Genomic DNA, 55763 nt, shown 5'->3' with positions numbered 1-55763 from the left:
AGTTCAATTGTTAAAATATTGTTCATATCTCATTATTTATTTATTATTATTTATTTATTATGTTAATATCTACGAATAAAAAACGGGGACAAAACCTTTTTGAATGTTTTCTAATTCAATTAATTTCTGTCATTTTTTTTCCTTTTTACAATAAAACAGAAGTCATCAAAGTTACTACTTCAGCTGTTTTTGTAGCATTGTAAACGTCAAAGAGAAGGAATAATGCAAAAATGTAAACACATTTACACAAAACAAAATGCTCAGTACCACGTTGTGATCAGTTCACTTCATTGGTTTATTAATTTCATTTAACATGCGTAGTTAGTACCTTGAACCCGATAAATTGGACTATTTTCATATATTTTGATAATTTGATTGATGATAACCTGGACACGCGATAAAGTAATCAGTGTTGCTCGCAGCCCCCTCTGCTGGTGAAAACAATTATTACATGACTGCCCGCGTCTGGTACTCCGCTGACACCATGGTTGACACCATTTACTACCCATAAGGAGTTTTTTCAGCCAATGGAATCTCGCGGGGTCCTAAAGCCGAAAGTATACTCGGGACGTCCGCGTATGCGCGCCGTCCGCATGACGTCATTTTCGTCATCAGGAGGGTCCGCGGCCGGCCGCGCGGACCGTCCGCGTGCAGCCCAAAATTTGAGACCGCGCGGACAGTGCGCGTACGACAGCGCATGCGCATGAAAATATTTAGACAGGACACTCCACTATAAACAATTATACAAAGGAAATAGACAGCATTTGCACACACACTATCGTTTTTCTTCTTTAACTTTTACTTCTTCCAAGAACAGAAAGCTCTGGAGCATGTTTGTTTGATTCCTGTTCTTTGTTGTCTTGTTGTTTGTTCTAAACTGTGTTTGCAATGGTGGATCAGTTACTTTTCTTCACCTATCCTAATGTTATAATGTACTGTAAATGTCTCAAAATCAGTGCTGCCCTGACAGCCTGTTAGACTAATAATTTGAATAAGAAATCATTTGTATTGCGTATAGTGTCGAACGCGGCCATCCGCGTGTAGCCGCGAGGACTATACCCGGAAAGCTGCGCGGACGCGTGCGCGCGCGAGCCGGACGCGGACGCGGAAAAAAAGTATACCCGGGCCTTAAGGGGGCAAAATTGCCAGGGGGGACAGAATTGCTCATGACACCGGGCTTTTCAGTGTATTTGCTGGTTGTTTAGGAGGTGGTGTTTAACGGGGACATTTCCGAGGACATCTCCAGCCGGGGACAGAACACCAAGAACGGGGACGTCTGGTCACCTTATTATTATACAATTGCATTGTTGTTAAACAGCTTGACAGAAAAAGCAGCTTTACTGAAAACGTAAGAGACTCTACCCATCTTCTTCACAACTAGAGGCTACTTTTAAATGCCAGGATTATAAAAGTATCTATCTATTAAATGACTACATGTAAATTGTGTCTAATAAAATATATAACATTATACATTTATTTATAAGGAGTCATCACATGAAAATAACCCCTGTAAAAATGAAATAATAATAATAATAAAATAAAAAATTAGCAACTTTAATGCTACTAAAATATGGATAAACATACATCTATTAAAGTTTGGATGACTTTATTAATTTCTAAAATATTCTATCAACAGATATACATTATTTCCACATCCCTGGGTTATTTTCTTCCCAAACACATGTGATCACTAATGTGCGTTACATTAATCTCAGTCCGGGTGTTTTCATCAGTCTTTTGAGTTCCGGGTGCTCGAAGAAGCGAACATGGCGGCTGAGGGAGATGTAGATTTGGACTTGGAGGCTGATGAAAACTGCACGGGAAAACCAGTAGAGAAGCCCCGAAAACACGACAGCGGTGCTGCTGATTTGGAAAAAGTTACCGACTATGCTGAGGAGAAGGAAATATCCAGCTCGGATCTGGAAACGGTAAGTTAAGTATCAGAAGCTAACGAGGCTAGGTTGGTTAGCTGATAACCATGTGCATTTATGAGACAGACTGACAGTAAATTGCTTCTGTAACAATTTAATATAATATCATTTTAATATTATATCATATTAATTTAAGACAGTTATGTGACATTTCAGCAGTTAACTTGCGCTAGTTAACTAAAAATTGAGATCTTAAGAGTCAGTCGACTATAAAACATAAACCATTCATTGGATTTCACCATCTTTTTGTGTATTTATTCTTAATATTGCATAAAGCAGCTGTAGCAACATAATAGACATTTTGAAGTGTGAATAGGTACTAATCTCTTAAAGAGATGTTCGCCCAAAAATGTAAGTTCTGTCATCATTTACTCACCTTCAAATTGTGCCAAACCTTTATAAATTTATTTGTTCTGCTGAAAACAAAAGTAGATATATTTTTGGGCGATGTTTGTAACCAAACAGTTGACTTATAGTATTTTGTTTTCCTACTATGTAAGTCAATGGTGCTCCTGCTTGATTACAAACATATTTCTTCGTGCTCAGCAGAACTAAGAAATGTCTACAGGTTTGGAACAACTCGAGGATGAGTAAATTATAACTAAATTTTAATTTTTGGATAAACAATACCTTTAAAGGGGACATATCATAAAAATCTGACTTTTCCATCTTTAAGTGCTATAATTGGTTCTCCAGTGCTTCTATCAACCTAGAAAATGTGAAAGTTTTGGTAAACCATTGTTTGCAAGCATGTGAAAAATAGGTAATAGAAATTTGTCTCCCCTTGTGATGTCAGAAGGGGATAATACCACCCCTTAATCTGCACTATCCAACCACGGCACTGTGATTTAGTGCAGAGATCAGGGGCCTCATTTATAAACGTTGCGTACGCACAAAAGAAGTCGTACGCCACTCTCTACGCAATAGTTGTTATTTATAAAAAGCAAACTTGACGGGAAAATGTGCTGTCCGTCACGCAAGCTCTGACCCAGGCGTACGCACAAAAACGGGTGAAATGAGAAATGGCGACACAGTCGGCAGATGGAAGAAACACGTGAAAGTGACAACAGTGCCTCTCATAAATAACATGAAGACTTCACAAAGCAAAAGTCTTACAATTAACAGCCTTACACGAACACCCGTTTGATCGATCAGCAGTGAAACAAAAAAATAAAGATATCGAAAATTACAACAGAAATTCAAATGAACACATATATATTTGCTAAAAGAAAAGTGAAATATGTTCTGCAATAATATTGGCATGTTGTGCAATTCATCCTCATAAAGAATATAGTTCACAGAACGAAATAATGTACAAAACTGATATTCTCGTCAATGTGTCCATCTGGCGGAGCAGATATAGATGCAATTACATAGACAGATAGATAGATAATTAAGGAGATATATAGATAGATAGATAAATAAATAGATAGATGTATTAATTGTCCACTGGGGAAAGTTGTTTTCATAGTAAACCATATCTTCATAATCTACGGAATTATGGTATTCATGCATATGCCTTTACTGTGTTTTATTTTTGATAAAACAATGCATGGCGTATGTCTAAACCATTCAGAAAGCAACAAGAAATTACATTTGCGCTAAACAATGTCCCCTTTCCCCAACCCGTGGCAGACACACTCTGGCGATGGAGTGCTAGACGTTTTTGTGCCTCGACTTTGATGTCCGACCATTTCTTTATTTCGGCCACGGTCCGAGGTTGTGAGGCTACAGCATTTACGGAGTCTGCCACCGTTTGCCACTCAAGTGCCTTTTTTGGCATTAGTAATGCCCACACTGTGCCCTCCAAACAACATTTTTCTCCTCTTTTCCACCTCGCCAACGATAACTTCTACTTCACATTGAGTGAAGTTACGTTTTTTTGATTTCCTCTCTGTGTTTGCCATGATTTCGCAATCAATGCATATTAAATTGTGGGCGTTTCACGGACTATTTATGGACAACTATGGGCGTGTCATGAAGCCGCAAAAGCTGCGCTACATTTAGAATTGATTGTGATTTATTAAGGGAAAAATGCGTAGGATGTGCGTGCGCACGGTTTTATAAATCCGATTATTTCTGTGCGTACGCTCGTCCTATGTTTTATCCGTACGCCACTTCTGACGCAAATCCTACGCAAAGTTTTATAAATGAGGCCCCAGCTCATTTGGATTTAAGAGCACACACCCAAAACGGCACATTTTTGCTCATACCTACAAAGTGGCAATTTTAACATGTTATAATAAATTATGATAATAATAAATCTTTGGTGTCCAAGAGTATGCATGTAAAGTTTTAGCTCAAAATACTACACAGATAATTTATCTGTGTAGTATTTTGAGCTAAAACTTTACATGCATACTCTTGGACACCAAAGATTTATTTGACATTAAAAAGTCTGATTAAATGTCCCCCTTAATTGATCATTTGATTGAGATATATGTATGTCTCTGTATTTAAAGGCCATGTCCGTGATCGGAGACAGAAGATCTAGAGAGCAGAAAGCAAAACAGGAAAGGTGAGAAATGTTGTTACTTAATCATTCTGTTCAGTGCTTCAGTATTTAACTGTTAAGAAATAACCATGACAAATTTGCTTTTTTCACATCTACAGAGAAAAAGAATTAGCAAAAGTTACAATAAAGAAAGAAGATGTGGAGCTCATTGTACGTAGAATTTTTTTGCAGTTGTTTTCACCTTAGCTTCCCAAATTCATATTGTATAAATGTTGAAGTAAATATACATGCAAATGTCTTCAACAGATGGGAGAGATGGAGATATCCAGAGCACTGGCAGAGCGCAGTCTAAGGGAACACATGGGCAATGTAGTTGAAGCATTGGTAGCACTGACCAACTAACAGAATTTGGTTGATTTGAGAAGTATTGGCACATCGAACTGTTTTCCTTACTGTCATGACCATTTTTTTTTGCTTTCACACTATATCTGTAATAAAAGAACTTTTTAACAGTACAACTTGTGCACCTACCTGAATTTATCAAACGCTTATTTTGTTGCTGATACATTTAAAAGAGACACATTTTCGTCATAGTAATTTAATTTATTACCATAAAACAAAAGTTTTTTCTTTACAAAAAGTGGAACTAAACATTAGACTCTGTACACAAAGTGAACCATGTACACGATTCAAATGCAATAAAGGTTTGTTGTCTTTGTTATTGAGGTTTTTCCAACAACAGCCCAAAGAAAAGGTCAAGCAAAGGTACTGTAGGAGGAAAAATTTAAAAACTGTCCCAAGTTCGAGCTAAATTTGCTCTTGGATCCCAAGCATATAAAGGGTTCATGTCTTCCTTTTATTCACTGTTGGACGATCAAACACATCTCTTACACCTGCTGCCTTCTGTTTGAAGAACTTGCTGTTTTGAGCGCTCTCCTGAGCCCAAGCAGAATCGAATGAAGTGGTGTCCTGATCCACCAAATGTGTGTATTTTGTACGCCCGGAACGTCCAAAGTTTTTGACCTAAAAACAAATTAAATGATTAGTTTAATTGTATGTATGCATGATTACTTAAAGGAGCATTTCACCCATGGAAACATTAATCTTTATTAAAAGTGGATCATATTTGTAGTCGAAATGTAACCTAAATTTCAAATTTGGTGCCTATTTGAGAAAAGGGGTGTTTGTAGTCTCACCCCCTCAACAAAGATATTGGACTTCCTGCTTTCAATGATGCAAAATGATGATTTTTACATCATTGAAAGAAGGAAGTGCAACACCGAAATCTGTATTTCTCCTGTCTCAGCGGAAATGATGCACGACCATTCAAAAACATGACTGGGGTTCTAACTATACAAAGCTTAATGCAAATGGGTGAAGTGTCCCTTTAAATGATAGAGTGCTTGATTTTAGGATCTGCCAAATGGTAATAACTATTGGATTAAACTGGTCAATTACAATCACTAGAGCAGGGTTTTTTTAAACTGCACAAAATCGCTATGCAGTTGATGAATTACAGTACATAAAAACAGTTTAGTCCAGTTAATGACTAGCAATGATATATCATAAATTATTTGTATATTTCCCTTTTGAAAAATCCCAGAAAAGATTATACCCATTTGACTGGGCTGCAAAATTAAATGTTTGGGAACCACTGCACTAGAGGATATATTAAAGTGTTTCTCCATTACAATTAAGAAATTTCTTCTCGATTGAACAAATAAAGATATCAACATTTTGGATGACATGGTGGTGAGTAAATTATCTGAATTTTTTAAGAAAATGGACTAATCCTTTAAAAACAATACAATGCACACTTTCATTACTGACCTGCATGACTTTGGGCAAGATTGTTTTGTTGAAGTGATCCTCGAGGGTTGGCGCACTAAAGTCTCTCTTGAAGACATCCTGTTCTTGATCCTGCAGAAAAGATCAGACATAAAAAATAAATAAGCTGGATATGATGATGACGATGATGATGATGTCTAAAAGTGAGTGTGTCTCATTGCGCACCAAGAAGAAAGCTCCTCTGTGATAGTACTTCTGCAGAAACTTATATTTGCCCTTCGATGCTTTGTTGGTGACAACTTTTCCATTGTTGCGCAGTTCTGCTCTGCGTTCCTCCTCTGTAAGATTGTGAAATCTCTCGATTTCAGCCTTCTCTTTCTCCATTCTGCAAGTTAATGTCAGAAAACATCATTAACTGCATTTCTATACTAATGTGATGAGTAATATAACAATTCCCAATCCAAAGTACTCACGTTTCTCTGGCTTCTCTGTCTCTCTTAATGCGCTTAAGTTCTCTTACTTTCCAGGCCTCATACTCTTCCTCCTCATTTTCTCCATCAGTGTCTAGAGCATCAAGTGCAGCAAGCGTACGTTTGTTCTCCTCAAACTCTTTCTTGGCTTCCTCCTCTACAATTTTCAGCGTGTACCGTCGTCTCTCTTCGGCTTGTTTTTTGGCCTCTGCTTCTAGTTCTTTCTGCTTCTGCTCTTCAGCTTCTCGTTCTGCAACTGTCACTCGGTCCTTCCTAATTAGCCACATTAACGATACAGATTAAGTCACAAATTTATTACATGGTAACGAATACAAAAAAAGATGGTGAAAAAAGGTGTGCATTACTACATAAGATATTCACTGTTGACGAAGAAACTCACTTGCGGATGAACACAGGTTTTAACCGAGGCTCTGTTTCATCCTCGCTGTCTGTGTACTCCTCGTACTCTGACTCCGATTCAGACTCCTCTCCAGATTTTCCCTCCTCCTCCACGTCCATGATCTCCATTTCCTCATTTTTTCTTTCTTGTGCACGCTGTCGCATCATGGCTCGCCTCCTTTCAACTTCCTATGCAGAGGACCATGTTTTTGTTAGCTAATTTTATAAATACATTTATCAATTCAATACGTTTCCAAAATATTTTGTTGCCTAAATTCCCAAATGTTAAATGGGACCTACTTCATCATCAACTTCCTCCTCTTCTTCATCTTCACTGCTCTCCTCTCGTTCAGGGTGCCAGGTTCCTTCATCGGAGTCCTCGCTGCTTTGAGCAATCAGCTCTGGCTCTGCTATTTGCCTGTGTCTTGCAAGTCTATGGGAGAAACAAATACTGATTCATTGTACAAAAACAAATATAGGGCAGCATAACTCAGAAAGTGTTATGTAGGTGGATTAGCTATACCTTTCCTCAGCATCTTCTGACACTCGATTCATGAGACGTCGAAGACGAGGATCTGACGTTTCATCTTCTTCCACTTCCATCTCGGGTTCAGCCTCTTTACCTTTCTTAACAAACTGGAAATCCTCTTCTTCTTCATCCGAGGACTCCATAGGGGCATAGTCTGGACGCTTTCCCGACACATATCGCTTCACTTTTACCTTCTCCATAGAAATTTCACCTTTAAAATTACAAACATTTATGTTAAACAATTATTATTTGCTATTGCTTAATGTTATCTCATACAAACTGTCCCTTTACATGACTGTAAGCACTATGTGAGGTTGGGTAGAAATGGCTGCAAAATACTGTATATTATTATCACGTTGCAAATACTACCACTACAAACAACATATAGGAAAATATTAGGTCAAAAGTAAGCATAATCAAGTATTTTAACAAAAACTGCACGTGTTATATAAGTGGTTTATTGAGATTCAATATGTTTGTCAAATATGTTGTCAATACATGCTAATAATCAAAGCTAACGGATGCAACAAATACCTTTATCATTTCGAATCGGCACAGCTCCCGCCGTCGACTGAATCGGCGGCTGCTTGGAGTTTAAAGCGTTTGCTCCTGACATTTTTAGACCGCTCACACGGGTACTCCTACAAAATAAAAAGCCTTTTCACAAATAAATTCTGTTTACAGTGTTTTATAAACGAACATGGACGTTCGGCAATATTACGTCTACGTGATACCGTGCGTTCAAAGTGTCCCCTGGAAACACTCCCCCGATTTAATAGTTCCCATTTCCTTTTTGTCTGTTCAAGCATTTTTATTGATTTTGGGTATTGGTTTTTCTGATTAATTCCGTTAATCAAACGATGTATTTTAGTCTTTAAGTTCTATATATATATATTTTATTTACCTTAAATACTTAAAAACACACTGGCCCTGGTTGTAACAATTATATTAAAGGGATAGTATACCCAAAAATGAATATTCTGTCATCATTTTCTTACTCTAATGTTATAACAAACCTGTATATATATATATATATATATATATATATATATATATATATATATATATATTTTTTTTTTTTTTTTTTTTTGATGAACATGAAGGAAGATATTTTGAGGAATGTTTGTAACCAAACCGATCATGAGCCCCATTAACTTCCATATAGGAAAAAGGAATACTATGGAAGTGAATGGGGCTCATGAACCATTTAGTTACAAACATTCCTCAAAATATCTTCCTCCGTGTTCATCAAAACAAAGAATTGTATACAGGTTTGTAACAACACAACAGTGAGTAAATGATGACAGATTTTTCATTTTTGGGTGAACTATCCCTTTAATCTATGCTTACATTATGAGTGTTTTTAAGGGAAAGCCGTTTAGGAATTATTATAAGAAAAAAATCATACACAACAACATTTATCAGCTTTCACAAAACATACATTTTATTTCATAATTCAATACCATGCCCGGTTTTTATTTATTTTTAATGTAAAACAATTCTCATCATAAAAAATCTATATAATGATAAGGTACACCATATGAGAACCCTCATTTCAACCAGCTTATATTTCCACTCCTCTCTCCAAAAAGAGCTTCTGCAGTTTCTCCTCAAGTTCAGCATTGGTGCCACGAAGCCCCTTTATTACTTGAGATGCCCATACAAAATATTCTTGAACCCTCTGTTGTGTCCAACCTGTAAAGACAGAAAAAAACAATTTTTACAGTACAATGACAGTAAAAAAAAGGCATAAAAAAGACAAATTAAATGTACAAATCTCTCAAAACAACAATATCTCACCTGTGGGGGTGCAACGATTAAGGTCCCGTAAATTGTACAACTTGTCAGCTAGTTTAACCAGCTTGGCCTGATGGCTTCGATGTGGCGCATGCTCCACTTGTAGACGTTTTCTCTCCTCTTTTGACAGGGTCTTGTCATCTGTCACTTCCTGGACGATTCTCGCCACTGTTTGTCCAAAGACAGATTCCAGCTCATCAATAGTTGTGTCAGTGTCCTCTACTGTATCATGAAGCAAAGCTGCCTGTATTACCAGAAAAAAAATTTCTTAGGAAAAGTAACCATGTTTTTATGACAGTAAAAGTGTATGGTGTTTGATTTGGGGTTAATTACCATTTATATTACCATAGTTTTACTTGAAATATTATGGACTTAAACTATAGTAAGACAATAATAAATGTGTGTTTTGCTACAAGTAAATACCACAGTTAAACGATGATCACCGTTAAACCACCTTACTTAGGGCAGTTACAGTAAACTCTGATGATTTATTTTGAATAGCCTATTTGTAGCTCACTTGTAAAACTTCGATATCTGTGATTCCTCCTTCATTACTTAAAATCCTTGCAACACCTGTGAAAATGAGAAAATGTATTGTAAAGTAACATGACCGTGACATTACTATTTTTCTTAGTATACTTGTAGTTTATTGCTCTAGTATAGTACCTATGGGATGATTGATGTAAGGTGTGGCATCTGGGTCTTTACGGCGCTGGTTTCGATGTTTCTCTGCTGCAAAGTTAATAGTTTCTAGTAGCACTGAGGTCGGCGAACTCATGATTACAGACATTAAAACGTGCTTAGTTTAAACAACTGTCACTAATTGGTTTACTTTATTGTGAATATATAACTCGAATTATCCCACTTTCGTATACAGAAGAAATCACGTTCGCTTCAAAAATATTGTTTATGTAAGTTCCAGAATGGAAGGAAGCAGATTTTATGTCCGCGGTTCTGATGTGTCCGTATGGAAACACGCGATTTGGATCGCAAAACCACTTCCGGAAAAGGGGGACGAGGTACGATATTAGTTCACCGACTTTAATATGCTTCCCATTTAGATTAATATGGGTTATTATATTAGTAGGACTTACACAGTTGTTATGGATCATTTAGGACATTCCGATCACTTGGGTTTTATAAAAACAGTAGATGTCAAAGGGGTCTGCTGATGGAAGACATTCAGGCACAGTGATAATGGATCATTCTGTATATTCCGCTTAAACACATTTACATTTACAGTCATGTCTTATAGGTTTATCCAGTTGTGGATATTGTGGTAGCTCTCCATATGGCACAGACAGAGAGGAGGAGAGATGCTCCTGAACTGCCTGATTTCTCTCTGCTTAAGAGAGTGGCCAGAGATCAGCTCATCTTCCTGCTGGAACAGGTAAGGTGTTTAAACACCCACTGTTTCTTCAATGACCATTATGTTTTAAGGTTAAATGTGTGTTTGCCTTTACAGCTGCCAGGGAGGAAGGATTTATTTATTGATGCAGATCTGATGAGCCCTCTTGATCGAATAGCAAATGTCACAATCCTAAAGGTAGGATTTCATTTATAAAATGTACTGAAGACAGTTTCTGGGACACCTGAGTTAATATGTTGATTGGTCACGGCACCTTTTCTCATTGGACTATTTGGTTTTAACTTGTAGCAACATGAGGTTGACAAACTTTATAAAGTTGAGCTCAAGCAAGTTGTCAGCACTTCAGATCAGTGAGTGGGCCAATTTTAAAAATAAATTATGTTTTTTGCATACTTCTCCTTTCTAAATGTTACCTCTTCTTTTTTTAGACTGTGTTTTCTAATACGTCCTCGAATAAAAACTGTGAAGTGGATTTCAGGTTTGTGTTGTTTGTTGTTATTGATAGTTTCCCACGGGACTTTAATGGGGAACCCTTTGTGGTATGTGGTGGGATTATCAGGGGTCCTCCAAAAATATTTTTTTTGGTAAAAATTAAATTAGGCATCAAATAATTGATTTAATAGGGTAATAATACTAATGAAAACTTGATAAAAATGAAGGTTTAAGATCTATTCAGAAAACAGAAAAGTATGTGGTTTTGTAGACCAAAAATGATCATTTTAATATCTTTGAAGGTAACCATTATAACAAAGTATGTTAATCCAGTCCTAATTTGACACATGTATTATGGTACATGCTCCTCCTCTCTTTCCATTAAGGGTCCTTGGTTTGAAAAATGTTGAAGACCTCTTCTGATCTATGCAAACAAAGCAGGCGAATGAATAGATTGATAGTTTGTCTATGTTTACAGATTTAGTTAATTCAGACAAGGCAGCTGGAAGATTCAGAAGATATAAGATCATATTTACACCACAAAAGGTAACTAGTGTTCTGAAATGATATTAAACTATGTACAATAGCATTTGTTGTGTTTCAACTTGAATTTAATGTTATTCTTTTTTTAGTTTTATGCATGTGATACCATTTTGGAGGAGCAGGGCGTTTATGGAGGTAAGTTACATGTGTGGCTTTCAGACTTTGTCCATTATAAAGCAGACATTAACTATGATGTTGATGTTTTTTCATAGATATTACAACTGATGAGTGGAATTTCTACATTCTTCCTCTGGATGATGACATCTTGAGCTTAGAGTTGCCTGAATTCTTCAGAGATAATTTTCTGGTAATGCTGAATAAGATGATATAGTAATGCAAAGATGTTTAGAAATATTAAAACTATCGTTAATTTATAATTGCGATTTTACAGGAGGGAGACCAGCGCTGGGTGACCACGGGAGGAAGTGCACTATATCTTTTACAGACTATGTATGGGTCCTTTTCAAAGGTTTATGGGATTGGTAGATGTGCCAAGGTGAGGTTTTGGGACAATATTCTTCTTTACCCTATTATAGATGAATAGATTTTGGTGACATTTGATGTCTTTCTTGCCACATTTTATTTTTTTTAGATGGTGTATGAATCCTGGAGGGAGCAAATGGAGGATGGAGACCAGAGAATAAAGCAACCTGAATTTGCAAAAGTCTTTCTTATTGATAGAGGTCAGTTTTTTGGGATAAAAATACATCTCATGCTGTTAGGATATTACTCTTTACTCTCCATAAAATGGTCTAAAACTGTGATTTTCTGTTTTAGATGTGGACTTTGTTACTCCTCTCTGTTCTCAAGTTGTTTATGAGGGACTGGTCGATGATATTTTTAGAATTAAATGTAGTAAGTAAGCAGTTTCTTCTTCATAAATGACACACCAAGCAAATATGTGTAGAACTCCTTTCTATTGAAACTATTTCTATTGAAGTTTATATTTTCTCATGTATTTTATTAAATTCCTCAACTAGGCAGTGTTGAATTTGGCCCTGATGTCACTTCCTCTGACAAGAGCATCAAAGTGATGCTAAACTCTCAAGATAAAGTAAGAATGACTTATTCTTCGTTAAAGCTAATTTGTTTAATTTTGTTTAATGTTAAAATGCTTACTAAAATGTTATTTGCATTGGATTTGCATTGCATGAATGGCCTAAAGTTTAAACACATCGGCTCTGTGGCACCTTGAAAGTATTGCACTGGTTGTGTAAATGGCATAACTTTGGCTCAACCGTGTGTAGGTTTGGGGCAGAAAATGGCACATGAGGTAGCTATTATCTATTAAATATGACCCTGTTTTTACTTCATTAGGTATTCAATGAAATAAGGAATGAGCATTTCTCCAACGTGTTTGGATATCTAAGTCAAAAAGCCAAAAATCTTCAAACAGCATATGATGTAAGTGTTAACATTAAAAGCGTAATAATGAGAACATCTGAATACATTTTAGCGTATGGAAAATAAAATGTTTTTGTGTGAATTGTTAACAGAAACGGCGTGGGATGGACATCCAGCAGATGAAGACATTTGTTGCAGATGAACTGAAAGGACTGAAACAGGAACATCGTCTTCTTAGTCTTCGTAAGTTTTTGTATCTGTTAAACATTCATTTCACTGACCTCATTATAAAACTAATAATATTTAATGGTAATGATTTAGATCTATGTTAGAATTTTGACGTGCTGTTCTCATAGATATTGGTGCCAGTGAATCAATGATGAAGAAGAAGACGAAGCAAGATTTCCAGGAATTGTTAAAGACTGAACATTGTAAGATCTGTTTCGACCTCACTCTGACCGTCACTACGGTCCAATAGGATGATAACCTTCGTTCCGCCTTCTCTCGAGACCTTATGTAAACAAAGTCATGCCCATGACCCCGGAAGCGGAACGTCACGCGCTATAAAAGGCGCATTAAACTTCCGGCTCGTTCTCTTTACCTTTCTCGCCTTAGAGACCTGGTACAGGTAGGAAACGAATTAATATTTCATCATTCAATTCATCACCCAAGTGGTGCAGGTGCCTTGTGCCCCTGTGAATTGTGATGTCTATTTGTATATTTGCATTATCTGTACCAATCACTTAATTCATGCTGTTTGTACTTGAATTGTGATGTTTATTATTTGGTATTTGAGGCTAGTTTTACATACTAGCCATGCAATATTTTTAATACAAACACTCAATTTCTGCTATAGGTGTTTGAGTTGAGATAGTTGCATTGTATTATTCAGATATGCTGAGGCTACTTTATAACATATTAGCCCTTCAATATCATGGATTATTTCTGTTTTTTTCTCAGAGTATACATCCTTAAAGTAGTATATATACTGCATTAAAAGTTGGTGAGTATTATTTCCCTTTTGAGCCCTATATCACTGTTCGCAGTTGTTGGGGTATAATAAGGGCCTCTTAAGTACGTTCGCGTACAGGCCTTTTTTTTTTACTTTCGTGGGCTAGATACAACCTTTGCTGCTGTTCGCAGTCAGTGGGATTGTGTGTGGCCTTACCTGGTGTGAGCTTATCATGGCCTCTCATGGCTGCCGACATTGCCAATCAGCAATGGACCCTCGAGATGGGCATAGGGAATGCCCTTCATGCCTGGGGATGGCACATTTAAGAGAGGATGTGGATAATCCCTGCAGTGCGGCTTGTGACCTACCCAGAGAGGAACGAATTCACCGTGCTAAGGGAGCAGGCAGTTCTGTACCTGAGCACAGTAAGGAGAGGGAACGCTCATCAGACAGGCATAGTCGTAAGCGTCCTCATAAGCACTCACATGATCGCCATGAACCGCATAAATCAAGACATGAGAAAGTGGTGGATATGGCTAAACGCCCAACTCCTGCTCCACCAGCAGAGAGTGGAAACAAAGACACTCAACTGGAGATCCTGGCTGCTATTCAGAGTTTAGTGCAGAGGATGGACCGAATTGAAGCTCGTCACTCAGCTTCACCATCACTACCTCCTGGTCAGGAATACGTTCCTCCACCTGCACAGCAGGGTAATCCTGAAACTGATGCAGAGGAGGCTGATGTATTATCTCTTCTGGCTCCCTACTCACTGGTTGATGATGCACAGCAGGCAGAAGGAGAGAGCCAAGGAGAAGGACCCCATTCAGATTCTGCCGAAGTGGATGGCGAATCAACGGGAAGAGACGATTTTCCAGCAAATACTCTTGTTGCTAGAGTAATAAGTGCAGCAAAAATTCTTTGTTTGCAGCCTTCTGTGCCTGACCCATCTCCTGTCGGGGGTATCTGGGAAGGCATACCTCAGACTAATTTTCCATCTTGCATTCCAGTAGCAGATGATTATACCTCAATGTTGAGGACAGCATGGAAGAAACCATCTCAAAAGCCCCAATTTAATGCAGGCTGCAGACGTTTGGCCAATGCCAGTTACCCAAAAGAAACGGGACTGGGGGACATGCCACCAGTAGAACAGGAAATAGCATCCTGGACAACTTTGGGACCAGCCTATACATCTGCTAACCCTCGCTGTCCCAAAAAGGAGTGTGCGAAAACTGACCGTCTGATCTCACGATCCTTTAATGCCACTGCACGTGCAGCTCGTACAGGCAATGCTTTGGCTATCCTCTTGGCAGCCTTACGGAAAACAGTAAGTGCAGAAGACCAGGATTCTAGGAACCTTGTTGATTCTGCTCTGGCGGCTCACTCACAATTGACACGAGATGTGGGGGAGGCGATGTCTTCGGCTGTTTTATGTCGTAGGCAGGTATGGCTGGCACAAACTTCTTTGCCAGAGACCATAAGAAGCGAACTAATGAATTTGCCAGTAATTCCTGGTCACGTTTTTAATTCAGATTCCCAGGAGGTGCTGGATAGGGCTGAGCGCTCCATCACAACAAGAGAAGCGGTCCAGCGAGCTTGTCGTAAACCAGCTCCAGTCTTCAGACCGAGGTCAAGAGAAACACAAAGGCCGCAGCAACCTGCTTGGTCTAGACACACAAGTGACAATCCTGTTAGTGTTCCGGGGCAGAGCTTTCATGGCCAAAGACAAAATCCTGCCCCGTATCCCCAGAGGAGATTTCAGTCCCGCGGGGGAGCTCATCAGAGAGGTTCACGAAGGGGTGCAGGACGTAATGGTGGACCTGCATAGGGGTCAGGGGCCGACCGTCGACTGTTCTTCTCAACTTTCACGGGCCAGTTGGGAGAGAGTGGTCTCAGACCAGTGGGTTTTATCCACAATAACTCACGGGTATCGGCTACAGTTTCGACGGCGCCCCCCCATTTTCAAGGGTCAGAATGACCACTGTCAAGGACCCACTATGGGAGCCCGTATTGAGGGAAGAGGTACAAGCTCTTTTGCAAAAAGGAGCAATCGCAAAAGTGCCCTTCAACGCACAACAGACTGGGTTTTATTCCACCTATTTCATAATTCCAAAAAAAGACGGGGGTCATCGCCCCATTCTGGATCTCAGGCACCTCAACCAGTACTTAAAAATTCTTCCATTCAAGATGATTCATACAAAGATGGTAATGCAGTCCATAGGTGCAGGAGAATGGTTCACATCTCTGGATTTAAAGGACGCATATTTCCATATTCCAATTTGTCCAGAGCACAGGCCTTTTCTCCGCTTTGCTTTTCAAAACCAGGCTTTTCAGTTCCAGGTTCTACCATTCGGCCTGTCTTTGGCACCAAGAGTCTTTACTCGGGTGATCTCAGCTGCCCTAGCCCCCCTTCAGCTGCGCGGTATCAAAATCCTGCCATATCTGGACGATTGGTTAATTTGTGCTCCTTCTCGAGAGCAGGGGATCAGGAACACAGAGGAGGTACTAGCTCACATTCAGTTCCTGGGGTTCACAGTGAACTGGGAAAAGAGCAGTCTCCAGCCTCAGCAGCAGGTGAAATTCCTAGGGCTATATTTCAACTCCATAACAATGAAAGCATGTCTCACTCCCCAGAGAATAGACAGCCTACAGAAAGCGTTACGTCACTTCCAGAAAGGGAAGCTTGTAACCGCTCACAGAGTTCAGAAGCTTGTAGGACTGTTGGCGGCAGCATCAGTGGTGATTCCCTTAGGCCTACTAAGGACACGCCTGATACAGAGATGGTTGAATTCTTTTCATCTTCATCCAAAGAAGGACAGAAGAAGGAGGCTGCGGGTGACAAAGGCCTGCATGCGGGCCTTACTTCATTGGAGGGACAAGGACTTTCTCTGCAGGGGAACCCCACTGGGCAATCTTCCTCACAGAAGATCAGTGGTGACAACAGATGCATCACTGACAGGTTGGGGAGCTGTTTGGGAAGGCAGGTCAGTAAGGGGCAAATGGGATCACCCTTGGTCATCAGAACACATAAATGTGCTCGAACTGAGAGCTGTTCACCTCGCTCTTCAGGGTCTGTTACCATTTCTACGCTACAAGCATGTGCTAGTGAGAACGGACAGCACCTCAGTAGTTTACCACATAAATCACCAAGGAGGGACAAGGTCACTACGTTGTCTCCAGGTAGCAACGAACCTACTGACATGGTCATGGCCGCAGCTGTCCTCACTGAGGGCAATACACATCCCGGGTGTGACAAACAGAGCAGCCGACATTCTGTCCAGAACAGGGCCTCTCCCAGGAGAGTGGCGGTTGAACACGGAGGTAATAGCCCAAATTTGGACCCGATATGGGACAGCTCACATAGATCTCTTTGCCTCCAGGGAGACAACCCATTGCCAGGGATGGTACTCCCTCACGGTACAAGAGGGCAGTTTAGGCCTGGATGCACTATCACAAGAGTGGCCGACAGGCTTATTATATGCTTTTCCCCCCTTTCCTCTGATTTGCCAAGTCCTCCAGAGGATCAGGGAGAGTCATTGCACAGTTTTACTAGTTGCTCCACGGTGGCCGGGAAGACCATGGTTCCCAGACCTAGTTCAGCTGATTCAGGGTTCCCCGTGGCAACTCCCATCACGGGCGGATCTCCTATCCCAAATAGACGGGCAGATTTGGCATCCAAACCCGATGGCACTACAATTATGGGTATGGCCTCTGCAGAGTCCATCACTCAACCACTAGATGAAACGGTACGCGAGACACTGAATAATGCCAGAGCTCCATCTACTCGGGCTAATTACTCCATAAGGTGGAGAATTTTTTCTGAATGGTGTGTAGGCATAAATGTTGACCCAGTAACTTGCTCTGTGCCACTTGTCCTTAGATTCCTACAGGCTCAACTGGATCAAGGCAAAGCAGCCAGTACAATCAGGGTTTATGCTTCATCTATTTCAGCATCTCATGGGGGAGTGGATGGCCAACCAATAGGCCGACATCCCTTGGTAGGTCAGTTCCTGAAGGGAGCTCGTCGCTTATGTCCAAACCGCTCTTTGCGGGTACCCAATTGGGATTTGCCTTTTGTACTAGACTCTCTCACTAGGCCCCCATACGAGCCTATGACTGATACAGATTTAGAAGCTTTGTCTCTCAAGACCGCTTTTCTTTTGGCTATATGCTCCGCTAAAAGGGTAGGAGAATTGTGTGCGCTATCTATTAATGATGACTGTTTACGCTGGCGGCCGGATGGCTCAGGGGTGACGCTCTGGCCCAACCCGGCCTTTTTACCTAAAGTACTTAATCCTCAGTTCAGGAATCAGGTTCTGGAGGTAGTTCAATTTCAACCCCCTTCACAGGCAGATCAGCAGAATTTGCTCACCCTGTGTCCAGTAAGGGCATTGCGCTCTTATGTAAAATTTACTCAGACCCTGAGGAAGTCTCATTCTCAACTTTTTGTTTGCTATGGAAAGGCTAGATTGGGGTTGCCACTTTCTAAGCAACGTTTGTCACATTGGTTGGTTAAGGTTATTTCCCAGGCTTATAAGGGAAAGGGGTTACCAGTCCCTATGGGAACACGAGCCCACTCAACCAGAAGTGTAGCTACCTCATGGGCTGCACTTAAAGGAGTTCCGGTGGGGGAGATTTGTGCTGCAGCATCATGGTCTACACCATGTACATTTGCAAAATTTTACAGAGTTGACGTAACTGCCAATACGCCTGTCAGCACTGCAGTTTGATGTCTGTTGCCCAGCGAGGTTTGAATAATTCGGAGTCTGTAGTTCCTCGCGACCCTGTTGACATGAGTCATCCTATTGGACCGTAGTGACGGTCAGAGTGAGGTCGAAACAGATCGTAAGTTATGAATATAACTATGGATCTGTGAGACCGAAGGATGACCGTCACTATCCCTGTCGCTCGGAATACTGGGCGTTCAAGGTAAGAGAACGAGCCGGAAGTTTAATGCGCCTTTTATAGCGCGTGACGTTCCGCTTCCGGGGTCATGGGCATGACTTTGTTTACATAAGGTCTCGAGAGAAGGCGGAACGAAGGTTATCATCCTATTGGACCGTAGTGACGGTCATCCTTCGGTCTCACAGATCCATAGTTATATTCATAACTTACGATGTCTAAATGGATATGAGGTCTGCTATACAAATTGTAAATCAATTCTACAACACAGTAATTATTTGTCTAATTTTCTTGTTTAGCATTGCTTGAAGGTTTTGAGATTCGGGAATGTATCGCCTACATTGCAGAACATATCAATCGACAGGTATGAAAATAAACAATATTTCTGTGAATGTGGCACTGCCATAAAATGTTATGATAATTAATAAATGGTACTTGACTGAATGAATGATGACTGTCCATCAGGTGTCATTGATTGACAGCCTCAGACTTCTTTGCCTGTTATCTCTCACAGAAAATGGTGAGTCTGATTGGTATACAATTAACATTAATCATGTTGTTAGCTGTTTCTAGCAATTTTGTAAAATATTATATTTATCTCTCTGTTAGGACTTCTGTCCAAGGACTATCGATCTCTTAAAGCTCAGTTCCTTCAGGTATATATCACTTGAAATGTTTAATCAAACCATAATCCTATTTTATAACGACTTGCTTAAGTGAATCGTCAGAAAATGACTCTTCCTGTTTTGAGATCATATTTTAAGTGGTTTGTTGCCTCTTTTTCAGAGTTATGGTATACATCACCTACTGACATTTGCTAACCTAAGGCAGCTGGGTCTGCTGGTAGAACAGCAGTCTGGAGAAACATTGACAGCCATGGAGAGTAAAGTGGGAAAACTTGTCAATGACAAGACTGTGGGTGAGAACTAACTCTCTCTCCTTCATTTATCTCAATGTGCATACAGGTTTAGGGTGGATACTGGATGCATTAAAAGCTTGCGTTCAACAAATATGTTTTCTTTCAGGAAAGCTGACAGATGCCTTTTCCTCATTGGCTAATAAAAAGAGCAATTTTCGAGCTCTGAGTAGAAAACTGGCTCTGGTTAGCTAATATTTATTTTATTAATGGAAAACAAACTACCAAAACAAAGACTTTATAATATTGATATCAATGTCATCTAAACTGCTACTATGTAATGTACAGGTACCAAAGTCTGGGGAGGAGTATGACCTTCGGGTTCCACGAGATATGGCATATATCTTCAGTGGTGCTTACATTCCTCTGAGCTGTAAACTGATTGAACAGGTTAAATCCACATACTAGTTTTCCAAAAGGGTTTTGAATGCATTGACCTTAATATTTTCTTCTTCCTGCTTAAGGTCTTTTTACAGTGTTTTCCCCTTGGCCTGTGTGTTCTTTTCAGGTGTTGGAGAGAGATGGTTGGACAGGTCTAGAGGAGGTCACGCGGATGCTGAATGGACAGGAATTTGCTGGTTCAGGTTTGTATAAGACATTATTCTTTTTCTTATATATAAAAATACAATTTCAGTAAGGTATGTAAAACTTTGTAATATAATTTGCAAATACATTTTAGCCAATTGTCTTGTGTTCTGATTCAAGTTAGAAAACCTTTGTATTATCATTAAGCCCTTATTTTTCCAACTCGTTATTTGTTTTAGCTGGTGGTCATAGTGCAGATGCACAAAGGATCATTCTAGTGATGTTCCTTGGAGGCTGCACCTACTCAGAGATCTCTGCTCTCCGCTTTCTTGGCAAAGAAAGAGGTGAAATATTCTCAGATCTGTTTTCTGTGGTTTAAAGCTACTTTATATATAAGTACAATCAAGTGTATGCTTTACTCTAATCTATTATTCGATATTCTTTTGAAAGGTTGCAGATTCGTAGTGTTGACTACAGCCATCACAAACAGTGCCCGACTTCTGGAAGCATTATTGGATAATCACGCTTGAGTCTTAAACAACATTCCACCTGTTACAAACAAACCCCAGGACAGAGCAGGGAGGTCTGAATATGTCCTAATTGTCCTGGTCATATTTATGACCTAAGAACAAATAATATGTCTTATATGATGACAGCAAGGGGTGTTTGCTCAGTCTTAAATTTTTCTGCAGGTGTCATGTATGAATGCAGAAGTGGCAAACATGAGATACAAACTTGCACTTTTTAAAAATGTTTTATGCCCTTTGTTCAGAATATGGCATGCACTGTAATAACTGATGGAGAACGATTAAAAAACATTTACTGGTTAAGTGCATATTTTATCTCATGTAAAGACTTTCCATTGCAATGGAGTACAAATGGGAATGGTCCAGGCAGTATGTTAATAAAGTTATAAAAATTGTATTTATGTATACATTTCAGGTACAGTTTTCTTAATTTTGTTTTTCAAATGCACAACAATACAGCATTCAATAACAATTGCTGGCTGTGTTTTCTTTTCTACACACATAAAAAAATAAGAACCAAATAATTGCGTCATAATGCTAAAGGGAAGAGTGCAGTGGTAATATTAGAAATATTAATATTAGAATAAAATAATACACACATGTAAATATGTAGAAAGTAAATATCAAAGTAATATCAAACAATGCAATGAAAAAATATGTACAGTTACTTTTTTGAGAAGTGTTTGCTGTAGTTACATATTATTCACGGAAAAACAGGAGTGGTCAATTTTAAAAAGCCTTGAGGTCATCTGAGAACAATCCGTGTCTGTTTGACACACATGCTCACGCATGCGCAGTGACGCTCGAAACAGCCAATCAAATGGTCGGCGCGAGTCTGACGCATATTTTGAATCAGAAACGGTTGTGGCACGATCATAGTACGTGTACTGTACAATCTATTTTTCTAATATAAAATATAAATTAACAAAGGGATAGTCTGTCTTGGGATACTAGGATGAGGAAGAGGTGAGTGTTCTTGGCGATATGTTGTAGTTTGATGTGTGTTTTATTTCGGGGTGTGTACGGAGGCAGTAACGTCGCTTAACAGGATTTATTTTAACTCGCAGTTTGTTTTGAAAATCACTGCCACTTACATTTTCTGCTAATCTTCGCGATCATTTCATGACATTTCACTAAAACGAATACAACTTGCACTAGACAGACAGCAGGTGTTTATCTAAGTTAACTCGCATGGGTGGTTCCTTATAACGTAACTAGATATACGTTATATCAGCAACATTATAGTTACATTCATATGCTAACTATATGAATGTTAATTTAAATGATACATAGATTGCTGTTAAGGACTATATACTTTTATATCATTAATATTTGTTAATAAAAAGCTGCATGGGTTGCAAATATGTAACCTAACCTCACAATACATTACCTGTCATGTATGTCAGTTTACTTAGTTATCTGTTCTGGTTATGATTTTAGTGAGGTCATTGCTGCAGAATCTGTGGCATGCCTAAATAAAGCCCTTTGCCATCTGAAGGACATCTGGGAGGAGATTGGCATCCCAGAGGAGCAGCGATTAGAGCGAACGAATGTGGTTAAGAATCATGTCAAAGTGAGTGTAATGCTTTGAATCATCTGCTGGATCCTGTCGAAGAAGCTTCAGTGATTTTACTAACAAAACTTCTGTGCTCTAGAGTCTTCTGGATATGATGATCGCGGAGGAAGAGAGTCTGCGGAGTCGTCTGATGACAAGTATCGAGACATGTCGCAAAGAGATGAGCAAATTGTGCTTGGAGCTTCAGCTTCCCATGTTTCAAGCAAGTATTTAATCTGCATGCAAATTTTAGACATTATAGAAAGAATAAACGCTAATAACACACTTTTCTTATGGTTTGTAATGTTTTAGGAGGATAGAAGAGACACTATACTTAAGCAGGAGAAAGACCTCCGGACACATGTTGAAGCTATGCTACGAGAGAAAAATCAAAGAATTCAGACGCTCAAAGCTTTAACAGAGCAAGATCAGGATCTCTGTGATATTCTCTGTTCCCAACCATTTGCCCTGTCTTCCAGTTCTGTTCCATCTCTGGAAGAGCTGGGGAAATTTCGTCAACACATCGCCCATCTCGCTGATGAGAAGGTAATAATATTAGGAATTGGTTTTAAACCCTCTCCTCCAGGTTTGATACAAATCACAGTGTTTGATGCAGAGTTTTATATCTTTTAAAAGGAACTGAGACATGAAGAATTTGTCAAACTCAAGAAAAAGATCATACTTTGCATGGACGATCTGGATCAGTTGCCTGAAACTAGTTTTGAAAAGGATGTCGTGTGTGAAGATGAAGAGAGTTTTTGCTTGTCTAAAGAAAACATTGATTCGCTCAAAGTCCTCCTGCATCAGGTACAACTTAAACTTAATTTGAAATACTGCAAACTTAAGATGAAACAAATGCATAATAAATTTAGAAATATATATATAGTTGGAGAGCAGGAAGGCTGAGAACGAGCGTGTCTGTGGCTCCTATCGAGAAACAATCCAGAATCTCTGGGAAAGGTTGCAGACTTCACAGGAAGAGCGTGATGCCATTTCTGAACACATGACCCGCTCGAAGAGACGAAACATGGAAGCAGTTAGTAATCTTTTTTCTTATTGGTTCTGTCACAGACCAAACACACTTTACTCATTTCTGTATGTTTTTAGTTAGTTCTACTGTCTATAATAACACTGCATTAGTTAAGGTTTTTATACAGAAAATTAATTAATTGTGTCCTCCGCTGGCAGTTACAAGCTGAGGTCGAACGTCTTGAGGAACTGAAGCTTAAAAATATCCAGAATGTTACAGGGGCCATTCGAAATGAGATTGCAGTGTTCTGGGATAAGTGCTTTTGTAGCTCTGACCAGCGGCAAGCTTTTGTGCCCTATTATGATGGTAAGTTATTATTTTTCTTTCTTTTCCTTTCTGTAACTTTTCTGTAAGAGTTTAAATGTTCATTTTTTCTCAGATGATTTCAGCGAAGAACTTCTGAGCTTACATGATGCAGAAATTGTGCGCCTCAAACAGCACTACGAGGATCACAAGGAGCTTTTTGAAGGTGTTCACCAATGGGAAGAGAACTGGAGACTTTTCATAGAGCTTGAAGTAAGTTAATCTAATGGCACTGGCATGCAAAAACATATATTATTAGTACAGCTAAAACTTTTTGATGTTGTTTTATTTTTAGCAAAAGGCCAAAGATCCATCCAGATTTACCAACAGAGGAGGACACCTTCTGAAGGAGGAGAAACAACGGGCTGATCTGGTCAAAAGCCTTCCCAAGGTAATTATGACATCTATCAATATTAAAAGGTTACTCTTTAGGAAAGCTTGAAGATTTGTAACCCAGTATTTCATTTAGCTTGAGAAGAAGCTGAAGGCTGAAATTGAGCAGTGGGAGCAGGAGCAGAACAGAGAGTTTCTGGTGAATGGACAAAAGTTTATGGAGTTTGTTGCTGATCAGTGGGAGTCCTATCGATTGGAGAAGGAACGTGAAAAACAGGAAAGGGTTCGTAACTTGCTTAACTTGCCATATAAGTTGTATTGTACTAGTATTATCCCGTACAATTGTAATAGGCGGATCTTGGATAAAATTTACATTTTTTGGACACATTAAATTTTTTTTTATATATATATATATATATATATATATATATATATATATATATATATATATATATATATATATATATATATATATATATATACTAAAAAAAGAAAAAAAAACATTTTAAAAATACAAGCACCATATGTTGTTCAGCAACAAAAGAAAAGCAAGCAGACAGAAGAGGACATGGTCTATGGGACTGTGGTGCGAACACCAACTAAACGACGATTTCTGGGCAACACAACACCTTGCAAAGCTCGAAAGGTAAAGGACAAAATTGTATTATTTTTCTTGCTTTTTATATTTTTTATTATATTCTTGTTTTCATTTCTCACACTGATATGCTGTATATTTTAAGTAAATGCATGGCTGTTGCGATATTAATTATTTGGCTTTTCCTCAGTTCAATGCCACGTCAAGTACTGGCACTTCTAACAGCACTATCCGATCTGTTTGTGGTGGGACTGTCTGTCACTCTCCTATGTTACGCCCTCCAAAGGTCAGTGCATGGCTTTAACCAAACTATTGTTCTTAAGCTTTTAATTAACTAACATACTCAATCCTGTACTGATTAACAAAGGTAATGTACGGGCTTTCCTTTTCACTAATGTGTCTACATTCAAAGCAGGGCAATGCGGTGAAAACTCCAGCTCGTGGTAAACCTCCGCATCAAGGTACGATAGAGCGCAATAAGGAGAATATTTGTCATCTTACTGTTGGTGTGGGTGGGGCGATGATGGTCCCAGCAAGTCCACAACGAAACTTCAGCATTAACTCCGTTGCAAGTACCTATACAGAGTTTCAGGTAATTTTCGGTCTGCCCCTCTTAATCTCCACTGGTATCTCACACTCTAGTTAAAAGAGAGCAAGAGGTTTCAAGTCTTTTCTAGGCAATTGTTGTGTTAATGCCTGCTGAACATTTGTGAAACTGACATAATACTATGCTAACAAAAAAATGTTTCTAAAGGAATTTGTCAAGCGTGAATCTATTTCTAAAAAAAAATAGCAAACGTATTTTCCCAATTCGGCATGGTTAAACACACATGGAGTAAAACTGTAATGGCAATTTTTTTTTCTTTTTTTTTTAACCTTTTATGCACCATAAAATGTATATAAACTAGGGCTGGGCATAGATTAATCTCACACAAAATAAAAGTATTTTTGCATAATATATGAGTTTGTGATGTGTGTAAATATTATGTATATTTAAACACACCTACATATATATACATTTAAGAAATGTTTTATTTAAATATCGTTTATTTATTTATTATATACATAATAATAACACACAGCACAAACTCATATGTTATGCAAAAAATTACTTCTATTATGCCCAGCTCTAATATAAACGCAATCCTTTTTGTGAATCAGTGTTCGCGCACCCCTTGTGGTTTCTAAAGGAACTGCAGGTGGTTCACGAGTTGATAAAAGCAATTAATTACAATTAAATTATAAAATGTAAAAAAAATCTAAATATAACAGTAACTAGCAAAAATACATATTTTATTTGTTTATTCTGAATGTCATGTGACCATCCATTATACAACATTACAATATATTCAATATGTACTTTTTTAAATACATTTTACAATTATGAAACAATTATGTTTATGTAACAATAATTTGAAGGTTTGATAACTGCTAATAATAACAATAACTATATAAACTATTAAATTATTAAAATATTTAAATAAAATAGCAAAGGGTTCTTCAAGTAAATAATACTCTTAGGGGTTTTGGCTGACAAAGTAGTTACAAAAATCAAACCCTGGTATATAAAGTGACTGATTAGATTTTTTATATCCTCTTGTCCTCTCTTATAACATGACTGTTTGTTTTCTCCTAATCTACACCTAATACTAACCAAGTCACATTTGCCATTTACATATCAGTCTAATATTGAATTGCCTTAATGCTTGTCCCTGTCTCTGTTCTGCCACATGAAACTAATCATAGGCATAAAAAAAAGATTTTAAGCAATTTATAAAAACATTTACTGTAAATCAAAAAATCTAATTTGTTATTTCTTTTCACAGCGAGACCTCTCCAAGTCATCTAAATCTAAACATGTGCCTGAAATTTTGAACTCAACCATTATTCAACTGTAACTCTTCTGCACACTTGATAAACTGCTATAAGACGGGAATTTTGTAAATGATGAGTTTTGGGCTCTTGTTCTTTTATAGCTATAGCTATGCATTTTATATGTAAATGAAGGTATAATATATTTTAAATATTTTTTTTCTGAGGGATTCAACATGTATGTTCACTTTAACACTAGGCTAAACACTGCTCTATGCATCTCTTTAATTTAACAAATTGCTGAGCTGTCCAAATTAACTACTAGTGTTGTTTCTCACTATTTTGTACTTGGTCAAAATCACAGTATATGTTATGTTATACTTTGAATGTTTTGCACAATTTATTGTAAAAATACTGCATTCTTTTTAGTAATGAACAATTCACTACATTAAAAGTAAAGCTTAAAGCTATGCATGAGTTCTGTCTTCATTTTAATTAAACTACTTAAAAATTAACACACATCAAAGAGTGTGGTATTACTTGTAATAAAGTTTAATGTAGTGGAAATCAACACTGATTTTAAGGACATTTTTACATTGGTAATGCAGATGTTTTAAAACAGCAATGTAGCAATAAGGTTATAAGAAATTATCCCTTTCCTTCAGCAAGGTTTGGTTTATTTGGAAACATCTACAGGGATAAATTCACGGTAAATGAGCGCCATAGTAAGCACATTTTGGAAAGATTTTGTTCTGTAGAGCTGTAAATTATGTGGACAACAAAAAGAAACTATTGACCTTCAGTATTATTCCCTACTCAAAATTATTTTGGAAAGATTTAGAAATCTTTCACATAGAAAGGGTATGATAGAAATTTGATGTGATTTATTATTTTTAGAATGATGACTTGGAATAAATCATTTATTATGCAGTTATCTATGTTTTTATAAAGATATAATATGGATATATTTATATAGATTTTTTTATTTTATACACAAGTCAACATTTGAAGTGGATCAAAACCTTTCATAAATGTTGTCTTAAAACCAATACCCAATACCCGTTCTTGTATTAGGATAACTTTGATGAATGTTTTTTATCCACCTTAAATGTTGACTAGTATATAATAGCATATATTAAAAAAAGTGTGCTATTTGCAAACCAAATGTTACAAAGTAAATAAAAACAAAAAGTGACACAATTAAAATACATTAAATAAATGTATAATTAAAAAACAACTGTGCACCCTCTTGTTCTTATGGCATTAAATTAATTTAAAAAAATTAACTGTGTGGGAGGGGGTAACAACGTAACCCGGAAGTAGAAGTGGTGAATGACGTGAGCCTTTAGGGTCGAATGGACGGACGGTAGAAAGATGGCGGATGACAAGAGCAATAGTGTAAGCAGTTATTCCACTAATAAATGTTTCTGGATCTCGTCCGTTCGAGGATCGGTGTTTATTTTTATCTGCGTGCTACTGGCCGAGCCCGGGCGAGCCGCCACACACTGGGTGGTGACAGAGGACGGTAAAATTCAACAGCAGGTACGTGAATGTGCCGCGTTTAGTCACTATCGCTCTCTAGAGCTTATTTACATTACACGAATGCTTAAACAATCAATGCCTAATGTTTTTTTATTATTATTCACTAACACTGCTTTATAGACATGCGTGTGTGGAGTTTGTTTGAACTAATGCGTTGACAGCTGTTCTGCTGCCTACTGTTTATTTGTTACATCACAGTGTTTTCCTGTCTAGTGATACTGATACAGTCATTTTTATTTAGTCATTATCTTGTTCTAGTTGTTTGTGGTTAGTAAACTTTAAACTAAAGTTAAACTCAGTCCTTGTCATTGATATCATACAGCTCTATCCCCTACTGAAAAGTTAAGCTTAAGCTGGTTGGCTGGTTTTAGCTGATTTCCCAGACTGGTTTTAGCTGATTAAGCTGGTGTAGCAGGCTGATTCGAGTTTTTGGAGACTTTAAAGCTGGAAGGCCAGCTGACCCACCAGTTTAAACCAGCTTGACCAAACTGGGAGCTTGGCTAAGGTGGTTGGCTGGTCTTAGCTGGTTTAAGATTTAAAAAACAGCCACCACCAGCTAAAACCAGTAGGGATGCACCAATACCGATTCTGGTATCGGGTATCGGCCTCAATACCACATTTTCTAAAGTACTCGTACTCGTTAAAAGTCCCTCGATACCACGGTCTGAGAAATGTCTGTTTGAGCAGGGTGTAAGGGGTTAATGCCTCTTGTGTTGTCCAAATAGGCAGAGTTTACAACCAACTGGAAAACTAGTCCTTTGTTTTTTTGTTAAATTATATTACTAAAGCTGTTACCTGTAAATTTAATTTGTTTTTTTTATTAAGTACTCGGTATCGCTATCGGCAAGTACTGAAATGCAAGTACTCGTACTCGTATTCCAAAAAAGTGGTATCGGTGCATCCCTAAAAACCAGGTTGGGAGATTAGCTAAAACCAGCGAACCATATTAGGCTGGTTTTAGCTGGTATTTTCAGTAGGGCCATCTCTGAAGTAATATTGAATTGGTCTGTGGTTGTATCTGTGATCTTTGCCTGTCTGTATTTAGTTTTTTTGTGATTTCCCCCTTTTGATTTTCAGGTGGATACTCCTCTTAACCTAAAACACCCCCACCATTTAGTTCTTTTTATGCAACAAGAGACTCGTGTGAACTACCTCAAAAAGTTAGAGGTGATGTTAAACCTCACATTGGTCATAAACAGTATTACAACTGTATGCCTCGAATGTACTTTTCCCTAAACCATGATTCAACTCTTCTCTGACAGTGTACTTTTGTACATTTTGCAGAAGCAACTAGTTGCTCAGAAAATTCACATCGAAGAGAACGAGGATCGGGATACTGGCTTAGAGCAGCGACATTATAAAGAAGATGCCGACTGTGTCACGGCCAAAGTTCCACTGGGAGATCTGGATCTCTATGATGGCACTTTTATATCCCTGGAGAGCAAAGACATAAAGTCTGTGATGTTTGCTTACAGAAAGGAAATCTAATTGCATGCCGCCTAGTTTTTGTGCTATGACTATTAAAAGTCTCATTGTTGGCTATATCATTTTGTGTGTATGTTTTTGGTATTCTAGTCCCGAGGATTATTTGGATCAAACGTCACCTATACCTCCAGACTTGGATAAACCTGACTGTGTAAAGATTCTTGACCTCCCGTACAGCATTCATGCCTTTCAGCATCTCCGAGTAATTGCGCTGAGTGTTTTAAACCCATACGTTTTATATCTTTTGTTTTTTTTTCTCACATGCATGGTCATTTTTCTTTGGCTGTCTGTTTTTTTTAGGGTGTACAAGAGAAGGTAAACCTCACATCACCCTTACTTTCAAAGGATGACCCGATCTTTACCTCCCTGACTCTGGGTCAAAATGTTGATGAGATTGGGCATCGGATACACCAGGCCCTACTAAAAGTATGTTTATATGCTTCGCTTATATGCTGCAGGAAAACCTGGAAAAAAGCCAATTTTAAAATTGTGACATAATCATGTTGATGTGTGTTCCGTTTTGAACCATATAATCTTAGCTTTTTTGTTTTATTGCAGATATTTTACCATATGTTTAAGTGAACTGTAAAAGACAAATAACTTTTATTTCTCCATTTGATATCTATAGAACTCCTCATCGTGGGTGCTTTATAACTTGGCCTCCTTCTACTGGCGTATAAAGAATGAACCGAGGCGAGCTGTGGACTGTGTGGTTCGTGCCCTCCATTTTTCCCCAAGGTAAATGGAAATGAAACAATTGTATAATATACACTATGAACACTGAAGTATTTGTTTTGTCATCTACATAGGTTATGTCACTAGAGTGATGCCGATTTGCATATCTTACTTGACTTGCAGGCAACACAAAGACATTGCACTCGTCAATATGGCAAACATTCTTCACCGGGCGCACTTCTCGGCTGACGCTGCCATCCTTGCACACGCTGCTCTGGATCTCACCACCGATCTGCTAACCAGCCATTATACCCTTGGCAACATTTATGCTGTAAGTGGATAATAGTCTCTCAAAACACTTCACAGTCCTCTGTGAAAATGTAGTATCTGATTTCTTGTTCCGCTCAAATGGCCATCACTTCCTTGTTCATTCCTTCCTCCTGTTTCTCTGGTAGATGTTGGGGGAGTATAATCACTCTGTGCTGTGCTATGAGCAGGCCCTGCAGGCTCAGCCGGTGTTTGAGCTGGCCCTCAGAAGGAAACACGCTGTCCTCTGCCAGCAGAAGCTGGAACAGCGACTAGAAGCTCAACATCGGTAACAAAGACCATCCGTCTTCTTATTGACCGGCATATTGAATTTTCTGAGTGATTAATCTGCGACTGTGCCCCTACTTTAAAACTGCCTGTGTAGAAGTTGTTGCCTTTAAGTAGCTTGCATTTGTGTTGAAAGCGTCCTTTTCAATCTGTTTGCGCTGAGAAACACATACTGGATGTATAAGGCTGGATTTACATGCCCAATTCTGATTTGTTGCCTGTATTCGATTTGTTTTTGGGGTTTTTTGACCCGCTCCCATCATCTTTTAAAAAGCGACTTGTATCCGATATCTCCATTTACTAGGGATGGGCGATAATAAAAACCGATATTGATTACAAAAACTGATCTGATCTTACTAGAGAGTTATACAACCCTGGTTTGATTGAAGCTAAAGTTATGTTATGGTTAAGTGTACCAGAGCACTGCATTTAGATTGAGGTCTGGATAAACACTAATGTGAACACACAACAAAAGTGAACAACTGCTGATCTTTCTCTCTTACTGGCTCTACCCGCAGGTCTTTGCAGCGTACCCTGAATGAACTGAAGGAGTACCAGAAACAGCACGATCATTACCTGCGACAGCAGGAGATGCTGGACAAGCACAAGCTTATTCATGATGAGCAGCTCCTGCGAAACATCATTCACGAGACCCAGATGGTTAAAGAAGCACAACTCGGTTAGATTGCATATCTACGCACTTATTATTTACCAGTCATACTAATTCTGTAAACCAGACAAGTGCACAAACACAAGGATGTAAAAAGGGTTGCTCAGTATACTGGATAATCAGGTTTCATGGTTGCACAAGGCTTATCGTGCTGTCACATTTCTTCTCGTCACATGTTGCCTATATGAATATTCATAACCTCTAAATGATTTCACCCTGTGATGTTTTAGGAAATCACCAAATGTGTCATATGGGAGAGCAGAAGTCTACCTTGCACTGCCCTTTTGACCTGCCAGTACGGTATCACCGGGGCGAACCGTTTGAAAATGTCAACTATATTCAGGTGAGAACGAAACATATATCAAAAAAGTCTTCTTTTGTGGGTGTGTTTTAACTGTTTTCTACAAAGTGTAATGATCATTGTTTAATTTTTTTTACCTGTAATATCAAATAAGACTTGCAGGGTTACATATTTTCAGTATCTTTTCAACATACCATACACAACACAGCATGAATTCTTTATCTTTGCAAGTGTAATGTTAGTAATGAGTTTGGATATCAAAGCAAAATAGGTTTAAAATATTTCTGTCTTTTGGTGCAGTAATGTGAGCAATGGGATTTGAAAAGCAAACTTTTTTAATTGAGATTACTCAACTTGATCATGCATTGTTTTCTTTTAGGAAATATTTGCATTTGCCTTGTGCAAATCTTTAAGAATGTAATGGAGCATAATACTAAAAGCAGTATTAACATAAAAGTATTATGTGTGCTGTGCATGTGCTTGCAGTTTGGTGAGGAGGTGTCTATAGCCAGCAGTGTTGCTCTGGTGTCCGAGCTAAGCGTGAATGAGAGTCACAGTCCACAGCAGTTCTACACCATGTCCATAGGACGTGAACCTGCAGCCTACTGGGACAAGGAGACCTCCACCTTCACTGATGTAAGAGCTTCAGTTTGTGTGTGTGTTTATATGTTTGCAAGTGTGAGCGTTACTGGTTATCAACAGATGGACTGGATTACGCAGGATGTCTTTAAGTGTGGTGAAATATGTTAAATAAAGCTAACTGTGCATTCCAGTGGCGGCTCGTGACTGCTCTTCTGAGGATGCGCTAATTCAAAATAAGTGTTTGGATTGTCACGTGTGTGGTTCCCTTTTCCAAAATATGTGTCATGCGTGTGGAGAGATCCTGTGTGCATCACGTGTTTTGTCAAAATAAGTGCCTGCTGGAGACGCGTCAAAACAGTTTATGATAAAAGAGACGCTCACGTTCCCAAAATACACGCAAGACACTCCCTTAACAGTAAACTCTGATTACACATGAGATTGTGCGAGTATCTGGCACACGCGAGCGTCTCCTTTCAAGTTCAAGGCAGCCGGCACTTATTTTGGCATGACACGTGATGCACACACAATCTCTCAAAGCGCAGAACACATATTTTGAAATGACAAGCTACATACATGTTGTGACGAACTTTGCATCGTGCGCTTCAAAAAAAGAAGTCACCAGCCGCCATTGGTGCATTCACACTAGATGCGTAGAGGCAGCAAAAACGTGCTATTGTTGGACGCTTGAATATTTTTAGTTTACTCGCTTCATTCACGTGTGAAATTCTAATAATTCGAGACATTCACGCAGAAATTCGTGTCATGGGAGGGGCTTCTGCGACTCCGCTCGCTTCCTGTAATCCTAAACTACTAGAACAAGCTCCTGATTGGTTAACGCGTCACAATTTTCCGACAAAGTTCAGATTTTTCAACTCGCGCGTTTCCCGCGGCAATGCTCAATTTGCAAGACCTCCAGACACGCGTAAACACGTCTTTACATTGACTTAACATTGAAATCATTTGCGCCAGACGCTCTATTCATGTTTGGTGTGAAAGCAGCATAAGACTATTATTTTATAGTTGTATATTATAAGTCATGGTTAAAGGCGGGGTGCATGATTTTTGAAAAACACTTTGTAAGGGGGGTGTCTACTAACTGACATTGTTGCCTGGGCTACGTATGTGTTGTGGGGTGGGTTTATCAAATGAAGGTCCAGATTCTATTGGGGTAGGGGTGTGTTTTTTTTAGGTGATTTTAAATGTCAACATTGGCTTTCAGAGATCATGCACCCTGCCTTTAAAAGGATTGTTCACCCCAAAATAAAGTCATTATTTACTCACCTTCGAGTTGTTACGAACCTGTATAAATTTCTTTGTTTTGCTGAGCACAAAGGAATATATTTGTAATCAAGCAGGAAATGGGACACCATTGACTTTTATAGTAGGGAAGAAAAATACTATGGAAGCCAAAGGTGCTCAAAAATAAGAGTAAGTTCAGTGATGAAAAAATTTTCATTTCTTAGTGAACTATCCCTTTAAATCACCAATAATTAAAGAAAAAAATATAGGACTTTGTGAATGAAAGGCTGAGTCTCTTTGCAGGCTTCGGAATCATCGGGATGCGTGTTGTATATGTATTGAGTAAAGTGTGTGCTTGTTATTTCTGAACAGGAGAGTCAGACGGTGCTGTGGCCTAAGAAGTCCGATTGTACACAACGATTCTCCACTATTCCTCCTCCCCACTTACTGCCAACATATTACCTGCCTCCTGAGTCCCGCAACTTTAAGTAAGACTTGTCACACTCACCATATCACACACATTTTATAAATATTATCAGTCCCTGCAGGATGTTGAGACAGCTAAAATTAAAGCAAAATCAAGCAATTTTTTAAGGCAGATTCCCTGCAGAATTTGACCCAAGACATGTTGTGAGATATCACTACATTGCACGCTTTTCATTCCACTTCACCGTATGAGCATGTAATATGAGTACAGCTTTAAAGTATTAACCAATGGTGTGATATTTTAAGTGATATAATTAAATGAATAACTAAAGCTTTACATAATAGTTCGCGTCATACTGTTAGTATTATGGATTTTTAACATTTTCTGAAGTTAATGCATTGCTTGCAAGCTGTAAGACTAATGAATAACTTGTGGAATACCAAATTTGAAAAGTGAATCTTTTTTGAGCAAAGCAGCAAGCATTTTTTGTTTTGTATTATTTATGTTCAGTCCTTGAGGTTTGAAAGATCAAAACTTTTTGCCCATTATATATACTTTTTTATATATTTGTGGGTGTGTCTCTATCAACTGTATTTTGTTATCTCTGTCATGTTTTCAGGGCTCTTAATATCCTCTTGGACCACACAAGTCCTCCACCATCAACAAAGACCCCCGACTGCACCTTCAATAATCATATCTCCAGAGACCTGCTGGCTCCTGTGGCCTTGGCATTAGAGAAGGAGCTGCCTGACACGCATGCAACAGAGGTGTGACCCAGTTTAAAATACCACACCCTTAGATTGCCTGAACTATCTGTGGAGAAAGCTAAGGGTTTTTATTATGTAGAAGTGTTATACTTTCCCACGTGAGTCATATAATGTTGAATTACATGGCGTGAGTGTGTGTGTCTGGTGCAGGTGTTGTTAAAACGCATCGGTGGGAGGAGTTTGGAGCAAGCTGGTGCACTGATCGCTCAGGCTTTAGAAAAGGTAAAAGATGTTTTCATAATTACGGCTACAGGTGGATCACGCCAAGATTCAGCTCAGCATGTAACCGAGACCTAAAGTACTAACTGTAGTTAATTGTTTTTTTATCAGAACATCATATTGTTTTTTTTTTTTTGCTGTAAAATTTTAGCTTCAGTTCACCAAATGAACTCCACAACTTTCTTTCAGACAACTGGTCCGGAGTGGATGATGCAGAATGAAGCTGGTCTGTACTGGCGCGCTAAAGGAAATGGAACACAAGCTTTGATGTGTCTGCGTCAGGCGCTACAAACTGTTCCTCCTCAGCACAGAGACATACCGCTGGTCAACACCGCCAACCTACTGCTGCATTACGGCCTGCACAGTGTGGCCTATGAGCTGCTGCAACAGGCCATGCAGGTCAACCACTCAGAGGTACTTACTAGTGTTGAAAACCACATATAAAAATAGAGCAGACTTTATTACTAACCCCAAATCTAAACTGGAAGTGGGTAGGGATGTTCATATTGACCGGTTAACAATTAACCGAAGGTAAGAATTTATGACCAATTAATATTACCAATAATTTTGTTAAGTTGTGGTGCATGTCATTTCGCCACTTTTCTATCCTAAATTTGTGAATGGCCTATACGTGATGATGCAAATTATTGCTGCATTGACGATCTGGTAAAATAATAATTTGTATGAGAAATCATTTGTACTGCATGGTTTGGAGACGCACGTGTGTAGGCAACATGACGCGGCCCGTCTCTGTCTTATGTGCGTCCGGACAGACCTTTGCTAATCCCCTCAGTCCTCAACCCTGACCATTAATATCTCTCTTTTTGCACAAACAGAGAAAGACCGCAAAACTTTTTGAAATGTGTCCTGCTTTAGAAATGGCCACTGTGGTAGATGAAAAAGAGACAATGAATCCGCCCTATATGCATATAAATCTGCTGGACTGTTTGCGTGCTCTTTGATAATGTAAAATTTGATAGTGTATGAATCCTGGTTCTGTTGTTGATCTGTTGCTGCTGTTTGCACATTCAAATTAAATAAAATGTTTGTATTGTTTTTGCCGGGTCCCAGCCAACTGTATTTTCACAATTTTTATTATTTAATATTAAAATCGTATCAGTTAATGGTTAATGTTCGTTTAACAAGCTTTGCTTGTCTGTCAGGAAACTTAACTGAAATGAACATCCCTAGAAGTGAGTAATGTAAAGTAAAAATTAATGGAGTCATATAATCTAAAGTAGATCACTCCCATTATAAAAAAGTTGTTGTCAGTGTAGACAGCTTTGTTGATTATAACAGGGTTCCCACGCGTTCTTGAAATCCTTGAAAGTTTGTGAATCTGGAGGAAAAAATTCAAGGCCCCTGGAAGTTTTGGAAAATATACATACATAGATACAGGTCATTGAAAGTGCTTGAATCTATTTTATGCAAGAAGTTTTCTGGAAATCCATATTATTCCCTGTGTAGTGTAGGATAATATCATAAAAATTCTAGACTTTTTAAGCACACATCCTAAACTGTTCGCTTTAAATGCTTATATCTTCTGTATGCGAATGTTGATTCATACCAAAATGCTTTTTTACATAGTTGTGTTTGACACATGAAAACGTCTCTGGTTACGTTTGTAACTGTTGTTCCCTGAGAAGTGAACGAGACGCTGCGTCTCCCTTGTCATACTTCCTGCGTCCCTGTAACGCCAACTTTGGTAATATTTCAGATAGCGATATACTTCCTGGCTCACGCGTCACCCTGTCTTTGTTGTAAAGCCTCACCATTGAATTTGATATACACATTTAGATGCACTTAACCCTAAAGTGTCACTGCAGTGACGCAGCGCGAGTTCCCTCAAAAGGGAACTGTAACTGTATCTTGAAAGGTAACACAATGTAACTTTGCTCTCACTTGAAATGTGTCCCCACATTTAGTCTTGAATATAAGGGTATTGGACCTGGAAAGTCCTTGAATTTGAAGTTAACTAAGGTGTGGGAACCATGTTATAATTGGAACAAATAAAATTAATGTTGAGGTTTGGAAGATTTTATTCAATGCATTTATTTAGTTGGTCATTGTAACTGTTCTGTTCTGTTCGGTGTTATTTCTAAACATTTAGGGGCGGTTTTGAGGACAGGGCTTATTTTAGTCCCACACTAAAATACATGTGTTATCTGCCTTAATTTAGGGAATATGTCACAAGACATTTTTTTAAAGATGTCAAATAAATCGTTGGTGTCTCCAGAGTACATATGTTAAGTTTTAGCTCAAAATATCATAGAGATAATTTATTATAGCAAGTTAAAATTGTCACTTTGTAGGTATGTGCAAACACGTGCCGATTTGGGTGTGTCCTTTAACACGCAAATAAACTGATCTCTGTACTAAATAACAGTGGCGTGGTTGGATAGTGCAGATTAAGGGGCGTTATTATCCCCTTCTGACATCACCAAGGGAGCCAAATTTTACTTACCTATTTTTTCACATGCTTGTTGAGAATAGTTTACAAAAACTGGGTTGATCTTATTACCTTTTTCTAGGTTAATAAAAGTACTGGGGACTATGGCTGTCACTTTTGAGAAAAATCAAATTCGAACGGATATCGAAAATCATGCAATGTATCCGAATATATTCGAATATCTAGGTGCCCCCCGCGTGCATCAAAAAAAACACCATAATGGAGATTCAATCACAAGTTTATTAACAGTGACAGACATAAACAGGACTGTCTGGATTACTTTTCGCAGATTTCGGCGGAAAACTCAGCGGATTTAATGCCCATCATTGACAAGCACACACATCCATAGCCTATCCCGCGCCTTTGTGAGCCGTCATTGACAAGTACATTAACCCTGCGCGTGCTGTTTGCGTGACCGTTTTTAATGATTGAGCGCACAACCATTTGATACTTGAGATGAAATTAAATTTACCGCTAAGTTAAGCAGATCTCCCTTGACTCTGTCGTCCATGTGACGCTTGACAGTCAGCATGTGATCCTTTCAAATCCGTGCTGTTGTTTAATATAAAGTTTACATTGCGTTGTAAAAATGATGAAATTATCTTTATACATGCTAATTTCATAATGCGAACGTATTAACACAAGCCTTTTATTCTGCCATAATATTTAATAATATAAAGAATAATATGTCATTTTATATACAAACTATAATTCTATCTTGACATGCACATTAGGTTCATTTTGGTCCAATGTGATTCCCTCTCTTGCGCACAGTCGCCATTGTCGGTCTCACTCTCAGCCTCCTTCCTATTACAAGGTGTTACTGTAAAAAATGCGCTACACATGGGATTTTAAAAACCGGATGGTTTATTTATAGTTCGAACACGGATATTTCACGTCATGTTCGAATGCATATTCGAATGTCGAATAAAAAGTGACAGCCCTACTGGGGACCCAATTATAGCACTTAAACATGGAAAAAGTAAAATTTTCATGGTGTGTCCCCTTTAAAAACATTTTTGCACTGACATATTGTAACATATATCAGTGCCATTGTTTTGTCTCAAGATGCACAGCAGTATTTCTGTGTAAGGAATGTTTGTAAAACTACTTAAATGCACAGAAATAGAGAACTCCTATCAAAGGATTCTTGCTGTAAGGAATACAAACCAGTAATAACAAACCAGTAATAATAAAACAGTGTTATTAATACGCTGTGTGATACGTCTCATCGATGCGCTTAAAATTCTTTGCATTCATACTTCTCGCCATTACATTCAGTGGACCAGATGAAGCGTTATCGGCAACTCTTTTAAACACCATGCACACTATGTGCTGTCTGCTTTTCTCATGAGCTTTGAGGTTTTGTTTACAGTAACTTAGTTGCTTGTACCAACGAAAAAGGTTCCCAAATTGTCTGCTTTACCTGGAAACTGCATCTCTCATGCTGGCCCTGAGCCATCGGATGTTGAGCCCTGCATTAGATATTTTATTTACAGTTATAAATAAGTTTCTAATAAATTGTACTCTCTCTTTCTCTATCAAAACAGCCTCACACTTTGTTAAGTCTGGTCAGTGTTCACCTTTCTCAAGGAAACCTGACTGGAGCTCTAACAGTGTTTCGACAGGCCCTGACGCTCACCGTTCGCTGCCCCCAGTGTCGTGCCAGCCTGCCACTAATGCGCTGTCTTCAATTTTACCCCTTCCTTTACAATCTCCAGCACCAGACCTGCCCGTGTAAGTAGCCAATAGCATAAACCTCTTAACACACCAACACAGAACAAAGTCTTTTCTCCTTGGTCAGCTACCCCACCTCACCTCCCTCCAGCGCTCGCTGCATGCCTCTCCCTCGTGTAGCTACTGCAGCAGCGAAGCGTTAATGCTCTTTTTATAGCTTGGGCACTGTAATCTTTGAGCCAATTTTAGACTCTTTACCGCTGCATCTTCTATTCTGGGTTTGCATCTTTTCCTCTCCCCACCCCTCTTGTCTAATTTTTTCCTCTCCTCAGCAACCCCTTCTCTAGCTCGGCTCTCTCCCCTGGCACTCTTCTGAGCGAGAGAGACTTTGAAATAGCAAAATCGTGTCCTCAATAATTCAGGGCACTGAAAATAGCGCAGGCTTTATTTAGATGCTGCTGCACTCTGCAGACAAAAATGAACTCATTGTCCTCTCCTCATTTGGGGGATCTCTAGAGTTATAGATTTAGGGATAATATCACAAACCCCTACTAGAGTCACAGTAGTCCAAGTTATGTGTTTGTATTTAAGCAGCATTTGTTATGTTGTGTATCTGCTGGGTTTTCTTATGTACATACATTGAATTGAAAAGTGTAAGTTAAGCAACATGTAAGCTGAAATGTATGTGTGTAGCTGGCTCAGGTTGTGAGGCAGAGGAAGACTCAGAGCTGGAGGACTGGGATTCGGGCAACAGTGGCAGGCAGGAGCCCTGGGATACTAATGCCATGTCTGCTTTAGAAGATTCACTCCTCTTTAAAAGTAAGATTGATAATGAGGCTCAATAGGCTTTATGCCCAGCTGCACTACTTCCTGAACTTCAGCCAGCTTCTTGTTTCCTATCTGCCATTATTGGACAAACTGATTAATCCAGGTGTGTCTGATTATTGTTGTTGTGACTACTGAGGTCAGGCACACCTGGATTAATCAGTTTGTTTGTGACTACTGAGGTCAGGCACAACTGGATTAATCAGTTTGTCCAATAATGGCAGACAGGAAACAAGTAGCTGGCTGAAGTTCAGGAAGTAGTGCAGCTGGGCATAAAGCCTGTTATGCTTGTTTCTCAATGTACCATGTTCACGTCAGATTTCGACGTCTTTGCTGTTTTGTGATTGTCAAACTTTTGTGTTGTACTGTAGCAATGTGACTTGTTTAGGGTTTTAGATGTGGGCTGTGTATGAAGTAGCATACTATTTTCGCAGTTTGCAGTATGTTTACACTGCACAATATACCGAGTTTATGATGCAAGTGACCTACTGCATTGGCCAAAAACTGCATTATGCAACCAGAGCCCATTGGAGTAACACTGTGTCCCACAGTCCACTGTGTTCGAAGCATTTTTATATTCACTGTATAAAGTAATATAATTTATAATATAATAACGGTATGGTTGCATATTCTATATTCGGTTGTCTGTACATGTAAATGAAATGGCAGGCTGTATACAGAAGCAAAGTACAAAAGTGTAGTTTTCTGTTTTGAGCATACAATACATTTTGGTTGCCGTCTGGCAGCTGTATATATTACTTTTTCACTCGGTTACTCTTTCTTTGTCTTTTGCAGAGGTAGTGGTGGACAGCAATGGTTCGGAGGAGGCAGGTGGGCAGGTGCAAAATAAGGACGAGGTGGAGGAGCAAGACTGGCAGTTAAGGGAGGAGCTGATAGGAGCATTTGAAGGGGCTCTGGATATAAATGGAAAGACGGGGGACCTGCGGGGCATTCGTGTGGTGAAAAACGATCATGGGGTCATGGGGGCGAAAGATGGAGGGTCATGCATTGGCAATTGTGACGATGATGACGGATCTGAATGGGTATTTCTGGTTTTACCTCTGCAATGAGTTATTTCATGTGTGTATTTTTTCCTACCTAATCTTTCTGCTTTCTTAATCACTTCAGATTACATTCCAGGTAAAACGAGTAAAAAAACCTAAATCGGATACTTCAGAAGGTGGGGTAGAAGAAGGAGATGTCCGACAGGGTGAAATGTCATCGAGTAACTCCATCTTGGAGATCAGTGGGCCCACAATCCCCTCACCTGGACCCTCGGGTACTTGGAATAAGCAGGAAAAAACATTTGCCTTTTCTAGGAATTTGAAAAAGGTTCAAACTGATGTGTTTTGTGTTTATAGAGAGATGGAAGGACTACAGCATTCTGGGATGGCCAGGTCCAGAGGAATGTCAGCGTACACGTCGTGTAGATCTCACTACCGTGGCTAGTACCTGGCTCGCTGTGTCTGCCAAGAACATAGAGTACGATTTTTTGCATCATCCTGTTCCTTCAAAACACAATTGGGATACTGTTTTATATTGCGACAGATTGCTTTTATTTGCTTCATTCTGTGTGTTTTTTTTCTCTTTTCACAGTATTACAGAACATATAGACTTTGCCACAGCACTACAGGAGCCTGCGGCTGAGCCGTTGTGTAACGCCAACCTTCCTGCCAGTATGCACACATTGGACCACCTAAGCGGGGTAGCCAACCGTGGAGGCATTCACTATACTGGAGAGAGTCAGCTTAGAGAGGTGCTTTTTCCGCTGTATATAACAACGACAGACTTTGCTTCTTGCGTTTATGAAACTTACCCGCGTTCCTCTCTTACAGGTATTGCAAAATCTTGGAAAAGATAAATTTCCCCCACAGTCTTTTGAGCAAGTGGGAACACGCATTGCTAAGGTGTTAGAAAAGGTATGTCTTGAATTGTTGCCTGCGGTGGAATTACAACCGAACTTAATGGACAATTTAGCAGTTATGGTTTGTTGTATAGTGATTTATTTTTTATTGTAAATCCATTAGAATCAGACCTCCTGGGTTCTGTCTAGCATGGCAGCGTTGTACTGGAGGGTGAAAGGTCAGGGAAAGAGAGCCATCGACTGCCTCCGCCAGGCTCTAAACTTTGCTCCTCACCACATGAAGGTACTGCTCATTCTCCTGTTTTACTATAAAACTATAAAACTTCATTGGTTGGCTTGTGCAGAAGCTAAATTTACTGCATAAAGTAAATGTTTCTGTTTCCCTAGGATGTACCCCTCATCAGCCTCGCCAACATTTTCCAAAATGCACGCCTATGGGAGGACGCCCTGACTGTGGCGCGCATGGCAGTAGAAATAGCTCCTCATTTTGTGGTCAACCATTTCACCCTGGCAAATGTCTATATAGCTATGGTCTGTATTTTTTTTACTTTTAACTCTTGTTTAGGTGTAAAGGATTTAAATCAACATTAGCTGATTCAAGTGTTTGTATTTCTCTCCATAGGAAGAGTTTGAGAAAGCCATGCAATGGTATGAATCCACATTAAAGCTCCAACCAGAGTTTGGGCCGGCCAAAGACCGTTTGCGTACAATCCAATGCTACCTCCTCTCCAAGAGGGACCGGCGAGCTCCCTGAAAACACCACACGCACATAAATCTGTTATGAACATGCTTCTTAATCTTAGCTGTCAATGAGGATCAGAGTGTTTGTCTATTTGTTGTCTTAATTTCATAAATATAGACCATATCATTAATGTCTGTAAGTTGGGTTTCCGATGAGCTATGACAAACGATTACCATTTTTCCAATCATTTTATGTTGATTTATGGCTTAAGGGTTCATTTATTTTCTCTCAAACATTGTGATCGTCCTTGAAGGTAATTAAGGGATATTTTGCCGGGACTGTTAAAGGGGTCACTTAAATTTTGAACTTAAGATTTGAGTGTGCCTGAAGTTGAATGTGCTGGACATTTTAAATGCTAATGTTTTTTTGTTTTTTGTTTTACAGTAATACAGAATTTGTTCATTTGCCCCACCATATGCATATCCCTTTCTCTCTCAGCAATAGCTAATACATTGTCATTTAGTATATGACCTGTCAAAAGAAACCCATTTATTTACATTCTCACATTAGTTTGCTAATGGTAAGAATTTAGGCGGTTACACTTTAAAATCACATACACTGTCAGAAGATAAAGTACGAAAGCTGTCACTGGGACAGTGCCCTTATTTAAAAGTTTCTAATATGTACCATTTAGGTACAGATATGTGGTACAAATATGTACTTTTGGGGTATCGCACCAGCTACAGCTTTTGTAAAAAAAATTCTGAGAGTGTAGGGTCTTGAGGTCATGGTTATTTCCTTGGATCTGCCGTCAAAACAAAAGGTTAAAGGCGGAGTCCATGATGTTTGAAAGCCAATGTTGATATTTGAAATCACCTAAACAAACACGCCCCTACCCCAATAGAATCTGGACCTTCTGTTGATAGACCCGCCCCACACATACGCAAACCGGCATTTGATTTGATTTGATTGGCTATAAGTGTGTTTTGGTAGTCGGCCCGTCTCCTTTTCCAACGCGTTTTTCAAACATCGTGGACTCCGCCTTTAAAGCTTATTGTCCTCCTGTTGCTTGAAATTAGCTAAAAGTAACCATTACTGCAAATCTGTGGAGAGAAAAATTCCCCTGGTGGTGTATTATACTGCTTTCAAATTTGATTGTTTTACCTAACATGAAATAACCCCTAAACATTCAGGTTGTAGATCAAGCCCATTGCAAATATTTCGATTGAACTAAAGATGAACAACAAAAGTTCAGTTTGAATTGTGTGGTTTCTTTTAATGCTACCCTCCATCTTTTTTAACCTAAAATCTGGTGAAAATGTTTTGTCTAGTATAGCTCGGAAAAAAGCTTTCAATATTAATTTCAAATCAATATCTAATCGTATCTCTATAAAAAATACTTAACGATAACCTTTGATAAACATTTTATGGGGTCCATAGTTTATTAGCCAACTTTCAAGTTTTCCAGTATAAATGAATATGAGGTGATGAAAATGTACTTGACTTTTTAAATGCAACTTAAACAACATGTTAACTATTAAATATAAAGACATAATTAGTTTTTTAGTAAGTCTAAGCTTTATCCGAGGTCAACATGCATCTTTAAAATGCATTTAAAGAGATAGTTCACCCAAAATGAAAATTCTGTCATCATTTACTTACCCTCATGTTGTTACAAACCTGTATAAATTTCTTTGTTCTGATGGACACAAAGGAAGATATTTTGAGAAATGTTTGTAACCAAAACCTTTGTGGACCCCATTTACTTTCATAGTATTTTTTCTACTATGGAAGTGAATAGGGTCCATGAACAGCTTGGTTACAAACATTACTCAAAATATCTTCCTTTGTGTTCAGAACAAAGAATTTTATGCAGATTTGTAACAACATGAGAGTTGAGTAAAATAATTTTCATTTTTGGGTGAATTAATCCTTTAAAGGCTTTGTTAAATTAAATTTAGTGCTATCACAAGTTTGACCACAAGGTGGCTGTGGAGCATCTGCAAACGTGCTTTGGCAATGGTCTCACAGGCATACACGAGATATTTTAAGTATAATGTACTGATATAACTTAATAGGGCCATTTTAATCATATTATGTTTATTCATGATGAGAATATGGACATTAATCAGTTATAGTCTCAGTTGTACAATGATAATATGTGAGGCTGTGATATCAATAGACTGCTATAGAAAAAGACAAACCCTGAATCAAAACCATATTTTGCTTGGTTGGTTATATGGGCATTTTTCAAGATCATAAAATATCCAAAACGGTTTAGTATAATTTTGCAGATCTTGTTTCTAGAATCAGCACCACATTTACTATCTTTAGAAATCTAGACTAGACTTTAAAAATCGCTTCTCAATAGATTTTACTTGCCTACAGTAGTAAAACCAAGTCAGTGCCATAGTTTAGGACAGCCCACATCCCCACCCACCCAATCAAAGCCTTCTTACCAAGAGCTCCGCCCCCTCTCTTTGTCAGCTAAATTAATTTGATACTATTTTTGAATTTCTGCGTTTCCCAGGGAAACCTAATGACGCAATGACGTCAATGCAGGTCAATAGCACAGTGATAGGCTGGTGGCGGGGAAAGCTTTGCTCTCCACCAGCAAAAATGACACTGCTGTATCTAAGCTGCCTTGGTACAACAGACAAAATGTATATAAAATAACATTTAAATACGCATAGTAAGATACATATGTTTTGCACACTAGACACTACAGTAAGTTAATTTGGGGTAAAGCAATCATTTTATACAGGCTAGAATTATCTTTATCAACGTGAATTCTTACCGTTAATGTGAAGATGTTTCTTCTATGCGGAACATCATGTCCACGTACCATATAAAAAAAGAAGTTTGTGGGATGGCACTCGTCCATTAACTTCTACGCATAGTAATCAACTCCCCCAACCCCAAAATATATAGGGACGCCCTCACTTTCTCTAGGTATTTCTGTCTATTTAAAAAGGCGAGGGAGCTCATGCACGCAGTGAGCACTATATGGTTCAAATGCAAACGCTACTCCGTCTTGTCTACATTCCACACATTATGCCAACAAGCTTTACACCTGCTACACAATGACCAATATGAGGTAAGTGATTTCTTTTTGCTTCAGTTTTAAACTTTAGCTTGGTTTATAGACTTTTATCTGTTATAAAGTGTTCAGTGTGAAAAGACTACTAGCTCTGCAAACTTTGATTGCTTGTGCTTCAAATTTTACGCTATTTACAGTATACACTGCACAAAACGAGGCTGAATGTAACTCTTTATTTGTATGTGTGCACGAATATTAAGTCCATAAGAGTCAGATATTGTGTTTTAAAAAAAATCTGTTTTGATTTAATATGTTCGCGTTATTCATGGCGCATACTTGACTGCGTAATAGTAACAATAACAGATGAATTGATTTTGGATGTTGCGCCGCAACAAACACAAGAAACTTTGAATTCACTACTACGATGTTCTCAATGAGTGCTGTTCCCAGAGTCGCCAGTGGTCACGATTCGCGCTGTTGTAACATTTATAAATCGCATTGACATATCTATACAATTTTCGAAGCTGCAATAGTCTTTTGTTAAAAAAAGGACAATAGATAAAAACAAACAGATGATTTAGGAAGCAAGCTGCGTTCCATTTAACACTTAAAAAAAAAGAAACATGCGAACCATTGTCACTACTGTAGCAAATATTGTATGCAAACAGATGATTTCTTTAGATAATTTCTGGACGATCTCAAGTTTTTGCTGCTGCACCCAGCAATGCACTTCTTTCTTTATAAAAGCTCGATCAGCGGCTTTAGAAATGATGCAACCAGCACCTTGGACAGCGACATTTAAATCTTACATGGGGGGCCTTCGAGCGCGCTTGTCGAACTACATTTGACATTAACCAATCAATTAAGCAACAACTCTGATGCATTTGTTATCATCTTGCAAATCATTACGTTGTGTAGCCGTTATGTTTTATTACATTGCACTTTTTGTTTACTTTGCGCTAGCTTGCTTGGTCATAAGTTTTACGTAAACACATACTGAGGCCTAAACGTTGCTGTAGGGTTCTAGTATGGTCTGACTGGGCGATGAACTTGACTGAATGATACTTTATGATAAATTACTTAAAATTTCCATATAGGTCAAGTGTATATGGACTGTCTCTCGTGACATTATTGTGATTAGACGGATGTACTCTGGGACTTTATAACACGGCCTTCCATACAAAATAAATTAGACTGGCAAGGCATGTACATCTTAGATCACATTATTTCAATGCAAGTTTGAGTTGTGTGCTTTCTGCATGTATGGTATGTATTACGTGACTTTGAGTAGGCAGGGCTATGCTAAAATTAGAAACTTTTTTTTGTTTACGTTTGTGTCAATGAAGCTTTTATCGTTAACGGCAGTCACCAAAATGAATCAGTGATATGTTTCATTAAATCATGGAGACAAGGAGGAGAATATGAACGTGACGTCAACGCTTAGTTACTGACGCAGCTCTGGGAAAGGAAGATATAAAGATATTTATTGTTTATTTATTTTTAACTGTATTACATTAGTTTTGTATGTTATAGTTATAGTATCGTTTATATGCAGTTAAGTGGTGCGTATAGCCTACTAATCAGTTGATTTCAGTATATATCAAAAATGTAAAAGAAATGTACACATATCAATTCGAATCAACGTGTAACATATCTGTCCGATTGCATGATTAATCGTTTTGAAGCATGCAATGTCTCCATACCCGAGCGTCACGATCCTTTATGCAAACCGCGTTTTTCGAGAGTAGATGTGAACGCGCATGTCACGGCGATCACGTACAATTCCTCTGAGCAGCATTTGTGAGTGCCTTTTTTCTCCAAGTGCTCTAAAAATAGCAACAGCTTGATCCAGAAATAGACGGGGGTATCACCCTCATATGCAGCCTTCGTTCCGAGGTACAAAAACACACCAGGACGAGACGTTATGTACTCTTATTGTGCCCTTGAAATATTTCCTTACGTGTTATTGAATTCACCGTTTCGTTGACTACTGACACACGTATATCTCTCATCACGGGCTCCCTCCACCGGTTAGCGTCCGCAAGACCTGTCGCTCTCCTGGTGACCTCGACCGCATGTATACAGGTTTAAAAAACGTTTTTACGGAACGATTCTCTGTTGACACTTCTACGCATACTTTTAATGATAACATGTACCACGTCTAAGTCAAACAGTCGTTTCCTTGCTGTCAGGGAATCACCCTGTCTGCATTCAGTGAATGAAAATGGTGGGGATCACATTGGCATGTCGGCGCTATTGAGCATTTTCCATCATTTTCTCGGAAACTCCCAAATATGAAAACATAGGTGGCCATTGATAAACTCGCTGTGTAACGTTTTAAATACAATATACATCTTTATGGGATTGTAATCGGGACTGATGTTACACGAAGGATCTATTTTTGAAGGAGCTGTCCACTATGAACGGTGCTGAAATTCATAGACTTCCAGACGAAGGATGTAGCCATTACTTAAACGCAGATAAATAAACCGAATTGTTTCAAAGGCAGTTATTCATTGTTGTACCAATTAAATAAATTGCCCCCCATGACCTCTGTCGTGTGGATAATGTACTTGTGCTTTTTTACTATTTAGAGCTTATTCCCAACACTGAAGACTGCTTTATGCATCTGGTAATTTCCTCAATAATTCAGTATATTCAGTTTATAATTCAGTATACATACGTTACATTATTAATTTCCTTGCATGGAGATCCTAAGATCAGACTCGTAACATAACCCTCTAACGAGAACTTCTGAGAAACCATCGCACCATAAGATCACGACGTCAATTGTGACATTAATGATCCTTAAATTTTTGTTGTGAAAAATAAATCCTTACTAATTTGCGTATCAGTGAAAGCACGTGAACATCGCAGATTTGTAAACAATTGGTTTGTTTATAAATCCAAACGCGTGGTCTTTGTGAAACCACATCTAGCTGTATTTTGGTCACACACATATGGTTTATGTTCATTGCTTGAATTACCAATCAGTTCTTCAAATTTGCCAAACGTATAAAGTTGGTAAAAGCCCAGTGTTCGTTTGGTAATTCATTTTTGGTGTGCGGTTTCATCGGAAACAGCACAGATTGGCGAGTCGTGACTGCTAAAGTGAGTAATGCGCGTCGGCTGCGTCAATAGGGGCAAAGCGCTGGGTGCCGGAGACAGATGGAGGGAATCGTGACTGACTGGAGACTTCCACAAATGAAACCACAACCTCATCATATCTCAATGAGGGAACTATTTGTGAAGATAAGACTTAGATGTTAGGGTCTTGCTGTTCTCCTAGTCACTCTTAGTCCTGACCTTGGGATCCTGGGGTAATTCTACACAGTGAGAGAAAAGCGACATACTGTAGGGATCTTTTAGAGTTTATGTGTGTGTGCGCGCGCGTGCAAAACAGAAAGAATGATGTTTGTGTGTTTGTGTGTGTGTGTGTGTAGGCTTGTGTGCTACTTTGGGGACGGGGTTTTATGGCTGTGTGTGTTTGTCTGCGCGCGCGTATGCGTGAGTTGCGTGGGGTATCCAAATATAGCGAACGATGTTCATATTTTATGAGACAAGAAAGGAGGTGACAACAAATCTTTAGCTTTGGTGCTAGGTGACTTCAAATCTTTATCAGACTTGTGCACAGACTATACCAAAGGATATGGAACTTGTTTTGGTAAGTATTCGCTTGAATAATTTTGCTGTTTATTGGCGGTGATTATTTGAATTGGATTAATGCATTTTATATTTCGACGGCTCATTACAATGTTTAAACACATATGTTATCGGTTTTTATTTTTTGTATAATACCCGATAAACAACCAAACCGCGTTACATTTCACTTCCATTGTCAGAAATGCCCTACGGACTGCAGGTTGACAAAATAAAACCAAAACTAAAGTTAATGTATATAGGCTATATTATAAACATTCCGTACACCGGTGGAGAATTAGTTTTCTATATTTTTCCTTTTTTCAAAAAGGGGGGTCCCTGTGTGAGAAGAGCACGGATTGGTCGAATGACGATTTTTTGTTTGCTCCAATGAAATCCTTCACTGCTCTCTATTTACTGTGAGCTGGAGCGCAGTAATTCCCCTCCTTCAACAGATCTATCGACTGACAGGAGTAGATCAGCTTTTTACTTAACCACATCACGAACAGGAGAATATGTACAGTATGAGCATAAGAACAGCACGAGAACACGGATGAAATGACAGTGCAAAGCCTCGGACGAGGAGAAAGTCGTACACCAGAGCGGATTCTGTGCGTTTCTCCGTGAACGTTTAGAATTGGAGTCTACTGCACACGGTCTGGCCATTGGCTACAACAGCACGGACTGTCAATAATTATGGACAAAACCTGCAACTCAGATGTCACATTCAAAGCGTACGGAAAACGGACTGTCTGAAGTCTTTCACGAATCTTTTTGCGGTCTGGGCTTGCTGTTCATAACTATCAATGGGAAGCCCTTACCCCAAAAAGCATTTGCGGAGGGCACACACACCGAATAATAGAAGGATGCTCTGATGTCTTACTTCTGCTGCTCTTGGACTATCATTACACTCATTGTTAGAATGGCACGTTGCAATTCTATAACGAGTTATTATGTTTATAATTTTTGTGCTCAGTCTCTACTATTAGTATTTTTTCTAAGTCTGGCACACCCTTTCTGTATCTTGTGGCTCCAACCGCGCCTTATCAGTTTAACATGTGATTTAATTCTGGATTTTAAGAGTAAGGTGTGAGGACTGCATGGTTAAAACTAATATACATAATGCGTTTGACAGTGATACAATGTGAATGAACAACTGAATGAAAACAAATACAATAAAAAAATAATATTACATCTGGCTCGTGACATCTTATTTGGAGTTTTGCAGGGACGCAGCTGACGCGCGCGCAGGTGCTGTTGCATGCATCTAGTGGCACATCAAATATGTTTGAAGAGTTAAAATATTGCCATGCACGACTCGTGGCACCTTCGCGTATTTAAATGGAAATACTCTCAACAGCAAATTTTTATAGCAGCCAGACTGACCCCTGACTGACGCCTGCTTAAATTTATTTAAAACACACGTGTTATTTGGCTAGTGTTTACAACAACCATCATATGTTTGCTTGAAATAACAATATTAGTAGTGTCACGTGAACTTACTTGTGTTTCAAATTATATAAACATATGGAGCAATGTTCTTTAAACATGACAGTGCTTATGTCCAATACAAATTAAAATAAAGATAAAAACACATAATAAGATATGATAAACTAATTCAAGGTTTATTAGGGTAGGGAATACTTAATACAAATATTCCTCTCAAAATTATTATCTACACTTCAACAGGCAGCATAAACACACAGCACTGCAAGTTTTAAGAAAAGTACAATTGAAGCGTTTTAATTATGACATGGTCATAAGCCACTGATACAACAATGTGCTGCTATAAAGATCATTTGCTTTGACACAAAACAATGTAGGTGCAGCAGTCGTGTAAGCATGCTAATGCATTACTGAAACAACCGTTAATCACAACAGTCATTTTATCTGTATCATAAAGTTAGACACAGTGTTATTTTTATGGTTTGCAATATGACTCTGAGATAGAGGCGTGCTTGTTTTTAGGTCTATGCTGTTACATGTTCTCCAACAGTTTGCATTGAGATCTGTGACTATATGGCATTTGCAAATAGTGGTGATTCTGTTTGTAAGACAAATTGTTTAATTGTTTTAAAACATGCTGTTACGCTTGACCGTATAATTTAAACAGTGACATATTAGTGGTGAATTAAAGACAATAGTACTTTATAATTTAGCTATACAATTACAATAATTGTTTATTACAGCATTTTACAGCATGCGTCAACATTATGTCTTTTTGAGAAATAAAGAGAGAAACATTTGATATACATGCGTCAGTGTGTAAGCATGTGTAGATGCTTACACCCCTTTTACCTTTGCATTTTCTCTTTTTGTCACGAAAATTGGTCTAACTTTCCAATTTTTTTTAAATGTTTATTAAAAAATTGTTTGTTACAAAGATATTCCGTTTTTAGTGTTTGGGCCTTTTCACGTTTCATCTCTATTTCATTGCCAGTCACCCTCTAAGCAAGCAGCAATACCACATTAAAATAAATCACTTGTCTGGTAAACTAAGTCATTTTGAGAATTTAAATAAAATGTATGTCAATACAGTAAGATCAATTCATGTTGATTTGTATACAACTAATACAGGGTGCAGAGAAAAGCAGACAGAGATATAGAGAGACAGAGAGGGATGGGAATCAGAGCCAACAGATCAAGAGAGCCAATGCCTAAATAACAGATGCTAGACACCCAAATAATGACATTTTTGTGTGTTTTCATGTCAAACTTAAAATACTGAATGCCCGCTATGCTTACATTTGTGTTACCTTGTTTTGCAAAGATTTAGATTTTACCCAGGTGTACGAATTGTATACTGAGTCTAATTGTTTAATTTTTCTAATCTGTAAGCTTCTAGATATGTATATTTATTTATGTTTTTACAAAAATATGACCTCTAAATCTTCTTTCCTCTGCCTTTGCATTTGTCAGTGATACTCTCATATAATTAGTAAATCAAGTGTATAAACAAGGTTGTTTATTGTGTTTTAATTCTCAATAAGGAAATAAACATTTACGGTGGCAAGTAATGTTTTCAATTTAGCAATTCCTTTATTAATGGTGAAAGTAACTTTTTGGTATTTTGGTAAACCCTACACATGAGGTCCAAAGTTCAGACGTACTTCAGGTTGTAATACCCAGTTAATTTTATTTTTCTTAGCAATGAATTAGCAGTGAACTACTATACTGTAAAATATCATTTCAGATGTCCTAAAAGAACATACATACTGAATAAAAAATGAAACGTCACTGTTGTCTGTGTATCATGGCCTATGCTATCCTGCTTAACAGAATTGTATTATAAAATCTGCAAAGAGAATTAATAAGCATGCAAGAAATAAAGCAACACGTACAACATGAATATGAATAGGCCGGAGGCCTCAATTTAGCACATGTATACGTCTGCCGTATTTTGCATCTAATTATAAAATGTACACAGACACTGTATTTTTAAGAATTGCTTAAAAGCAGTAAAAAAAGATCTGGTTTTATTATCATCCGAATATATGAAATTATGTTTTCATACTGCGCTGTTATTATTTACACATACTTTGAGGACAGTAACATAAAGGCATATGACTTTCAATTATATCTGACTTTTGTTTTACAAGTTACATGAAAAGTTTCCAATATGCAACATGTACACGTACTTATGCCATTTTAATATGGTAGATGCAACATGTACAGATACTTGGCCATTTTAATTTCCTTTCCAGCTGTTAATAATTTTACCCTAACTTACGTACGTTCTTGCACTTGTTCTGACAATATCTGTACACTAATTTCCAGGACAAGCCTGGTTTTCTCACAGGTTTTTCTGTCTCCTTAAAAAGTTTCCCCCTTGACTGCTGTCGCCGTGTTGGCTTGCTTACTGGAAGACTGCAGACATTAGCTTAACCTAGATTTTCTTTAGTAAATTACGTTTATCCTAGTATAAGTTAGTTTGGAATTGGAGTATTGCTTATTATTATTCTATTAATAACAAAATTTTATACCTCCATGTACTCCAACCTAGACTATGATCATAATATGGTTTGTAATTGAGTACTTATTACATTATTATTTAAATAAGAAATACATTTGAATGATTCCATGTAGAGTAACTTCAAACTTCCTAAACTATATTTAAAAACTGCCATGCTTTGTTGTTTTTGCTTTTCTCTGTTTTCTTCATTTCTATTTCATGTGAAGCTGCTTTGGAACTATGAACAATTGTGAAAAGCGCTATATAAATAAAATTGAATTGAATTTCCTTGTGCCTAAGACAGCCTCTAACATTTTACATTTTGCATAAAACATTGTTTTAATGTGCAATTTCATTACCTATGGCATGTTGTGGTGGGAATTTTACAGAGTATTCACGTTGTGACGTTGTGACGTTGTGTTTCACAATGACTTGTGGCTTCAGCAAAACAACATTTTTGTTGGTGATGTTAAGAAAATTTTACTCGTTACATACTTTTTACTCACTCAGGCCATATTGGCTTCTTCTTTTGTGTTGAACAGATGACGTGCAGGAGAAATAACACACCTTTCTGTTATCCAAACAAGGGAGAACGGAGTACGAGAAATGCCCATGGTGACCCCTTATGAAGACACAGATTAACATGGTTATCACACTTACTATTTGCATAAAAGTGCTTTGGTAAAATTCAGATTGGATTGGATTTATGTGCTGTGACGTGAGTCATGGCTCACATGCGTTTTATACAAAGCATGTCTTATATGCATTGACTTTCTCTTTTGCTCTTGACAATGTGACAGGTTCATCACAGACATTTAAGCTATTGTAACTTATTGCAATAATTCATTTGATCTTAAATTGTGTATTTTTAAGTTTCAATAATAAGAAATACTGAGTCAGGAATGCAATTGTCAAAGTAATGTTCACAGCCGAGAGAAGCTGCATTATTTCTCATTTAAGAAAAGTGATCACTTAAAGATATACTAAAAGATCGGTATATATATGCTACATGTTTGAAACAGAATGGTAACTTCACACAGATTCTAAATTAATCAGATTATAGATTTTTGTTCACTTACACACTGCAAGCTTTAGATGTGTCACTTTGAAACAACTCTTAATTCTGCCCCATACATTTCATACAGACAGTAAGAATATGATACATTTTATAGTATAGTTTTTTGCAAAGCAGCCTTTTTGCATAATAAAATGGAAGAGCTCATCAGTACGCACATCATTTCTGACAGCAATTTTATATATAGTATCTTATATTCTAATATTGTATATTTTGTTACTGTTGTAAGAGCTGTAGCTCTGGTAAAAATAAAATAAAATGGGAAATTACATTAGTTGTATTCTAATACTGATGTGATCTGGTTGTATTAAAATTACATTTTACTAATAAAGCATTTTCAGAAGGATACTGTCTTCAAATTGATCTTCTATAATAAAAACCTTCTCTTATAAACAGTACATAACATTACTCTTGCAGATATCAGAAGTCACTTAATTTAATGGTATTTAATTGAAACAGTTGTATATTAGATACATATGGACACAGAGACAAAAAAGTAAAAATGTTTAAAACTAAATACCACTGAAACAATGTTTATTTCCTATCTTCCTATATTCCTATTTGACTGTGCTCAATATAAGGATCCTTTTAATATTTAAATACATAACTTTAATTTGTTTTTAAATTGTATTTTACTTTATCTTCATACTATTTAAAAAAAGCATGTTACAAATCATAGTTTAGGAAGATAGTAAGGGATCATGACAACAATCCAAATATCATATAATCTTAAAACATTGTTATGCGAGCTGTTTTTAAGGTTAATAAGGTTTTCCTTATAACATTATTACTTTCCATTTTTTGTAACAATATGGGTCTTATATATTTGCCTTGGATTGTGTGAATAAAGGCTTTTGAAAGTAAAAACTATTTAAACTGACTAAGTATTCCTGTGTATTTCCTGTCGGACACACACTGCAATAGGAGTCAAGTTTACAAAACTAGAATTTATGTCTGCTTAATAGTTACCAAAGCCAAACCTTTTTATCTGAGAAAACATTATTTTAAGACTGTAATTTATACAGTTAGGCACACATAGAACAATTAAAGCAGGTATTTATAGAAAATGTCCTATTGACACACTTTCATAAACATTTGCACTATTAAACTCATTAAACATTTTGTCCCTTATGTATTTAAAGACACAAATGGTAAATGTACAGTTTATCAAAACATTCTGACAGTTTTGCACATTTGAGCAAATCATATTTTGCTAAAAATGGCATAATGGTAAAGAAATATTTAATACATTTAGCAAACCCTCCTTGTGGAGATGCCATTTGTGTTAATAATAAGTGTTAGCAATAATTTTAAACACAGTTTGAAGTTTTCACAAAAAAAAGTTATAAGGTTTGCATTACGGTTAGTCTATAGTAGCTCCTATTAATTTACAAATGAACTAATTAAATATGTGTGCTTTATGTGTAGAAATTAAGTTTTCTCAATATTAAAAGTCTGAAATTACTTTTTTTCTTTATATATCTCTGTTTATCTTGTGCCATAACCTTATGTTATACATTTTATCGTGGTGCCCAATGTGTAATTGCATAGACTA

The 55763-nt window shown here is 38.0% G+C and overlaps 6 protein-coding genes across 10 annotated transcripts; 4 read left to right on the top strand and 2 right to left on the bottom strand.

The window, feature by feature from the left end:
- The first annotated feature begins 1724 nt into the window (after positions 1 to 1724).
- hypk (huntingtin interacting protein K) lies at positions 1725 to 5102 on the top strand. The gene is made up of 4 exons (XM_065289190.2): positions 1725 to 1928; positions 4394 to 4449; positions 4545 to 4596; positions 4693 to 5102. Exons 1-4 carry the CDS (start codon positions 1767 to 1769, stop codon positions 4786 to 4788), a joined length of 366 nt encoding a protein of 121 aa, XP_065145262.1. The 5' UTR covers positions 1725 to 1766; the 3' UTR covers positions 4789 to 5102.
- Positions 5103 to 5227: 125 nt separating this feature from the next.
- Positions 5228 to 8403, bottom strand: mfap1 (microfibril associated protein 1). Its single transcript, XM_065289189.2, has 8 exons — positions 8107 to 8403; positions 7567 to 7783; positions 7344 to 7476; positions 7045 to 7232; positions 6648 to 6917; positions 6400 to 6559; positions 6217 to 6306; positions 5228 to 5409 (listed from the first exon to the last, which is right to left on the bottom strand). Exons 1-8 carry the CDS (start codon positions 8186 to 8188, stop codon positions 5230 to 5232), a joined length of 1320 nt encoding a protein of 439 aa, XP_065145261.1. The 5' UTR covers positions 8189 to 8403; the 3' UTR covers positions 5228 to 5229.
- A 526-nt stretch (positions 8404 to 8929) lies between these two features.
- hddc3 (HD domain containing 3) lies at positions 8930 to 10284 on the bottom strand. The gene is made up of 4 exons (XM_065289192.2): positions 10036 to 10284; positions 9887 to 9942; positions 9373 to 9613; positions 8930 to 9267 (listed from the first exon to the last, which is right to left on the bottom strand). The coding sequence occupies exons 1-4, from the start codon at positions 10157 to 10159 to the stop codon at positions 9137 to 9139; spliced, it is 552 nt and encodes a 183-aa protein (XP_065145264.1). The 5' UTR covers positions 10160 to 10284; the 3' UTR covers positions 8930 to 9136.
- On the top strand, positions 10273 to 21342 carry vps33b (VPS33B late endosome and lysosome associated). Its single transcript, XM_065289191.2, has 24 exons — positions 10273 to 10388; positions 10625 to 10759; positions 10835 to 10915; positions 11027 to 11088; positions 11167 to 11216; positions 11649 to 11716; positions 11803 to 11848; positions 11926 to 12020; positions 12105 to 12209; positions 12306 to 12396; positions 12491 to 12568; positions 12694 to 12767; positions 13031 to 13117; positions 13210 to 13300; positions 13414 to 13488; positions 19208 to 19272; positions 19374 to 19428; positions 19518 to 19564; positions 19695 to 19827; positions 19934 to 20010; positions 20113 to 20214; positions 20333 to 20408; positions 20589 to 20693; positions 20800 to 21342. Exons 1-24 carry the CDS (start codon positions 10293 to 10295, stop codon positions 20877 to 20879), a joined length of 1974 nt encoding a protein of 657 aa, XP_065145263.1. The 5' UTR covers positions 10273 to 10292; the 3' UTR covers positions 20880 to 21342.
- Positions 21343 to 21638: 296 nt separating this feature from the next.
- prc1b (protein regulator of cytokinesis 1b) lies at positions 21639 to 26998 on the top strand. Of its 4 annotated transcripts, none has more exons than XM_065289195.2 (14): positions 21640 to 21842; positions 22317 to 22449; positions 22532 to 22654; positions 22744 to 22977; positions 23068 to 23238; positions 23318 to 23467; positions 23620 to 23767; positions 23841 to 23977; positions 24060 to 24155; positions 24234 to 24380; positions 24633 to 24743; positions 24883 to 24978; positions 25105 to 25284; positions 26519 to 26997. In XM_065289195.2, exons 1-14 carry the CDS (start codon positions 21832 to 21834, stop codon positions 26588 to 26590), a joined length of 1809 nt encoding a protein of 602 aa, XP_065145267.1. In that variant the 5' UTR covers positions 21640 to 21831; the 3' UTR covers positions 26591 to 26997. The 4 variants fall into 4 exon arrangements, with proteins under 4 accessions (XP_065145270.1, XP_065145269.1, XP_065145267.1 ...); XM_065289196.2 differs by having other exon boundaries at positions 21643 to 21842; positions 25108 to 25284; positions 26519 to 26996; XM_065289198.2 differs by lacking the exon at positions 24883 to 24978 and having other exon boundaries at positions 21639 to 21842; positions 25108 to 25284; positions 26519 to 26998.
- An 842-nt stretch (positions 26999 to 27840) lies between these two features.
- Positions 27841 to 43754, top strand: ttc17 (tetratricopeptide repeat domain 17). 2 transcript variants are annotated; one of them, XM_065289194.1, is made up of 26 exons: positions 27841 to 28046; positions 29124 to 29213; positions 29331 to 29500; positions 29622 to 29733; positions 29832 to 29957; positions 30160 to 30269; positions 30390 to 30537; positions 30662 to 30801; positions 31319 to 31479; positions 31701 to 31813; positions 32258 to 32407; positions 33965 to 34080; positions 34639 to 34786; positions 34937 to 35008; positions 35195 to 35419; positions 39005 to 39191; positions 39825 to 39950; positions 40752 to 40999; positions 41097 to 41235; positions 41318 to 41438; positions 41553 to 41712; positions 41792 to 41875; positions 41984 to 42103; positions 42208 to 42351; positions 42443 to 43332; positions 43553 to 43754. In XM_065289194.1, the coding sequence occupies exons 1-25, from the start codon at positions 27879 to 27881 to the stop codon at positions 42572 to 42574; spliced, it is 3510 nt and encodes a 1169-aa protein (XP_065145266.1). In that variant the 5' UTR covers positions 27841 to 27878; the 3' UTR covers positions 42575 to 43332; positions 43553 to 43754. The 2 variants fall into 2 exon arrangements, with proteins under 2 accessions (XP_065145266.1, XP_065145265.1); XM_065289193.1 differs by having other exon boundaries at positions 41085 to 41235.
- Positions 43755 to 55763: the final 12009 nt, after the last annotated feature.

Source organism: Paramisgurnus dabryanus, chromosome 2, assembly GCF_030506205.2.
Source record: "Paramisgurnus dabryanus chromosome 2, PD_genome_1.1, whole genome shotgun sequence".
Classification (NCBI taxonomy): Eukaryota; Metazoa; Chordata; class Actinopteri; order Cypriniformes; family Cobitidae; genus Paramisgurnus; species Paramisgurnus dabryanus.
This window is presented reverse-complemented; position numbering and strand designations above follow the sequence as displayed.

Bases quoted from the DNA above. Each gene is read 5' to 3' on its own strand.
- vps33b (XM_065289191.2), top strand. From the start codon at position 10,293: ATGGAAGGAAGCAGATTTTATGTCCGCGGTTCTGATGTGTCCGTATGG. The intron at 19,273-19,373 runs GTATGAAAATAA...ACTGTCCATCAG, and splicing joins CAGAACATATCAATCGACAG to GTGTCATTGATTGACAGCCT. The intron at 19,429-19,517 runs GTGAGTCTGATT...TCTCTCTGTTAG, and splicing joins GTTATCTCTCACAGAAAATG to GACTTCTGTCCAAGGACTAT.
- hypk (XM_065289190.2), top strand. From the start codon at position 1,767: ATGGCGGCTGAGGGAGATGTAGATTTGGACTTGGAGGCTGATGAAAAC. The intron at 1,929-4,393 runs GTAAGTTAAGTA...CTGTATTTAAAG, and splicing joins CCAGCTCGGATCTGGAAACG to GCCATGTCCGTGATCGGAGA. The intron at 4,597-4,692 runs GTACGTAGAATT...TGTCTTCAACAG, and splicing joins AAGAAGATGTGGAGCTCATT to ATGGGAGAGATGGAGATATC.
- prc1b (XM_065289195.2), top strand. The intron at 22,978-23,067 runs GTAATAATATTA...ATCTTTTAAAAG, and splicing joins CCCATCTCGCTGATGAGAAG to GAACTGAGACATGAAGAATT. The intron at 24,156-24,233 runs GTAATTATGACA...TATTTCATTTAG, and splicing joins TGGTCAAAAGCCTTCCCAAG to CTTGAGAAGAAGCTGAAGGC.
- mfap1 (XM_065289189.2), bottom strand. From the start codon at position 8,188: ATGTCAGGAGCAAACGCTTTAAACTCCAAGCAGCCGCCGATTCAGTCG. The intron at 7,233-7,343 runs GTAGGTCCCATT...TCCTCTGCATAG, and splicing joins AGGAGGAAGTTGATGATGAA to GAAGTTGAAAGGAGGCGAGC. The intron at 6,560-6,647 runs GTGAGTACTTTG...ATTAACTTGCAG, and splicing joins GACAGAGAAGCCAGAGAAAC to AATGGAGAAAGAGAAGGCTG.
- hddc3 (XM_065289192.2), bottom strand. From the start codon at position 10,159: ATGTCTGTAATCATGAGTTCGCCGACCTCAGTGCTACTAGAAACTATT. The intron at 9,943-10,035 runs GTACTATACTAG...TCATTTTCACAG, and splicing joins TTACATCAATCATCCCATAG to GTGTTGCAAGGATTTTAAGT. The intron at 9,268-9,372 runs GTGAGATATTGT...CTGTCTTTACAG, and splicing joins TAATCGTTGCACCCCCACAG to GTTGGACACAACAGAGGGTT.
- ttc17 (XM_065289193.1), top strand. From the start codon at position 27,879: ATGGCGGATGACAAGAGCAATAGTGTAAGCAGTTATTCCACTAATAAA. The intron at 31,814-32,257 runs GTGAGAACGAAA...ATGTGCTTGCAG, and splicing joins AAAATGTCAACTATATTCAG to TTTGGTGAGGAGGTGTCTAT. The intron at 34,081-34,638 runs GTAAGACTTGTC...TCATGTTTTCAG, and splicing joins CCTGAGTCCCGCAACTTTAA to GGCTCTTAATATCCTCTTGG.